Raw genomic sequence first — 72,089 nt, 5'->3', positions numbered from 1 at the left:
GGAATGGCTACAAACGGAAGATTTGCATGCCATTACAATTTAGCATCTAAATAAGCACCTTATTCTCAGTGATTTGATTAAAGATTGTTGATTAAAGATCAAACAGCTTGGTTCTCCTTTATGAGGCTTCGAATTTATCTGGAAATAAGAGTTTACTACCCCATGTAATTTGCATTTGCATTGTCCACTCTCCAATGTAGTTGGACTTCTTCATTTTGTCCCTGGCTTTAACTTGGAAGGAAGGCAATCTAAAACAAAATATATTAAGGGTTTCAATTGCCCTGGATTCTGGCTACTTGGTATGGTGTATGTGAGTCGCTACATTAAGTACAAAATATGACTGCTTTCAACATCTATGAGAGGTACGATAAAACTTATGTTTTGCTTTTTCTTGCTAACATATGATAGAGTTTTTCTGGTGGTCCTTATGCTCAGTAATTCACCTCTAAATATCGTATGATCCCAATTGTTTCTTGGAGACTTTGTGCCAAGAAGCTGCCCGTTGGCACAAAGTGACTTGACATATTTAGGGATACCAGCTGTTTGGTTGTTCAAGAGTGTCTTCTCTGGTTTGTAATTGCTTTTAAGTTTGGCAAGTCAGTTTCCTTTACTAGTTCTCTTTTGCTTTATCGTGACAAGTTCTAAGCTTTACGTATGGACCAGATAAATGAAGCCAAAGAGGCTTTGGTATAGTGGCTAAGGTTGAAACTCCAAGAATTAGAAGTTTGGATTCAAATCTTCCTACCCCTTCCCCACTTCTTAAATCCCACCCTTCACTTGCTTAAAAAAAAAATTAAAAGAAAAACTATACAAATGAAGTATGATGTTGAGATTTGAATGTCCATTAAATTTTGCATTGCTTATTTTATGTTTGTTTTACCTTGTTTTGTGTTAACTTGCAAAATTATGCTTCTTTACTTGATTGGTGATTTTACCACCTTATTTTTAATATCAAACAATGCCAACAATATCTTTGAAAATCTTACTCAACCAGGACAATTTGATGACTTGCATGAGGCCCCTAAAGCAGTATTGTATAATACATATACTATACCTCAAGTCTAAGTCCTTGATCATTTATTTTGTGCCTTCTCATACTGTGATACTTTTTTGCAGCTTGTCTTAGCAAATATGCAGCAAAGAAAAGTATTTGAAAAATAAAGAGATAAGATGTATTCAGTTCATCATAATCTTTCCATTTCACTGTCTTCCTCTACTTTATCTCTGCTTGGCGAGAACAACTTGGCTTATGTCAGGTGTGAAAGAAAAGTTGGGCAAAAGTAATTTTTTTATTTTTCTTTTTCTAATGTCGACTTAAAAGATATGGGTTTGTGGAGTAATCTGAGAATAGATATTGCAGGACCCAGAGTATTTCAGTTCAATAGAGAAACTGTAGTGGTAATGGGATTAAATGCATTGCAACTCCTTCAACTGAGAAAACTGGTATTGTCATTGTCTCCCTGTCTTTCTTTTTCTTTATTTCTTTCTTTTTTGTTCGGCTGAATAATTTTTGCAGCTGATAGTTTTAGATGTTTCTTGGATTGAACCTAATAACAAAGTTGGATTTTCTGGGATTGATGTATTTTGGGATGTGCATTCCAGGCCGTGTCTATAAGGATAGTAGTTCTTTTGGGGATGTAGTTAGTAATCAAGAATGTACACCAAATAGGATACAAATGGTCAAATTCTGGTCCTTAAACAGTGAGAACCTTTATAGTATCAATTGTGGGTTCGGTTATTTGGATTATAGTGGGTTTGAGATATGGAGATGTAATTGGAAATTTGGATGTCAATTGAATTTGTTGATTTGTTGGGACTTTTGTACCAAGTCAAACATGACTTCTTGAATGGTTCAATAAAAAAGTTAATATTCTCTCTCTCTTCCTTCCCCTATCCTCTCCTCCTTCTCTTTTGAGTAGGGAAATTTGGAACTCTTTGAATTTGTGGAGTTCTTAAGGTAACATAGCTTCTACCATGAGATGGAATTGGCGATCAGATTGCCTTTGGTCGGGTTTTCATGTATGAAACATGTCAGTAATTCATTAAGACGGAAGAAGTAACTAAAAGAAGGGAAAAGGTTCTGGCCCTTTTAGCCTCCTATTCTTCCTATCTTTTATGTTATGCATACAATGGGCAAACGGTTGTGGTATAGGTCTTTTGTTGAGATATGCCAACTTTTTCTACAGATTTTATTAGATTGTAACTGGTGTTAGAATAATTTAATTAGTAGAAGAATAAGGATATTTGTAAGGCAAAAATCATGTTGATTTCTTAACAAATATTTTAGTTAAGATTTGTTAAGTAGATAATCATGTTATCAAGTAGTTTTTTTGTTGAGATTTTTTAGATAATTGTTTGTTAGATAATTTGTTAATTTATTTCATGTAATTACTATAAATAGTGAGTTGATTACTAAATAACACCAGCTCACTTTCAACTTCAATACAAGTCTTTCATAAGCCATTTTTGCAATACTAAAGTGTTATTTCTAAATTTATGCTCCAAAAAACCAATAAAGTGGTATCAAAGCCTATGTCTTAAAGGCCTGTGTTGTTTTTTGAGAGTGAGTGCATTTGATGAAGATCCTTCATAATTCAAACCGTGATAGGAAAGAACTTTTTGTCAAATATTTTAACTTTTAGTGGTGAAACATACCAAATTTGGACCATTAAATTTTGGACTTATTTGGTAATCAAAGATCTACGGAATATGGTGGAGACAAATTTTGTATTGCCAATATTTGAAAAACCGATGAATACACAAATTAGAGATCACATACTTGAAGTTAGACGGAGATTCAAAACCAGCATTCACATATCATTTTTTATGCTGTTTTCACAAGGATAATGGCTAATGATTTGATTGAGAATAAACTATTTGTTGACCTTGGTTGATCAGTCCTTGGTTTTGATGATTAACAAACCAAAATGTAGATTTGGACTAATATTTTTATGTGAGAAATTTGTTAGAACAGGTCTTTGATCCAAAAGAGAATCGAAAAGATTTGAATCAAAGAGAAGTTAAGAAATATGAAGGTTCGGACGTAGAGGATCGGACGCTCGATAGAGGATCGGTCGTCCGACTGACGACGATACTCTTCGGACGCTTGGATCGGACGCTCATTCATTGCTTCGGCCGTCCGACACAAAAAGAATGAACGTTGAACATTCTGACTTCTATCGGACGCAGGGTTCGGACGCAGAACAAATGGTTCGGACGTCCGATAGGTGGTTCGGACGCAGAGCAAATGGTTCGGACGTCCGACAGGCCAACGGCTAGTTTCGACAGCATTTAATATTTGACCGTTGGAAAGCCTTTTGGAGCCATTTCTCACCTTCTATAAATACCCCAAAGCACAAGAAGACACGGACTTTTGGCCAACACTAAATACAATCTTACAAGTGAGATCTTTGAGTAGAAATATTATTTGTTGGTTGTATAAGGGGTTGGGAAAGTTGGGTTGTGAGGTTGCTCAAGTGAAGGTTACTCTCTAGGAGGAGTAAAACCTTGGTGAAGGTGAACCTATCACTTGGAGTGGTAAAACCTTGATAAAGGTTGCCTCACTTGTATAAAGTAGTTCTTAATTGAATGGGTAAGCTTTCAATTGCAGCTAGTTGAGGGTTTACTTGGAGAGTAGTAAAATTCCTTTGCTCAACTAAAGTATGTTTGGGGTGAGGAAGGAGTGAGCCTTCACTTGTACAAGTTGGTTAGCACTACCATCAATTGAAGAAACTATTTGGTGGATTCAACTTCAAGTTTGGAAGAAGCTTGGGAGTTTGATTGGTTTGAATTTCTTTTACTTTATTGTTACTCTATTTTTGTGCTTTAAAATTGCTTATATTCTTTGTCATTGTATTTACTTGACTACTTGTCTGGTTGAGTATTTTGGTTGTATTTGGTTGCATCGGGGCTTACAATTGGTATCAGAGCTTGGTCTCCTAGAGATTAAGCTTAACCGCTTAGAGTAAAGATCATGTCAACTATAAAAGTTTCCTTTTTAGAAGGGCAATCTATTGATAGACCACCTATGTTTAATGGTTCTCATTTTAGCATGTGAAAACAAAGAATGATGATTTTCTTACAATCCGTTTATATTGAATTATGGTATGTGGTAGAAGATGGTCCTTATGAAGCTAGAATAGTTGACTCTACCACTAATTTGAGTAGATTAAAGACTAGACAAGAATTGAATGAAAAAGACAAGAGATACCTTTCTTTGAATGCCAAGACCATGTATATATTGTACAATGCATTAGATGTAAATGAATCTAGTAGGATTAAAGGTTGTAAATCAGCTAAAGATATTTGGGATAAATTGTGTGAATTTCATGAAGGTAACCAAGATATTAAAGAACAAAAGAAATCTTTGCTTGTTTCTCAATATGAATTTTTCAAAATGCATCCTCTTGAAAATGTTGATAAGATGTGTAGTAGATTTTGTGACATTATTCAAGATCTTAAATTGCTTGGAAAAGAATATTCTTTGGGTGAGAAAAATAGAAAGATTTTGAATGCCTTGCCAAAAGAATGGGAAAACAAAATAAATGCTATAGAAGAGGCAAAGGATTTAAATTCTATATCCATTGAATCTCTTGTGAATTCCCTAACCTCTTATGAATTAAAGTGAAATTCAAAGTGCAAGACGAAGAAAATGCAAGAATGTATAAGAGAGGCATAGCTTTTAAACCATCTCAAGTGGGGGATAACCCATCCTTCATGGGTAATGAAAACATGGAAGTGGACACTGATATAACTCCTCACATCAAAAGTTTCAAGAAGATCTTCAACAAGAGAAGTTCAAGAGGAGATTGCAAAATTACATGGGATGAATGCAATTCAAAAAGAGAAAAAGAAGAGTTGGCCCAAATGGCACTAATGGCCTTTGGAGAAGATGAGGTAAATTCTTATCACTCTTCTAGTGATGAAGATAATGAAGATGATGATGTGCAAATTCTTATGATTAAAATGCATAAAAGTTTGAGAGAATCTTATGCTAAAAATAAAGATTTGAAAACAAAAATAAATGATTTGTTGGAAGAAAACTCCAAACTTTTTCAAGAAAACAAATGTTTGAGAATGGAAAATGATAATTTAAAAAATCAAAAAGGTGTTTTTGATTGCAAAAATAATTTGAAAAGGATGTTGGAAGAGAAAACAAAGTTTTATGAAAAAATGTTGGAGGAACAAAATTTGTTAAAGAAAAGAATTAATGACTTGAACGAGTTTCTCCAAAATGAAAAACAAAAGTTTTCTCAAACAAAAGAAAGCAAATCTTTTCAAGGCACAAATAAGTTTGCTATGATAAGAAGTAAGAAAATTAGTTGCATTAAATCCACTTATGTGCAAAATACTTCTATCATGTGTCACTTTTGTTGCCAATTTGGACATATGCAAAATGATTGCTATGTAAAGAAAAATATGAGAAAATGTATGAAATCCATGTGGATTGCTAGATCATGTTGTACTAACTCCCAAGGACCCTATAAAAAATTACAATTGGTTTTTTGAAAGTTTTGACATTCTATATGGTCTTGATTTGAAAAATAAAGGGAGAGTTTGCTTTTTGATTGATGCCAAAAAGGGGGAGTAGGATTTATTGAAATTTCTTTGTATGTTGGCATTTTCTAAGGGGGAGTTTTATTTGAACTTATTTGATCAAAGAAATCTTCATTTTGTTTGTCATCATAAAAAAGGGGGAGATTGTTGACCTTGGTTGATCAATCCTTGGTTTTGATGATTAACAAACCAAAATGTAGATTTGGACTAATATTTTTATGTGAGAAATTTGTTAGAACAGGTCTTTGATCCAAAAGAGAATCGAAAAGATTTGAATCAAAGAGAAGTTAAGAAATATGAAGGTTCGGACGTAGAGAATCGGACGCTCGATAGAGGATCGGTCGTCCGACTGACGACGATACTCTTCGGACGCTTGGATCGGACGCTCATTCATTGCTTCGGCCGTCCGACACAAAAAGAATGAACGTTGAACATTCTGACTTCTATCGGACGCAGGGTTCGGACGCAGAACAAATGGTTCGGACGTCCGATAGGTGGCTCGGACGCATGGTTCGGACGCAGAGCAAATGGTTCGGACGTCAGGCCAACGGCTAGTTTCGACAGCATTTAATATTTGACCGTTGGAGAGCCTTTTGGAGCCATTTCTCACCTTCTATAAATATCCCAAAGCACAAGAAGACACGAACTTTTGGCCAACACTAAATACAAGCTTACAAGTGAGATCTTTGAGTAGAAATATTCTTTGTTGGTTGTATAAGGGGTTGGGAAAGTTGGATTGTGAGGTTGCTCAAGTGAAGGTTACTCTCTAGGAGGAGTAAAACCTTGGTGAAGGTGAACCTATCACTTGGAGTGGTAAAACCTTGATAAAGGTTGCCTCACTTGTATAAAATAGTTCTTAATTGAATGGGTAAGTTTTCAATTGCAGCTAGTTGAGGGTTTACTTGGAGAGTAGTAAAATTCCTTTGCTCAATCAAAGTATGTTTGGGGTGAAGAAGGAGTGAGCCTTCACTTGTACAAGTTGGTTAGCACTACCATCAATTGAAGAAACTATTTTGTGGATTCAACTTCAAGTTTGGAAGAAGCTTGGGAGTTTGATTGGTTTGAATTTCTTTTACTTTATTGTTACTCTATTTTTGTGCTTTAAAATTGCTTATATTCTTTGTCATTGTATTTACTTGACTACTTGTCTGGTTGAGTATTTTGGTTGTATTTGGTTGCATCGGGGCTTACACTATTAAAATGAGAAACAAAAGTTTCACCATGATTTGGTCGGATTTTGACAATTTTGAAATGGAATATGATGAAATCATGAATTTAGATCCTCAAAGAATTCAAGAGGAGATCATTGATAAGTCAGGAGGTATCAAGTTGAATCCTGATATTTATCAAGATTATAATGTTGCTGTTTTTGAGTTAGGGTTTTGATGGTAATAACAAAAATTATGAAGAACCATGCAGAATTTCATATTTTCTGTACAGATTCAAATATCATAGAAGGGTGTTCCAATTTGAACCTATGAGAAGATCATTTGGATACATCAAAGAAACCATCTTTTATTTGGAGTTTAATACACAAAACAAAAAGAAGTAGTTTGTTGCAAGATTAATCTTCAACTTGCGCAAAAGTCCAAAAGAAGTTCATTGCAAGGCTAATCATCAGTTGTAGAGGTTCTTACAAAAGTCTTGTTTAAAATAAGATCCAAAGATTTGAGAAGATAATCCAAAATCTGCAGCAAAAGTGACACGGAGGATTATTGAGATATGCCAACTTTTCCTACAAATTTTTCTAGATTGTATTTGATATTAAACTAATTTAGTTAGTAGAAGAATAAATATATTTATTAACCAAAATTATGTTGGTTTGTTAACAAATATTTTAGTTAAAATTTGCTAGTAGAAGATAATGCTTTATTGAGATTTTTTTGGATAATCGTTGACAAGGGTTTATTTTACGTATTTTTAAGTGCATTTTATTAGTTGATTTTGGTTTAATTATTTAGTTTTATAACTAAAATAGCTAGGTTTTGTTAAAAATATACATTTTTGGTAAAAGTGGCTAATATTGCATTTTTATTGATTTTAGTGGTAAAAACTTCATTTTATGCAGGATTAAATGATTCAATCACCAAAGAATGTCAAGTGAGGTGAAAAATAGATAATTGGTGATGAATTCAAGTGGTTAAAAGAGAAATGAAGTGAAAAATGTTCAAGTGAGAAAATGCAAGTCAAGACAGTTTTGACACTCTTCGGTATTTCGACTATATCTGGAGCTACACTTATCGGATTGAGGTGATCTTTATACCATTTTAAAGCTAAGAAAGAGACCTACAATTGGTATGAAGACATCGAAATCCAATTCTGCTGTTTTCATAGACAAAAAGTCGAAATACAGAAGCTGCATTCTGTGGTCGGAAATCGAAACAGGGGTTTGACCAGGTGATGGTATTTCGACCATATCTCAGCCTACAAAAGTCCAAATGGGATGATTCTTGATGCTATGGAAAGATAATTTAAAGAGCTACGGCTTTCAAGACTAGCACAAGAGCAGATTCTGCAGTTTTCATGGAGAAATAATTCATGTAATCAGTCAAAAAGAAATTGCAGCAGCAAATCCTGACTTTGATACATGTGCAACTTTTCTTGAAGACTTTTTGTGTATTTTAGTTGAATTTGCAGCTGCAATTTTGGAGATTCTTGACAATAATCAAGCAATGAGGTCATGGATGATAATTTAAGTTTTGTCTTAAACTCATCCAAACACCTATAAATACCCCTCACAATTCAAGAACAAGAGGAGACCTTTGCCAACCTTTGTTAGTAGATAGAGAGCTTAGAATAGATTAGTTTTCAGATTCAATAAAGCTCTTTGAGCTAGTTTCGTTTTTAGCTCTGTTAGTTATTAGTTTTCATATTTCTAAACACCTTGTTCTAGTTTTTATCTTTATAAATACACTTCTTGCTGGTTTGATTATCAAAGCTTGAGTGCTTAAAGAGTTGGAGAGTTTGTTTATTCTGTAATTGAATTAAGCTTTTATCTATCACCACCTAGGGTTGGTTCTACCACCCTAATCGGATTGGTTTTAATTGCTTTTCTATGGTCGATTTTGCATATGAGCTTTCTCTACCATTTTTCCTTCATTTCTAACTCTTCTTCTACTTTATTAGAAGTTGGAGTTATTTTGATGATCATGTCTAGCTAGCTAGATCTATCCCTTGTTCTAGGGGTAGATGAAACTGGTTGGTGCAAGATTTGGATTTGTATGCTGCTAGTTTTCACTAACCTTGTTCTTGGTAATTCATTAATCTTGATTTTCACATTTGTTAAAGCTTGATCATCTTTTGCAAATTATATCATTTATTGTGATCGCACGACAGTGGTAAACAATAATGGAAAGAAGATTAATTGAATTCTAGCATGAAACACACGACAGTAGTGAATCACTAGAAGGGTTTTTCATAATATTTCACAAAGGCCTAAGATCATCATTGGTTGATTTTCACCACGACAGTAGGTGGAACCTAGTGATCGTGACAAAGCTTTTCTGCACGACAGTGAGATAAGTATACATTTGAAAATGTTCCCTACCAAGACAAGAGTGAATTGTGACTACAAAGTACATGGCAAATCTGATCTTTACTAGCTGGTGGATTTAATTCCCCTAGAACATCTTTTCTTTTGACATATCTGTTAGTTGGGATTCATGCACTTAATCTGTTTTTAATTCTTTGATCAACACATAATTTGAAAAGTTTAGATAATAAGATAAGGTTTAAAACTCTGGTATTTGTTAAGTTGCTTCCTGTGGGATTCGACCCTTGTACCTTTGCTATACTATATTTCGATCTATATACTTGCAGCAAAACGAGGTATTAGGTTATAACTTGTGAGTTGATTTAATTGGTAAATTATAACCTCGTCAAGTTTTTGGCGCCGTTGCCGGGGAGCAAGGCAATATTAGAGGAAAACTGAGTTTTATTAGTCTAAACATTTTTTTTATTGTGTATATCCAAAAATTAAAAAAAAACTAAAAAAAATTTTTTTTTTTTTGAGGAACAACAGCTTGGGTGAATGATGTTTGGCAATGGATCTTACTTGCCATATTTCAATCATGAAGGTAACCAAGGAAGTCCTTTTGGAGGTATGAATTTCAATGAGGAAATCTAGGATAATAATGCTTATAATTCTTATCATGTAACTTGTGACTTGTGTAGCGGTTATCATGTTACTTATGAATGCATGCAAGCACAAATTTGGGGGTACAATGATGAATATCAGCATTATAATTCTCATTTTAATCAAAGTAACTATGGTTGGGGTAACTCTCATGATTTAGGTTGGAATAATCAATGTGCTTATGCTAATTCTTCATACTTTTATGAATACCAACCCAATTGTGCTCAATATGAATCAAAACCATCTTGGGAGTTGGCAATAGAGAAGTTAGCTAATGTACCTCTACCTTGGGAGTTAGAAAATGAACCATTAGCTAATGATTCTAATGCATCTTGGGAGTTAGCTGTAGACAATTTTTCTAATCAATTTGATTTAGCAATAGAAAAACTAGCAGTTGCAACTTCCGACCATTTTGATAGGATTGAGAAAAGATTAGATGAATTAGCTTCTCACCTTGAGGGATTTCATGACCATTTGCACGTTTTGTGTGAAGTTATTACATGTAGTGATATGCAAATTGATCCTAAAATCAATGATAGGAATGTTGTGTGTAAGAATGGAGTACATTTTGATGAAAATGATGAATCTTATTTGCATTTCAATGATGAAATATCCATTTCACGTGATGATGTCTTTGGAATGAATTTAGAACCTCAAGAGGAAGGCGTCAATGACGCAATTTTAACTCCTCTTGAGGAGTGTGTTGATAGTGCATATTCCAATGACATTTTCCCTCAACAAGTTCATAAGGATGATCCTTTGGTTAATTCTCAAGTCATGATATTTGAAGCAGATATCTTTGAAACACTTGAGATCAAGAAGCCACTTCCATCTCCCAAATCATTTGAGGATAAGGCTCATGAGGTGGAGTCACCATTTGTTGATCCATCCCGTCCAAAATTGGTGGATCGACTACTCTTTAAAAAAGCCACCTTAATGATGAGTGAAAATAGTCGAACTTAACGACTTTAAACAAAAGTGCTGATTGGGAGACAACCCAATGATTTTATGCTTTATTAGATTTTAAGTTTTAATAAAATAAAGTGAGTTTTCACATGCATATTTTCCTTTGCTAACAAGGTGCAAGAATTTGGCGCACCACCCTAAGGCTAGTTAGAAACTCGAAAGGGAAAATTGAAGGTGGTTCAAGTAGAATTATCTTCATTGCACAATCTGGATTTGGATTCTGACTTCAAGCCACCAATTCCATCTTCCCGACAGCACAATCAAGCGATAACCACTCTCAATGAGTGTGCGAATTTCTAATGTGTTGGGAATTTTTCTGAAAGTAGGCGGCCTCATCTCCATCATCAGAAACGCTTACTATATCAGGGAAGCTTAGTTACTCCTTCACCTTGAGAACAATGCATAATCTAAGTGGTGGAAGAGTTTAAAAAAAAAAAAGGGAAATTGTGAATAATATGCATGTATAACTTGCAGGATTTCCTGTTTTTTGTTGCTTTTGTTTTAGTTTCCTGAACTAATGGCTTCTTTTAGCTTGTTTTGTTTGATGGTTTTTGTCTTCAAAGGTTGGATATTAGAATGACTGCTAGAAATACTCTTGAACATAAGGGGAGTATTTGTCTTCTTTTTACATTTTCAGTGCTTGAATTTTGAATTAATTGAAACTGGTCACCTATATGCTTGAATTTACGCTTGAATGTGGTGAAATTGTGGTCTGCTGGCAGGGAGAATGGTCAAAATATAAGAGGAAACTCTACCAAAATTTCTTTAAAATATTGATAGATTTGATCTAATATGGTGTAACTTATCCCTTTTTAGTTTTAAAAGCTCGAAATGGAAATAGAAGGGATATAGTTACTGAGCAAATATCTAATCCTCTTTCCCATTGAGGACAATATGAAATTTAAGTGTGGGGGAGGAATTAATTTGGATAATTTGGGTTCATACAACGATGCAAAATCTTTCTCCCAAATTTTTCCCAAATATGGAAGGAAATGTTGAAAATGGTCTAATTTTTTCCACAAAAATTTTTCAACATTTGAAGATTCAAATACTTATTTAACTTGGTAGTAATTATTGTGCGATTAGAACTGTTGCTACAAAGAAAGTATATTTGTAAAGTGGATTGAATTATACCTTGAATTTTGTATGTTTGACAAATTTCCTATCTTGATTGAATTTTACAAATTGAGTGATGATTTTGGTCAATATTTGCATTATTTATTTTATGATCATTCTATAAGAGGGAAATTATCAAAAGAAAAAAAAAAGAAGAAGAACAAGAAAAAGAAAAGCAATAATAATAAAAATAAAAATTTCTACTCCAATGATTCTAGAACCTAGTAACCGGGAGTTGGCATTTACAAATCTCAACTTTTGTTTAGAACGGTTTTTGAATTAAGAGTATGCAAAGCAACTTTAGTAAGTGAAGTGTTGAGTAACCGGGGATCTTCATCTACAAATGTCGATCTTCGTATCAAAGACATAATCACTACTGAAGGAAGCCCTTACTATGAATAACTCCCTTGGAAAAAAAAATAAAAATAAATGATGATTATGAAATTTGTATGCTTTGACTTGACCTGGAAGAATTGCTTAAGAGTAAAATTGAGTTGAGAATAGAAAGTGAGTTGAACTAATCTTAAATTTCGGGTATAATTTATCTCCTTTGCTTTATATGATGAGTATTTGTGGCATTTAGAATGGTTGTATAATGATTATCTACTTTGTTAATAAAGGATTGCAATTTGAAAGATATTTGACCAGAAAAAAAAAATACTTGAATTGTTGTTTTGATTTGGAATTTCTTATTGCTTGAGGACAAGCAATGGTTCAAGTGTGGGGGTATTTGACAAGGGTTTATTTTACGTACTTTTAAGTGCATTTTATTAGTTGATTTTGGTTTAATTATTTAGTTTTATAACTAAAATAGCTAGGTGTTTGGATGAGTTTAAGACAAAACTTAAATTATCATCCATGACCTCATTGCTTGATTATTGTCAAGAATCTCCAAAATTGCAGCTGCAAATTCAACTAAAATACACAAAAAGTCTTCAAGAAAAGTTGCACATGTATCAAAGTCAGGATTTGCTGCTGCAATTTCTTTTTGACAGATTGCATGAATTATTTCTCCATGAAAACTGCAGAATCTGCTCTTGTGCTAGTCTTGAAAGCCGTAGCTCTTTGAATTATCTTTCCATAGCATCAAGAATCATCCCATTTGGACTTTTGTAGGCTGAGATATGGTCGAAATACCATCACCTGGTCAAACCCCTGTTTCGATTTCCGACCACAGAATGCAGCTTCTGTATTTTGACTTTTTGTCTATGAAAACAGCAGAATTGGATTTCGATGTCTTCATACCAATTGTAGGTCTCTTTCTTAGCTTTAAAATGGTATAAAGATCATCTCAATCCGATATGTGTAGCTCCATATATAGTCGAAATACCGAAGAGTGTCAAAACTGTCTTGACTTGCATTTTCTCACTTGAACATTTTTCACTTCATTTCTCTTTTAACCACTTGAATTCATCACCAATTATCTATTTTTCACCTCACTTGACATTCTTTGGTGATTGAATCATTTAATCCTGCATAAAATGAAGTTTTTACCACTAAAATCAATAGAAATGCAATATTAGCCACTTTTACCAAAAATGTATATTTTTACCAAAACCTAGCTATTTTAGTTATAAAACTAAATAATTAAACCAAAATCAACTAATAAAATGCACTTAAAAGTACGTAAAATAAACCCTTGTCAATCGTTAGCTAGATATTTTGTTAATTTATTTTATATAATCATTATAAATAGTGAATTGATGAATGAATAACACAATCTCATTTTCAATTTCAATACGAGTCTCCTATATGCTATTTTTGCAACCCTAAGGTGCCGTTTTTAAGTTCATGTCCCCAAAAACCAACATCTTTAAAGTTGATTTGCTTAATGAAAGCTGTTCCGTATTAGGCACATCCACGATATATCTTTATGTAAAAATTTCTGCCATTAACATTGATTTTAGTGCCTGTATTTCTGTTTCAAAACTAATTTTGACCATTGTAATTTCTTATCATCCCTGAGAGCACGGCACTGTCAACAGTAAAAGGTAATAGCAGTTATGGAGCTGAACAAGGAGAAAAAGTATGTAAGAATTTTTTTATCTACTTCCTGTAGCTTCCACATGCCATGGCTTTTGACCAGCTAGGAACTTTATGTTACCCTGTGACATGCTTCTGCTTTTCATTCCATTTCCCTGATCATGAAGCTATCGAAATGAAATCTCACATATTCTTTCATGCCACCATATAGTCTATCACACATCCAGCCAATGAAAGGAAATTTGGCATGTGATGAAAATTTTTCTCCACTAGCATTTAAAATTTGCTTAGAGAATCGAATGTGTGACATTTCCATGTTTATTTTTCATTGAAATTGCAATGGTGATTCTCAAACTAACACAATATTTTGCCAAAAGGAAAAGAACAATGGTAATATTGTTGACCTGTGCAGCAATTGAGAGCTGCAATTGCTTCAACTTTTTATGTAGACCTCAGCATTGAGGAAGATGACATATTTAAGGCCGATGGTTCAAAAAGCGATATATCTCGTCTTCAAGTTTTTGGTTTTGATCCATATCCTTCAATTTCATAAGTTTGGAAATTCTTATTATATTTATTTATGTATTTGAATAAAAGTGTTTAGCTACTACCTGTTTGTTGATGAGATGATGCTACAATAGTAATTAGTCATACATTTTTGTGCCTTTTCTGCAGGTCCTTTTTGGGTCTAAAGTCACCATTGCTATTCAAGACCCATCATACCCAGTAATGTTTCAAACAATGTATATATAAAAAGGATGAAAAAATTCTCAGAAGCATTAACTTGTTCTTTTATTTTCCTACAAATTATCATACTTTGGCATCTTGATTCTGGGGGTGATCTAAATTGTTCAATGCTGAGAGTGGGCTTATTTCCTTTTTTGTTGTTCTGTTAATATTGTTTGCTGTGTAGTTGACCATGCTCTTAGATGACCTTTTAAAGTATATAAAATTTGGTATTAAAAAATGGATGTCAAACTCAATTTGACAGGTTTATTTTAGCGGAGCTTTATGTTGTCTGTCATTTGAGGACCCTGTCAACACAGCCCCTTGGTTTTGGGCTTAAATGTTTACGAGGATGCTTCGATAGACACATGCAGCATTAAACTCAGGCAAGAACAACTCAACAGAATATGAAGAAATATAATAAATGAAATGATAGCTCCATGAGAATTGAGTGAATAGAACACTATTTGATAACTTTGCTATTTTTTCGGACAAAACTGCATCTCTCTCGGCTGCCTCGCTAGGGTAGCCGCCCATGGCTGTTCTTCAGCCCCCGGAAGAGGGGGCTTCACCAACAAAGAAGAAATCTTTCTCCCAACTATTCACACAACCAGATACATCTCCAATTCAGATTCGGCAAAACACCACATACAAGGGTGAAGCGGCTGTGGTTTTCTCCAGGGAAGAGGCGGACAGATTGGCAGCACCATACCGCCTGGCTTTGGTGGGTAAGTTCTCCCATGGCAGACCACCATTGGAAGACATCAGAAAATTCTTCATGTCACTAAATCTCAGAGACCAGGTTTCTGTGGGACTACTGGACTACCGTCACGTCCTCCTCAAGTGTGCAGCAGAAGCAGACTTCAACCGCATCTGGACACGAGGGCTATGGCAGCTTGGTAAGTACCCTATGAGGGTGTTTCGTTGGACCAGAGAATTTCATGTTCATCGTGAATCTTCGCTAGCTCCGGTGTGGGTCTCCTTACCGGCACTGCCGATACATTACCATGATAAGCATTCGTTGTTCTCCATTCTAAACCCAGTAGGAACACCTCTTTTTGTGGACTCAGCCACGGCATCAGGAACAAGGCCAAGTGTAGCTAGAGCTTGTGTAGAGGTTGATCTGCTGAAACCGATATGTTCACGGGTGTGGGTAGCTGTGGCAGGGGAACAAGGCTTCTGGCAGAAGGTTGCGGTGGATGATCTGCCAAAATATTGTTCCACCTGCTGGCGGCTGGGGCATGCGGTGGACGAATGCAAAAAACCTGCGGAGGACCTGGGTACGATGGCACAAAGGAATGCACGAGAGTATAAGCAGGTGGAGCAGGGAACGGCGTTGGAAGGAAAAACAAGGGCAGCAATTGCGGTGGAGCAGAATACGCAAGTGGAGAGACAGCAAGCAGCATTGGCAGTTGACGTACGGGACGCAGGAGCTGGTGCCATATCTGCCCGGGACAGTGCTGCGCGATGTCTGGGTGCGGAGGTGCGGCAGCAAGTGATGGTTGCTGATGCAAGAGACGGTGGGCAGGTGTTGGGGACCCAACGTGCAGCAGATATTTTTGCTGCAACAATGCAGACAACGATGGCAGATGATGATCCTAACTGTGGGCAGACGTTAGGAGTCCAAAAGGCAGCAGAGGCTGTTGCCGCACCTGGGGCATCAGGGAATGCAGTAACAGTCACCGCTCCAGCATCTGGGTTGACAGAATCTGCTGCCGCAACTGGAGTAAGTGAGGATCGAGCAACAATGGGGACGGTGGATGTTGCAGCTGCTAATTTGGCAGTGGTGGAGTTGGTTCCAAATGGGGGAAGAGAGCAAGCAGCGGAACTTGGAGAGAAGAGGGCGATGGACACCAGCGGCACTAGCAGCAACTCTGCTCCAAAGGACTTGAACGAAGCAGTTGCGGGTATCCCAAGTGAGCCGCAATGGCAGGAGCAAGATATAGGGGATGGGGCTATGGTGCCAGCTGAACAAGGGTCTTTAAGTGCAGCTGAGGAGGAGGACTTAATCGGCGCTGCACATCCGGTATCCGCCATAATGGTGGAGCTCAACATCGATCAAGCCGACGTACTGGACCAACGGGATAGGCGAACAAGGAAAAAAGGCGCTCGGGCTCAATTCCCATCAGATAGGCAACTGCGGTCATCGGTAACATTATCTCAAAACTCTTTCCAACCTTTATCCCATGATTAGTGGGCTATTTTGGAATATTAGAGGGGCCTCCAAACCCCCCAACCTGCGTCGTCTGATTAAGCTAGTTCGTTTGCATAACTTGAAATTTGTTGCTATTTGTGAACCGAAGCTAGCAATATCCCAAATAGATTCTATTAAAATGCGGTTACCATTTGATTCTGTAGTGGTTAACTTGTCTGCAGACATATGGGTGCTGTTTAGTGCTCCGATTGCATGTACTATAATAGGTAATTCTTCACAGCACATTACGTTACTGGTGCATCACCCGTGGCTACCAAGGTCGCTGTGCTTCTCGTTTGTGCATGCCCGGTGCACGATGGAGGAGCGGCGAATTTTATGGCAAGACCTGTTGACTGACAAACCCACATCACTTCCGTGGTGTGTCTGTGGTGATTTTAATGTGATCATAGACCCTCACGAGAAGCGAGGGGGGAGACCATTTGCTAGAGCAGAGGGTATGGAGCTACTGTCATTCATGGAGGAGGCGGAGGTCTTTGACGCGGGATTCTCTGGATCCAGCTACACGTGGTGTAATAATCGGAGAGGCCGCGAACGAATTTGGAAGCGTCTAGACAGGCTACTAATTAATGGAGCTTTCTCAGATGCCGTTTCATCTGTGTCAGTAGCCCATCTGGCTAGACATCCGTCAGATCATGCCCCGCTGAGGATTGGTTTGGCATCACGCATGGATAACAAGCCTAGGCCGTTCCGCTTTTTGAATCTCTGGACAGACAGAAAGGATCTGCTGGAGGTTATTCGAAATGCATGGCAGTTAGAGTGTACGGGTTCCCCCCTACGGAAGTTATGTTCCAAATTAGTAAAGGCCCGACGGGTGATACAGGAGTGGAATAAGGAGGCTTTTGGAAATATTTTTATTGTTGTTCATAGGGCAGAATCGGACTTGTTAGCAGCGGAAAATCGAGTGGAGGAGGATGAATCGGGGGATGCTCAAGTTGAGCTGCAAAAGGCTCAAGCAAAATTGCGGCTGGCGTTGTCCAACGAAGAGCGATTTTGGAGTCAAAAGGCTCGCGTCAAATGGCTCCGGCACGGGGATAGGAACTCTAAGTATTTTCATGCTACCGTACAGCAACGAAGGGTGCAAGGGGCGATTCATAGGATGCAGAATGAGAGTGGAGCATGGGTTGAGGACGATGAGGTGATTGCCTCCATGGCAGTCCGGTATTTCTCGGAGCTGTTCTCGGAGCCAGGAGGGGCATCAAGGGACTTATTGCACCTGATTCCGCGTATTGTCACGGGGGATGATAATGAGACACTTGAAACATGTCCGTCCCTTGAGGAGGTGAAAAGAGTGATCTTTGCTATGGATGGGGACAGTTCGGCAGGCCCAGACGGCTTTACAGGTAAGTTTTTCACTTTTGCATGGGAGGTTATTGCACATGATGTCTATCAAGCAGTGCTGAGTTTTTTCTGTGGGGCGGAGCTGCCTAGATTTATTACTTCTACATCTATTGTTCTAATCCCGAAGGTATCAAATCCTCAGGACTTTTCGAAATATCGGCCTATTAGCCTTTGCAATTTTATTAATAAAGTGTTATCTAGAATTTTGGCGGATAGGCTTGCGGGGATATTGCCAAAACTGGTGTCATCGCAACAGACGGGTTTTGTCAAGGGTAGGAATATAACTGAGAACTATCTACTGGCCCAGGAGTTGATGTCGGGTTTTAGACACCGGGCTAGAGGGGGAAATGTAATTTTCAAGTTAGACATGGCTAAAGCGTATGACAGAGTCTCGTGGGGTTTCACTGTCGGTGTCTTGCGCAAATTTGGGTTTGGGGAACGATTCATTGACATGGTCTGGAGGTTGGTCTCAAACGTGTGGTTTTCAGTGATTATTAATGGGGCATCACATGGGTTTTTTAAATCTAGTAGAGGTATCCGTCAGGGAGACCCTTTGTCTCCGGCTTTATTCGTTATTGGAGCGGAGGTATTGTCAAGGGGGCTGAACAGTCTCGCAGCTCAATCTGGCTTTTTGGGTTACACAGTACCCAGGGGATGTCCCCCTGTGACACACCTGGCGTTTGCCGACGATGTTCTGGTCTTTGCGAATGGCTCGGCTACATCCTTGAAGAAAGTCATGCAGATTTTAGAGCAGTACCAGCAAGCTTCTGGCCAGCTGGTGAATGTCCAGAAGTGTAGTTACTTAGTTCACCCATCTATGTCACCATCGCGCCGGAGGGTAATAGAGCGGATAACGGGATTCTCCCGCCAGCAGTTCCCCGTTCGATATCTAGGTTTCCCTCTATATCTGGGAAGGTGCAAATCGGCCTATTATGGGGAGATGTGTCATAAGATTGCCGCCCGAATTATATCATGGAAGTCGAAACTATTATCCCCAGGAGGGAGGCTGGTGTTGATCAAGCACGTCCTAACATCCATGCCCATTCATCTCTTATCTGCTGCAGTGGTCCCTGGTGTAGTATTTAAAAGCATTGAGAAGCTGTGTTCCAATTTCTTGTGGGGCTCATCGCACGAGCAAGTGAAGCACCACTGGATCCGGTGGTCCAATCTATGTTATCCGGTGGAAGAGGGGGGGTGGGGTTTCGGCAAGTGAGGGAGGTGTACAACGCATTCTCGTGTAAGTTATGGTGGTGTTTGCGCACAGGATCATCTTTGTGGTCTCAGTTCATGCGGGCAAAGTATTGTAACGGGATCCACCCCTGTCAAGCAACCATCGCTCCGTCTGCGTCGGCAACGTGGCGCCGTATGGTAAGTGTGAGCCGGCATGTAGAATTATCTATATTATGGTTGGTGAATGAGGGGGAGTGCAGTTTCTGGTACGATAACTGGTTGGGGAGTGGGGCACTTTTCCTTACAGTGGCAGATACGCCGCATGTGTCCTTTGCGGAATTGGTGTGCAATGGGAGCTGGAATATCTATCGGCTGACACAAATATTACCGCCGGAGTGTGTTGCTAATGTGGTACGGCTCCCGGTGCCTCGCAGGGGGTTCCCTGACGAAGCTGTTTGGATGCCTACGACGTCAGGGAAATTTTCTTTAGCATCGGCCTACCAAGAGGTCCGCCAGGTTCGGAATAACTCAATGGCTTTCTCCCGAATCTGGCAATCTAGCATTCCATTGAAAATCTCCTTTTTCATGCACCGAATGCTACTGAGAAGATTGCCCCTAGATGACATTCTGGGACGGATGGGGTTTCAGTTACCGTCCAAATGTTTCTGCTGTGTGCCTGCCACAGGAGAGGAACTTGAGCATGTCTTTTCCACGGGACAACTGGCCTCCCAGGTCTGGAGTTACTTCCACAACATGTGCGGTGTAGTCGTCCAGGGCTCCGAAGTACATGCACGTTTGATTACGTGGTGGCTTTCCCCGGCGTTGTCTCGGCAGCAGAGGTTTGTGTTGGATGTGCTCCCTAGTCTCATTTGCTGGAATATTTGGAAGGCCAGGAATAGAGCGGTCTTTGATGGTATCCAGCCGCAAGGCCAAGGTATTTGTAATATGGTCGCTCAGGATGTCAAAGCTGCGTTTGAGATTCGGTTTCAGAAGGAGTTGGGTATGCTGACTTTCCCCCAATTTTATGAGAAGATCTCTTACCCATCCTATGTTTACAATATCAGCGTTGTCCGATGGAAGGGGGGAGGCCAAGGGGTGCTGACACTCAATACCGATGGATGCTCTAAGGGGAATCCGGGTGTATGTGGAGGAGGGGGGGTGGTCAGGGATTCGAATGGGCATGCTGTGTTTGCGTTCTCGGCGTTCCTTGGAGAGGGCACGAGTCTACGAGCAGAGGCATTGGCTGCCTTGGTTGGCATCCGATTATGTCGTGCGAAGGGAGTTGAACGTCTGGCTATACAAGCTGATTCATTACTGTTGATTGGGATATTACAAGGGCGGCTACATTGCCCCTGGCACATTAAGAGAGAGGTGCAGCAAATATTGAGCCTGGCGGGGGACCGTCCTATTTTCATGCACTGTTATAGGGAATCGAACAAGGTTGCTGACATCTTGTCCAATGAGGGGGTTTCTCACCCGCTAGAAGAGGTTAGGATTTATGACAGTTGGTACACGATTCCGATGCTAGCCAGGGGGGAAATTAGGCTTAACAGATTAGGAGTGCCTTCCATTAGAAGAATAAAGGGAACTAGGGATTTGGTGTGAAACACATGGGCATTGCCCTGTAAGCGACGTAGAAGATAATATTCATTGCTGGCTCAAAAAAAAAAAAAAAAAAACATCTTGGGGTCATTAAAGCAGCTATACATTTTGATAGTAGGGAATTTTCTTTTGTTCGTATGGAAGTTGAAAGGGTGTAGCTTTTGTTATTTCTAGATTGCATTAGATCTTTGTAACGTGGCTTTTTATTAATAAAATGGGGGCTAGCATCCCCACCCCCGGGACGGGGTTTGCCAAAAAAAAAAAAAAAAAAAAAAAAAAAGAAATGATAGCTCAACCATTTCTTTTTTTTGTTATGGCTTATTTTAAAGTATGATTGAAATCCTTGACTGTAATTACATTTGGAAGCGGTTATATATTTATTGCGAGGAGAAAGCTGAAATCCATTTTGAACTTGGTAAGTTTTTCCTGGTATTTGGAAGGGAGAGAGACCAATTAGTCACCCTCCGGAAAAAGATAATTGTTTTTTTTTTGCAAGAGAAAGTTAGCGAGGATGAGGAGAGTTTAGGCTGCAAGAGATTGATATGTAGTTATGTTATTTGGAATTGACTACTATATAATTGATTTGTAATTGATAGAGATTAGTAGGACGATGTTATTTTAGTAGTTGAGATAATTACTCTACATCATCTTTAAATAGCCAAGTTGTACTGCTATAATTGTTATGGACAAATCTTTCCATCTCTTCTCCTTTAGTCTGTTAGCTCTCTCATTTCTCTTTTCTTTTTCCTCTTCCGTATCTTTCCCTCTCTTTTTTTGCTCCTTTCATAATTTTTCACAATCTCATTCCTCAAGTTGGGTGATTCGGGATAAGTTGGGTGATTCAGAGGGACGGAATGTTAGTGAGAAGTCCCGAGTTTGAACCATCCTACTTATACTATAAAAAAAACTGCTAAATACTTAATTAGGGATTGAGCTTGAAATTTGTATTAGAGTGGTCAATAAATCATGTTGAAATTTTCTTAATCTACCACAAACTTAAGCTCCATTCTCATTCTTGACGGAAAGATTGATTCAATTATTGCAAGCCACTTATCACTAAATGATATAAAGCATACAACAAAAGCAAATAGTATGTTACATTAAATTCATCCATAAAAATTTTGACAATAGTACTTTGAAGAGTTTAAATTATATCAGGATGATCCTGATTTGAAACTTTTCAGGCACCTAATGACTTATTGCCACTTAGATTCTTTAAGTGTTCCATCCTAATAACAATAATTCTCCATGTATACAATCTTTATATTTGCTATTCCTTCTTTTTTTATTATTTTTCTTTTTTCTGTTTAGAGTAAGTTACCCAACTTTTACCATTTAACTTTTTTCCCTTTCTTTAAATTTTTTCAAAAACAATTTTTGTTTATTGCACTTTTTTTTAATCTTTTTTTTGTTTAAATATAATTTAGTTAGCCAACTTTTTCCTTTGTTTTTTCTTTCAGCCCAAAAAACAGTATTATCATCTTCGGACCATAGACAACTTCAAACATAAGATGAAATAGCAGTTAAGTTAGACTAATCACTAATTACAGATAAAACTTAAAAAGTAATATAACATTCTAATTTTGTGTTTAACTAGGGGATATAAAAATGAAATTTATGCCTCGCCACTGCTATTTAGCCAAGGTTCAAATGAAACAAACAATACCACTGCCACAAATATTGGGCGCTAATGCGACATCTCTTTGTTTGCTAATGTTTTAGTATAAATGTGCTCTGAAAATTAGTGAATTGGTAGGGATTAAATGGCTAAAAATGGAGAATTAAAATATAGATGGTAGTAGTAATTGGTCGAGTGAAGAGTTGCAGTGGTGCTGCAATTTATGCAGGCTGCCTTAGAGTGTTAGAGTTTAGAAGAGAAGGAAGACGAGACTTTGGATGGCAGAAATAGCAAATGTAAAGATTGTGTGAATGTAGGTACATTGTTATTAGGATGGCACACTTAAGGAAGCCTAAGTGGCAATAAGTTAATGGGTGCCTGAAATGCCCCAAATCAGGATAACCCCGAGATACTTTAAACTCTATCTTAAATTATAATGCTCAAAACATGACCCAAAAAATAGAGAACTACAATCTTAAAAGGCGTATATACTTCTTTATTGTTTAGAACACTAATTAAGTAATTTTTGAGTGTTCAACTTGGTTAAATCTTGTCATTCATTCACCAGATTAACCAATAATTAAATCGTCAAAGATGCCAAGTGGTTTGATATTTATCATTTATTTGAAATTGAAAAATTTATGTGTTATGTATTCTCAAAAATGCAAAATGTCTAATTCAAATAACTTCTTTTCATGAATAAAAAATATGAAAGAAAATTTAGAAAATGGGAATATGAAGATTCAAAATTTATAAGAAGTTGTAAATTTTGAAAATTACGTGAATGAAGTAGTACATGAAATAAAATAGTTGATAAATCACCCTTGTAACAATGTATAGTCTATTGCATGATAATGTATATCTTGATGGATTGAGCCATGCACTTTAGTACGCATAGGTGCATACCTAAATACACTTGACATATGTATACATGCAAATTCATTAATGCGCGCGCATACACGCGCACATGTATGTTCATATATGATTTTAATGAATACAAACGTGCACTTTGAAGATATAAATGTGTGCATATATATATATATATATATATTGCACTTATGTATGCTTAAATTAGTATATATACAAGTATTCATATGTATACATAAGGGTAAATTCATGAACTTATTTATAATATATACATATTATTCAACACCATATTCACAATTTTTCATAATCTTATATACTTCTTATTAAGTTTAAATCTTTATATTACCATTTTTTAGATTTGTCAAAGAGGATTTATAAGGGAAATATTCGACATCTAAAAGTTGGATCGATTGTACATTTGTATATTATAAATATCTAATAATTTTTCAATTAAAAAAAAAAAAGAAAATTGACTACCTTTACTTCTTGTGTGATAATTAGATTAAAATAATTAGCTACTTGTAAGATGTAATTTGCATATGAGAAAAAAATTAAGGATTATTACCTTTTCTAGTTAATCTACTAGTAATAATATATCAACTACTTAATCATATTTTTTTTTTGCAATACTTTATCTTATCATTTCACAAATTGCATGATATTTACTCTTCAATAATTTCAATGTTGAATCAATATACGAATCGACCATATATGTAGTCAACCAATATTTGGTTTCATGGAGAGCTTTATGAAGCACAAGTGGCCAAATGCTGGATTGGTTAACCACGAATATATTACTAACATACCTGGTTATGGCTTTTATAGGGTCACCCTCTTTTGAATGATATGGAGAACAGCATATGTCACAATAACCACAGTTATAACTATGATGTTTCTATTTATCAATGATATTGTGGGACTAAGTTGAGCTCTTGCTTTCTATAGTCACTGAAAATATGTTTTGCCATCATGATGCTCTTATCCGAGTGTTGCGTGTGGATGCAAACTCTTAGTTTGTATTGCTTAGTAACCTTAACACTCTCGTCCCATTGTTAATGTTATATTTCCACTTTTTGCTTGTCTCAAAATTTGAGTCAATTTGAAAAGTCAAACCACTTTTAAAATTACTTTCCAGTTATGCCCTTCAATTGAAAAGTCAAGATTCTACTATCAAATTGCACTAAACAAATGTGGAGGGCCCCGCCATAACACATCATCAGAACTTTAGCTCCTTGCTTTTTTTATTTTCCGTTTCTTTCTTGCACTTCAAATCTTTGTTTTTTTTTCTTTTTTTCTTCTTTTCTTCTTTTTCCTTGCTTATCATTTTTTTTCTTTTCTTTACTCTTTTCAAGTTGCACAAGACTTTGCAGATGCAATGAAAGTTTTATTTCTTGTCTTTCTACCTTTTTTTAAACAAAAGAACAAATTTCTTACAATAATGCAAATCACGTTTTTTTTGGATAAACAAATAAAAAATACTAGATGCATTTCTTACCCTTTTGTTTATCACTATTTAATTTTTTTAATGTAAAGGTGAAAAAAGAAAAGGTAAAATTTGTCCTATAACTTGTGTTCTTACTCTTAAATTTGCTTCTAGTATCAAACAAACAAATAAGTATAGTGAAAAAAATGTCAAGGGAAAAAAACAAAATGATCAACTAGTGCGTATTACATTGAAGTCCTAAACTTCCAAGCAAGGCATTAATTTGAAAGCACCAAAACTAAAATAACGTTTACTACTCATTGCTTCCAAGAATTCATGGTTGTCTACACATATCAATAAAGTTCAAAATCTATGCCCCTAAAATAGATTTGAGCGACAACCAAATCTTATAAAAAACCCTCAAAAATAACTTAGTAGCAAAAGTCAAGTCCCCCGTTTTGTGCCCCTAAAATGGATTTGAGCGACAACCAAATCTTATAAACAACCCTCAAAAATAACTTAGTAGCAAAAGTCAAGTCCCCCGTTTTGTACAAAGGCATTAGTAGCAAAAGTCTAGCACAAGTCAAGTCCCCTGTTTTGTACAAAAGCATTAGTAGCAAAAGTCAAGTCCCCTATTCTACACAAAAAACATTAGCATAATCCAAATCCAGAAGCTTGATCCATGACTTGATATAGAGAAAAAGAAATGAATCATAAGTTAGATAGCATTATCACTACCTAAATAGTTTAGAAGTTAGCAAATTTTAAATAATATGGAAATTCTAACCAATACCAGTACATTCATGCTTGTAGATAATGGATGATTTTGTCAATAAGCTCCTTATCACATCCAATTTGCAAAGGAATATTTCCATCTTTTATCAACCGTTGCTTCCTAATATGTGGAACTTTGTAATTATTCCCTCCGAAATTCTTCATCACTTCAAGCATACATAGTTGTAAGGTTAAGAACACATTGTTGAGACTTTCAGATGATAATTCGTCGAAGGACTTTTCAACAGCAAAAATTAGTTCATCAATAGAGCTAGGTGCTTCTTGATGCTGAAGTGATTGAATGGCTCTAAAATACCCAAGATCAAGAACATTCATAGCAGGGCTAATAGGCGGTTGAAATGATAAACGAATATCAAAACCTTCTCTTGTGGCAGCTTCTATCAACTCAACATCCATTGGATCAATACGTGGTTTTGCATTATCTTGTTGGATGAAGATAGGGCTGATAACATCACTTTGTGGCCGTTTAGCACGAATTGTAGGCAAAACATTGTCAATTAAGCACCTTCTATACACTTCCTTGGTCATTGATAGGATAGGCTTTGTTTCCAGAGTACCAGCAACACGATTTTTGCTATTCCTTTTAGCTGGTTCTTTGAAGGCAAAAGGAAATCCAATTTTTCCATCAAAGTTTTTGTTTCTAGAACAATCAAAGCGAGGTCGAGCAACTGCAGCTAGAAACATAACCTTAACAATAAACTTTTTACTTCTACAAGTCCTCATAGGGTGTTCTTCTTCAGGATGCAGGTAGTATTTCTCAGACCTTTAGTCATATAAAACCATTTTTCATCGATATGAACCATATTGAACATGTTTTTGAAAACAGGTGCATCATTAAGACTCTCTTGTTGAAGCATTGACAAACAAAATTTGAGTCTTACCAATTTATTGTCATCAGTAAGATGAGGCTTTAGTGCATTTGAATGTGGTTTGATAACACCTTCTTTTATTCGTCGATGAAGAGTGGACTTGGAAACTTTCATTTTGGTTGATAGAGAACGAATATTTGTTTGACACCGTAGAGGTATTTCCATGATAGTGCTGAAGTCTGTCTCTACCCTCTTGCGTCCTGCCATCTTAGGAAACCTGTGAGAGATGTCAACCGAACCTTCATTAATGATTGAAGACTTTGCTCTTTCCCAAATTCTTTGTACTGTCCTTGTGCTAATTTTGAATTGAGTTGCAATAACTTTGGTTACTCCTCTTTCTAGTTGCCCACCATAACTATATTGCAATAATGCTTCAAATATGGCTTGCCTTTGCTGATTTGTCAACTTTTTCCTAGAGATTTCATAATTTTGAAAACTATGATTATCCATGTTCACTGTGGAATACTATCAAACAGAATATGGGCAATAGACAAATCTCTCTCTAATCTCATTATATATAGTATAAAGACGTCAGAATTATCAGCTTCCAAAATCTCTTTATAAGAGACGTGAGAACAAAAATGTTTAAAAAAATGCATCTACAAATTTTCAATGAACTACCAAATTTCAAGGAAAGAAAGGAACAATAATAAATGGCGCCAAATAAAAGATTAGCTAAATTATGCTAAGTCTCAAGATTATCTACTTCAAATTGATCAAAAGATCATAAAACAAAATGAAAATAAAAAAAGATAAGCACCAACAAAGTGATAGACGGATGCGTAGAAATCTTACCTTTTTTCCGTTGTCAATCTTCTGGAGCTATCTTGTTGATTTTATGAAACCCAAATAGATAGAGAAATAGCCAAAGTTGCAAACGGTTGTCTGTTTTACTTTAACTTGTCTTTGTCTTTTAGTCAAAGTGACTAAATGGCAATATAAGTAGTCCCCAGCAGCTGATTGTTTTAGTAAACATCAAAGGGTATGATTGCAAGAGTAAGATAAGTGTGTCCCCATAATGCTACGTACATGAAAAGTGTGTTTCCCAAAAAGTGTCCCAAATTTTGGGACAGAGGGAGTAGTAACAATGGTCGAATCTATTGAAGCTATTGTCAAGTCCTTGCAAACCTTCAAACTTTTAAAATCAATAGCCTGAGTGACCAAGTTGAAACTCATGACATAACCAAATTGAAGTTTTAATAGACTAGTCAATTGTGGTGTAAAAAAGAAATATGTCATATATTAGTAGATTGGTGAATTAATTTCTTGTGCTTTTATCCTTTCATAGAATTAGTCTGCTTGTATCTTAGTGTTGTAAGTACTACTACTATATAAATACATGGATTAATAAAATGTACGTTGATGATATGTTTATATATTAAAAAAACTAATATGCAGATCAACTAGTTTTGTAAAATCTAGAATCCTTTTTTTTAATCATTATTTGAAACTCAACCATGTAACCATTCTTAAAACAACCACCAATCCTATATTAGAGGATTTGATGCCATCTCTTGCACTACTTGAATTAGTTCTTGTTAATCTAAAAACTTTTGCTCTTGTCTTTAGTTCTTTCTATTGCAATTGAAAATTTATCAATAGTTTCTATCCTATAGAGCATATTAGGATTGCTTGACTGTTAGACAGGTATAAAACTCACTAGATCGTGAATAGCCGAATTTAGGATTTGCAAGTTGGCTTTGTTAGAGAAGAGTGAGATGAAAAGCTTGAGATGGAAAAGAGAGAAGAGAGAGATAAAATTTTGTATATGCTTTTGAAACAAAAATTGCGACGAATGCATAAATTAATAGAATTAACAGCTTTTAAAATATGACCATTTTTAATGATTTTTAAAAATATTTTGAAATCATGTTAACTTTGAAGCACCAAAATTTTATAAAAGAATGTCAGCAATATAAAAATTTTCAAAAAATTTAAAATATCTAGCCTAGAGATTCAAACTTAGCAAGCACAAACTCATAAGTCATGGGAAAATATATTTTTGCGTGAGTAATTGAAGAAACTTAGTTGTTTGAATACGTGACACCATACTGTAGAATCCAAATTTTAGGGTTCTAATAATAATCAATACGTGTGGGATTATAGAATTGAAGGAATAATAATCACTCAAAATATATATGTGAGAGAGAAGAAAATAAGAAATTCAACTCACAATATTTTTTAAATTTCAAACAATGAAGAAAGTCACACCATAATAGAATACCTTACAAACTCTTCTAAATTCTCTCAAGAAAACATCCTAAATAACGTCCTATTTATAATCTACTAGATTTGTTAGAAAAGAAACCACTTGCATAAGAAATTACCAAATAAAACACTAATTCCTAAATCACATAACTATTAAAAACCTAATTCCAATAAAACTAATAAATAAATACTTCTAGCCTTGGTTTGGTTTGCTAACATTGCCTCCCTTAAACCAAACTCTCCATTGAGACAAGTCCAACACCATGTTCAGCAATAATTTCTATGCAAATCTCTGTCACAGTATAATGGACATGCAACTCCATCTTGTTACCCGTAATTAATTTCATCTTTATACGTGGCAGTGGACATACTTTGTATTTTGCCAACAATTTTTCAGCAATTTCTTCTTGATCAAATTACCCACTCATACAAACTCATTTATCACCAAAATCACTATTTACCACCAATGTAAGTGCCCAAAAGTGCAAAATCATAAATTACTTTCTTACCAAAATTATCATTACCAAATAATTAAAAAATAACCATTACCATAATCATCCAAAATTTTCATATTGTCAATCAACTCTTTTTGAGCAAAATATTTTTGAACTCCAGTGAAATTCATATCTATCAAATCAAATATCTTTCCATCATCTTGAAAAGATTCTAAACCAATCAAATTTTCAACAATTGTTTTTTCTTCATATACCAAATCAGAATTTTCTTCTTCCTTTATCAAATTACCACATTGTTTTTATTTAAAAAATTCATGACTCCCAATTTCTCCAAATAAGGTATGCAATTCAGAACTATCAACTGATTCAAAATTTTCAATATCACCCACATCATCAATAAATCCATCTTTCTCAAAATTCACAAACCAATACTGTGAGAATTTGAAAATTCGCTTATATTTTCTTATAATCCTCTTTTATTTTGAATAATTAATTTATAATTTCTTTGATAATCATTTACTTCTCTTAATAGTTGTAATAAATAATAGAGTCAAAAATTTTACTTTTACTTTTATAGTTACTGTATGTTAGGGTTTTTGGTGCATTGGGGTAGTGTGATCAATTGATGAGGTGTGTGCACTAAATTTGGTGGATAAGAGCAGGTATTAACTAAAAAGAGGTATGTGATTAAAAGTGCTAAGAGTAAGTTAGTGAATCATAAGTTAAAAGTACAAGAGAGACAGGGAAATAGACATAAACCGACTCGCTCCGTTTGTTACCGGTCGAGGACACCACTTGACCAAGACTTTCTTTCCCTAATCTTCTTATTTTTCTTTTATTTTTATTTCCCTAATTTTTTCCTAGGGTTGCCCGAAATTATTGACTAAGAAAGAGAGGAAAAGAAAAAAAAAAGAGGAAAAAAAGGCCTTCTTAGACCAAAAGCTTTCATCCATCTTTATCTTTCCTACCATCAAAATTTCATTCATTTTGCTCCCTTCTTGGCCGACTCTTGAGAGGAAAAAAAAGAGAGAAGAAAGTTTCAAGTTTCATCTTGATCTTGCCTTGATTGAGTGAGGAATCAACAAGAACCACAAATCTAAACCGAACAAAGTTGCAACAAGGTGACAAGGAGGCTTGTAGTGGAGTGATTTGGAGAGGAAAGCCTTAGTTTTTCACTTTCTCCTAGAGGGTTGAAGGTATTAAGTTGGAAAACTCTCCTTCTTTTTCTTATCTTGCAATTTATTGGGTAGATGACTTGAAATTGGAAGTTTTATGGAAGATATCATGGATTTGTGAGGATTGGTGAAATTTCCAGCCTAGGGTTTAATTTTCCAACCTTGTTTTATATTTTTCAGCCATGATATGATGGTATCTGGCCTTGTTATGGACTTGTATGAAGATTTCTAGGTTTAACATGACTTTTTAGCTTCCGAATAAGGATTTTCTAGTTTTAGTTCCAATTTTTCAACTTTAGTTGAGAATTTCCAACTTAGGTATATGATTAATATATGCTAAGTATATGCTTGAATATAGCTAGTTTTGTGGCTAAAATAAGCACCTTATGTATCTTATAACTTGTAGGCTTGTTTGGGGCTGTTTTGTTATGGCTTGTTAGCTTGGCAATTTGAGGAAAAGTGAAGGCAAAATAGGGAAAGTGCTGTCCATTTTTCTTCTTGTGGGGTAAGTGAGTGAAAGTTGAAGTAGAGGTATGATTTATGATCGATTTGGACTTAGTTTACTTAGGGATGTTTAAGTTGACCTTAATGGTGATTCATAAGCTGAATTTTTGCCAAAAGTATACATTTCTCAAAGGTGAAGTAACGGTCACTTTAAACGAGATTTTCTAATTGCATATGACAAGCTATAAACTTAAAGGTTTCAATCGTTTCTTTACCAAAACCAAAAGAGCGGGCTTATATTTTCTAGGGTTTATCAAGCATTATGATTACTATTTAAATGATTTTTATTTACTTGGTTTATCCTTGATATTAATAAGCAAATGTCGTATATTTTGAAACCCTATTTGATTATATGTTGTTATACGACATTTTATCGTAGATTTTGACTCTGGCCAAGGGGTTGGGCCTAAGTTTGATTTTGATAAACAGTGAATCACTGGTGAGTGTCTCCAATTGCATGACCGAACTTGATACTTGAATGCAATGCTTTCTTAATGTGATTGGATAGTACTTGGCTTGTTTGGTTGGGTAAGGGTGTACTTTATCGCACTTGCCCTAATTTGACTAATTGTTGTACACTGGTTATGAATGGTTTAATGTATATACGCATGACTTGAATACTGTCTAGGATCCCAACCCTATTAGTTAGTTGGTCAAATCGAGCCAGCAAGGGATTGGTCGAGGAGACTAGCGAACCATAGGTACTGTTTATTATTTATTGTGTAATCCACTGGATGTGGTCCATTGGATTCGGTATATTCAAGTATAACCACCACTGTTAATGTTGAAGTTCGGGTCTGGTAGGGGTTTGATTGGTGGATGGTGTTGAAGTTAAGCGGTGTTCTATCGGACTTGCTACAGTACCTTGAGAGTTGACGGAGTGTCAACTACTTCTTGACAAGCTACTGCCAAAATGGCTCGCAAGTGTGAACTGTATCCTTATACCTGGAAGTGTCAAATACCTATTTAACATGTTACTTGAAGTGTTATTGCTTACTTCATGAACTTTTGTGCTCGCTCACTTTGAAATTTCAAGTTTTGTCTAATGGCCAACTTGATACTTGTGTTGCATGATGTTTTGGAACCTTACCAAGTTTTATCTCACCCAATTAGTCAGGGGGTCTGAGCATGGGCGTGAGGTTGGGACAGGCTGATTTTGTATAGACGTTTTGACTTTTGTATTGGTACTAGCGCTAGTGCTCGTTTAGAGTTAAAAGTTCGACTAGAACTTGAATCTTTTGTTACATTTGAATATTTGAGATAGCCATGTATATAAATGTACGTTTTAAAGTTGGAAACTGCTGTTTCTTTTACTTTTGAAGTATAATTTATCTTTGAAATTGAGTGAGTGAGACCTGGCGAGAGTTGGACAAGCGGTCCGTTAAACCCTGAGGTACACCCTAGGGAGAGGTGGAGTCGTCACAAATACCAACAACCAGACTTGGGTTTGAAAGCATAATTTTTCTCAATCGTTTGTAAAACATACTCCCTCCGTCCCGAAATAATTGTCGCACTTCGGGAGTTGTGTTTATTTTCAACAGTGTCTGGATTTCAAACGATTTTGGTGTAACTTCCAGCAATGCCCCTATCCGGTTTCTATGGAGCAGCGTAACTTATTGACTATTAGAATGATAATGGAGCGGTGACAGACCTGTGGGACCCATGTTTCAAACAATGTCTCAGCCGCTTTTTTGGAATGTTCTTTGCACGACCATTGTTTCCATTTGCTATGAAACTCACGCATATCAAGTGCAATCCTTGTAATTTTTTGGGGCCCATCAAAATCTTAAAAGAATCTGGTATATTTAAGGGCATGAGATGGAAATGGGGGAAAGTTTTTATTGCCAATTGTGGTAAGTGACATTAATTTTGGGACAGACCAAAAAGGAAAGTATGACACTATCAATGGGACGGAGGGAGTAGTAAATATCCTTTCAAAATCTCTAAAGTATTTTTGTACGACGAATAAAAGTTTTGTAAATACTTTTTGCCATTGTCTTACGCATCACTTGGAAAAACAATTGTGCCTTCTTCTTGAAAACATATTTTGGCAACTCATTTGCATCCACCCAATAAAGAATATCATCCAAATTACATTGTTTGAAATATTTTTTCACTGTTAAAATCCAACCAAAATGTGTATGTGTATTTGTGCTTATAGGAGTCCATATGGCAAAATTTTCACCAATCAGATTTCAATAATATTCTGGCATTATTTAACAATTCATATACCTGAACAAATTTTTTTCTCCCTTCTACCAGGTTTTCGTGGCCTCCATGGTTAATTGACCAATCAAATCCTTCAATCTGACAACCTGCAGCAATCAACAAACTTGACAAGATTCCTCTCTGATCTCTGTCTTCACACCTGCAACAATCTAACAATTTTCGGACCAAACTTATGGTCGTATTCTTTACCAACTATACACTTCAAGACCAACTTTGTAGTCTAACTCGATTAACTGAATACTTTTTGACAACTTTGTGCTCTAATTCTTTGACAGCGGAAATGCCCAGAACTAACTGACAACGCGGGGTATACATATACAATTAGTTCATCAACAATTAAGTTTTACATTTATATCATACTAAATACCCCACATGCTATTTTTCGCAAGTATACGAGTCGAAAGCGAGAATAGGGTATTAAGGGTCGATCCCACAGGGAATATTTCAATTACCGGTATTTTTCGAACTCCTTTATTATCTAGACTACCATAAATATAAAAGTAATGAAAATAACACTAGAAATTTCCTAGAGATATGGAATTCCTTACTACTCTTGCAAATGAAATTACCGGTTAAATGAATGCTATTGTCTGGACTAGTTATGACGTAATTTCCTAATGTATGTGAAACCTACTCTCATAGTGAATCGATTCTACTTGTAACTAAGTCATACCTACTCTCATGGTTATGAAATTAACTACAAGTTCATTTCTTTTATGAAATTACATGAAACAAGTCACTAAAGTTACAAAGGTGCTTCTCTACTCTCGTGAGTGAACTCTCTAGGCTTATCACTTCCTTGAACTAGTATTAAATTTCAATTCTCATTACAAACTTAACACCTTAACATTATCACAATTAATGGCCGGTTAATCATGATTAGAAAAGCAAAAGTGATAAATAATTTGCTCAAGATAATATCATCAAATAACCAAGTAAACATCACAAACAAGACATAGAAAGTTCATTTATAACTCTAGGCATAAACTTTAACTACATATATTGAAACACAAATCCAAAACTTGCATATTAACCATACTTAAGAATCCAATACAAAAGATAAAGAGTTGGAAAAGAGATAACCCTTGTCACATGAGCTTCAACCCCTCCTTCTTCATCTCCATCTTCATTCTAATCTAACCAATACACAAGAGTGGATAAGAACTATACTACTCTGTACTAAACTACTAAACTAAACTAATGGACTAAGAAAATGAGTTGTTTCTAGTTGTCACTCTTGAAACTCTCATGAGTAGTTTCTCCAACTTTCCACCCTTTTCTTGGTCAGATGCAGCCGGAATTGCTAGCTAGAATTGAGCTGAAAAAATTGTGTGAAAGCAAGGCAAGTTGATGAGCAAGTTACAGAAATCAGGTGAGAATACGCCACTTCAGGAATACGCGACTTCTTCTCGCATATTGAATAGTCGTGTATTCAATTCTGCGCACTTCAACTGCAATTTTCTTGATGATTAAGGCCAAACTAATTCTTGTACAAAACATGAAAGTTGTATTGCGTTAGCATTCCAATGTCTCAAGAATCATCTAATTTGGAGCTCTGTAGACTGAGATATGACCAAAATACCATCAACTGATCAGAGCTCTATTTCAGCTTTAGACAACAGAATTGTACTTTTGTATTTTGACTTTTTGACCATGAAAATGACTGAACTAGATTTCGATATCTTCTTACCAAATGTAGATCTATCTCTTAACTTCAAAATGGTTCAAGAATCACCCCAATCCGATCATTGTATCTCAAGATATAGCTAAAATACTACAAGGTGTCGGAGCTGTGAAACTTTTCTTCTTTTGTTCTTGATTGCACTTCCTCTCTTGCACTTCATAATCTCTTTTTATCACTTCAAACCATCCAATTATCTTCTCAAATCATGTCATTTTAATGATTGAATCCTTAAACCTACAAAAACATGAAGTTTTCGCCATTAAAATCCATAGAAATGCAATTTTTACCACTTAAACCATAAAATACATATTTTCACTAGAAACTTAGTTAATTAGCTAAAAACATGACTAAAACATACCAAAACTAACCAATAAAACATACTTAAAACACGTAAAATATATACTTATCACTAACCTCATAGATTGGCTCTTAATACCAATTGTAGAATCCAAATTTTAGGGTTCTAATAATAATCAATGTGTGCAGGGTTATAGAATTGAAGGAATAATAATCACTCAAAATATATATGTGGGAGAGAAGAAAATAATAAATTCAACTCACAATATTATTAAATCTCAAGTAATGAAAAAAGTCACACCACAATAGAGAAGTTTACAAAGTTTTCTAGACTCTCTCAAGAAAACATCCTAAATAATGTAAATAATGTTCTATTTATAGTTTACTAGACTTGTTAGAAAAGAAACCACTTGCATAAGAAATTACCAAATAAAATACAAATTTCTAAATCACATAACTACTAAAATTCTAACTCCAATAAAACTAATAAATTAATTAATTAATACTTTTAGCTTTGGTTTAGTTTGCCAACACATACGTTAGGAAAGCCATTCCTCTTGTCATCTTCCTATTCTACTCATTCACATATTTTGCAAGTTACAAATTATCTTCCTTGCTATCTCTTATCTAATTTCTCCTACACAACCCAAAATCAAGCTACTACTCCCTTGATTGTGTCTAAACAATGTCCTTTCTTTTACGGCCAATATAATCAAAAGTAAAGCAAGAAAAAGATACTGACAGAGTCAACTGAATCACAAATGTAGTAGTATTCAATATCAATTGGGGGTTCATAAAATTATATGAGTAGATTTATAAATCTAGGATAAAAAGTATCCAAATAGATTAATCCATTTGTCATTAAGGATAAATAGAAGCAAAGCCAGAACCAACTGGCTGAGACTCGGGTAGCTGTCCCCCCAAAATTTTCTAAAAAAATTCTATAGAGAAGATTAATTTTTAACTTAAAGCTATATTATTTTGCCACCAACATGTTTACGATTATTTATTTCTTATTAGTTATTCCCTCTAATTTCTCTTTATAGTGGCTAGTCTCTTATAACAAACAAATTCTAACTTTAAAATAGAAACTAAGGAAGCGCTACTAGATAAATAGGAAACAAAGACTAAGAAAGGAAATTAGAAATTCAACTACTGCTATAACTCTATTTATTTACATTGACTTGAATTACAAAAAAGTAAAGGTATTATTCAAACCAAACCCTAGATAAAGACTTTTAATATGCTAGTTCAATCATTGACTCTTTCCAAATTCCATTGAACATATTTGAAGGCTTTTCTCCAAACTCCATTAATCCAAGGAAAATTTTGTTTTCTACAGAGATTTTCTATTGCATTTTAAATTTACTTAAAATTCATTTTTTAGCTATTAATATGTTAAGTTTATAGTTAAAAATATAATAATGTTTATTAAATTTTTAGTTGTTTTTCTGATCCTAAGTTTGTATTTTGGAATTTTAACTTATATAATGCATTAGCTATTAGCTTATTTAGTAGTCATCACATGTGTGTTTATTTTCTCAAGTAATTTGTGACTATTTTCTTTGCATATAGGTGCTATTGCATCGGAATTTTTTGATAAATTAGTACTCCAGACAAAGGGCCATGGCCGTAGGTTATTTAGGAGAAGAATTTGGGAAAGGAAAAAAAAGGAAGATGGATTTGCAACTATTGGATCTTTGATTGTTCCCTGCTTTCTTCCCATCTTCAAACTAAAATTTTGGGTTCATCATTGATAAAAATGCTAAACCATTGGGGTTTAGTCCAATGGCCAGGGAGAGTCTCTTAAACCACTCCTAGACACTTAGTTAGAGATTCAAACTCCACTTAGTGCATTATAAGTAGAGGTGGCAATTTGTCCCAAGTCCCAATGGGTTACCCATGCCCATGGGGACTTTGGACGGGATGGGTATTGGATTTTGATATTGGGTTTAAAATGGGACAAATCCCAATTGTACCCATTAATTGATGGGAATACTTGGGAAATACTTGGGTACCCATTGGGCTCAAATAACAAGGGCTCTGTTTGGTTTAGCTATTTTTGGGGGGTATTTTTGAAATATTTTATTATAGCAGTGTATATGAAAAATTTTTGCTATAAAATTTTTTTGAAATATTTGATATACTAATATGGATGGGATGTTTTTTGAGTTATTGTATATTACTGTAACATTGTATTTGAAAAACTTATTTTTTGAAAAAATAGCCAATCCAAACGGAGTCTTAGATTAAAAAATTATCTTTAACAATTTTTATAGTCATACTAGAGAATATAATCTAGTAGTTTTCCTAGTCATTATCCACAAGAATTTTCAACATTTCAGTCAATTTAGACCTGTCATCTTTGGACAATGATGAGGATAAATATTCAACACCTTGAGTACCTTGGTCATCTTGATATATGTTGGAATATGACTGTATATCTATTTTTTCCTTTATTTGTTAATCCAATTTTTTATGGGAATCCTGAGTATAAAGCACTTGCATGTTTATTTAATAAAACTAAAAAAAATTTAATAAATCAAAAATATTAAAATTATATAAAAAATAAAAATGAATTAAAGGAAAAAAATATGTAGAAAATAGATTTGGGTATTGGGCGGGATCAATCTAAACCCATCCCAAAGTGATCCCGCCCAAGTTAGTCCCAAAATACATATGGGTAAGGTTGGGCCCAAACCCATATGACTCGGTTCCATTACAAACCCAAGCAAATCCCGCCCATCCCGCCCATTTTGCCACCTCTAAATTTATAAGGAAGCATTGTGCTTTCTTTGTTCAAAAATTTCACAAGGCTTGACTATGGTAATGGATATGGGGGGAAAAATGAACAACTAGTGCATTACAAGGAAGCATTGTACTTTCTTTGCATTACAAGAAATCTTGAAATTGGATTAACAAAGAGGGAACCAAGTAGATTAAAATGGAAGCAAAAATACGCATGAATATGCAAAATATCTCATGTTGCTCACTCACGTGGAATTTTTTCCTTTTGTGTAGGTCAATTGTTGGATGAAAAAGTTAGTTTAAAAAAAATTAAAAAGGTCAATTTTTGGTGTTTTAGTGTTTTGTTCCCGGTTAGGCCGATCAATGGTAAGAACTAAAAATAGTTAAATTTTGGAAGACATGTACATTTAAGATGAAATTGATGGATAGCGAATAATATGAGGATCTTATTGGTTGAAATCAGAGTATAAGGACCAAATGAATTCTGAGAAATAGAAAAAAGTTGGATTGCTCTTTGGCCTTTTTGGTTAATTTGAAAAAAATATATCATTAAGTAGGTGTAATAAACTCCGAATGGTTCAATACTAAAATTAATCTGATTGAGTTCTCTATGCAATAGAATAAGATAATATAGGTGTTACCATTTGTTCAGAAAAAGTTATTAATAAAATTAATTTTATATACAAGACGTACAATCATAGTTAGATGGACGATACATATATAAAATTTGAATTCCATAAAATTCACCCTAATTTTGTAACAGGCATGCAAATGAGGATCAGACTTACAAAATTTTGGTGGGCCGCTTTACAAATATCCCAAAATGGAAGGTTGCCTTTGTAGTTTTCCCACACTTAAAAAGAAGCAGCAGCAGGCGGAACTTGGGTGCCGCCCAATTGAACCTTCCCTCCTCCACCCTGCATTCTCTTGATTCTTCAGATATCACCCTAAAGGCTTCCCTTGTAAGGTAAACCTAAAACCCTTTTCTCTGCTTTTTCTTCTTCATTTTTTTTCTGATTTTCTGTTCTTTGTATTTCGGTGAAAGTTGGAGAAATTTTTTGTATTTTACCATTGTCTTCAGTATGGGATTTGCTTTTGCGGTATTGTGAATTATAGCTTACTGACTTCAATTGGAAATTTGGCTGTTGGATGAACAAGAATTTTTATGTTTTGAAGATCAAAAATCAGATTACTTTCAGGGAAAATCAGCTTCAAGAGTCAAATTAAACAAGCCCTAAATTTGATGTGATTAATTAATGAATATTTTGTGGGAATTTGATGAATTTATAGCTATTAGTAAAGCTAGAACTGAAGGTTAACAGTTGTATATTCTGTTGAGATATCAAAAAGTAAAATAGTAAATGGTGTAATAGAACTTTTCTCGTTAAAATGCTTATTTGAAATATGAACTGATTACATTCTGATTTTCAGCTTAACAAGTTGGCTTTTACTGATGTGCTATATTGAAATGATATATACCTACCTGAAATGAATTGAGCATGCCTAACACTTTTGCCTTTGACTTGGCTTATAAGGCTTTCCCCTTGTATGTTGATTTCTTCTCATTTTTTAATAGAAGTCACCTTTCTTAATGCTGTCTCTTGTGTGTGGAGGGAAGGGTTTAATTCCAGATTCTTGATGTCTTTCATGAATTTCGAATAGAGGAACTCAACTGCTTACCTACCTGATAATTTCCTGAGCTGTTGTGAATAATCTCTATTTATTCTATTTCAACTGCTTACTGCTGATGTGGTTATATAATGTGCTGAATCTCAACCATTGAAGTGCAAAATTTTTATATGATTGTTTAAGCCATATGGTTGGTGGCTGATAGTTTATGGAATGATGTATTGGTTATGACCTCAATGTAGGTTGCTGATACACAGAATCTTTTTGTATATGTTTTGAAACTTGCAATCTAGAAGGGTTAGGTTGATTATTGTGAACGATTCCCTCTTTTGATGTTCTCTCTTTTCCTTTCTTGCATCTGAACATTTGACTAATTCCTGTATGTGATGGGAGGTTTGCCTTGTGTGGATTGGGTAGAGCTTCTTGCTAGTGCACCAGAGACATCCATAGAGCCTCTTTTGAAATGATTGCAAGCATGATAAAATCACTTAGATGTTGCAGGAAAAATGAAACAGACTCTGTGAGAGTTAAAAGTTTGGTTTGGAATAACCTTCATCGAATGACTATTAACTTTTGTAAGCAGAATCTGTCTGTCCCTATCAAGTCTCCTAGATGGCCCAATATACCGTAAGCCTAAACAAATTATCTGCAGAGCAGGAGAGAAGAGGCTTGTTAGCTGGCACAGAACAACAGAACAAGCATTTCTCCTTTTCAGTGACCTTACTAAAACAGGAAAAAGCCTTAAAATAAGGATAGAATGCTTTGTCTGTTTTGATAAGCTGCTTTGCATTTTAAAATTGCTATGTCAAAGTGGTTGAGGTTTGCTTGCAATCCTGTATAAGAATAACTCAAAGGACCTTGGTTTCAAATATCATGTTGGGATGTACATGTGTATGAGGTGCATTTTGTTTCTTGTTCCTAGAACTTTGTCAATTTTTCTTAGCTACAATGCGATGGAATCAACCCAGAAGTGAACCCCACTCCCCAGTTAAGATGACAATTTCTTTTAATCTTCCTGTTCTCAATACAGCCATGAACTGTCAGACCCATAGTAGTCTCTCCCTCCCTTTGCATAACAGCTAAAGATGGATAGATAAAATGCCAACTTCCACCACCACCACCTTTTGCTATTCTACATTACTAATATTTTTCACGACTGTGTTCCAAATGCACTTATCTATAATCTCTAATGGTTTTTATTGAGTGCAAAAGCGTTTCCTAACCTACATGTGTTTGTCTGTTTTGCTGGCTGAAGAAGTTCAGTATTGCTGAATTCACTATTTAGAAAGAGGCATTTTAATCAAATTACAGTTTTGTACGTCTTCATATATATTTGCTATTCACTTACGTCCTTGGATTTTTCTTCTTCGATCCCCTATTTGTACATGGTTTAGTTATTTATCAGAAGGAGAAAAACTGATGCAGGCTAGCAATAGAACGTGAAATATCTTGATGATATATACTGTGATATATACCGTGCTCTAATTATTGACTGATGCAGGAATTTCAAAACTTTCAACATGGAAGATCAAAATACAGCATCTTCAAATCCACTAGTTAAAGCTACCTTTAAGCTAGGATCCGAAACACATTCTGTTGATGCTAAAAAGGGAGTTCTCTCCGAGCAATTAGTATCAATGAAGGAGCAGAGCATGATAGTACTGAAGGACTATATAACCAAACACAATGTTCCTAACGATGTTCCTGATGAACCAGAGGAAGTCTCTTCAGATGATGAGGGTCAAATTCCTCCTGTGAAATCGAAGAAGCGCAAGTGACTTGTCTCATTCTGTTCATGCCTAGGTACATTATAGGCGCATGCTTGAAAATGGTTTTCAATGAAATTTTAACCAAGCCTGTAGGTTGACTCTGCTAGACTATATTATTGTACAACCCCCAACCCTCCCTTTCTCTTCTTTCTTTTTTTTTTTTTCCCGCTTCCCTGAATGAGCTTCCACTCTTTTCTGGACAATGATAGGCTGCTTGGTATCTTGAATCGTGATGCTAGAAACAATCTCATTCTGTAACATCTGATATCTAATGTGCATCACCTTAAAAGACAATTGGTTGGTGTATATAGCAATTCCCTCTTATTTTGGCTTCCTTGAGATATTTCCCTTTGCCTTTTTGGGGATTGTTAAGTATAAACTAAGATCTATCTGGATTCAGGAACACATGATAAAAATATCTCAATTTGCGATATCGATCACATTGTCAAATTTAGAATTCATTTTAACCTTTCAATTGCAAAATTGGGAAATAATTTTCTTGTACAGTTTAAATGGGCATCACTGTTGAAAGTGAAATTATGAAAAATCATTGGTCTCAGAATGAGAACCAAAATCCTCGTCATTGTGCAAGTTACTACATTGAGGATTTTGAACAATGAAAATCTGTGGAATTACTTTAGCAATTTTACCCTAGAAGTATGTAACATTCCTTCTTGATCACCCATTTGAAAGTTGAAAACCTCTCAAGGCCTAATGAAACATAAAGTAACCACTGTATGAATGCATATCTTCAGATCGTTTTCTTGAACAAAATCTATTAACTCCAGCTGATTTTTTGAGATTTTCACTGCATTCAAAAGCACTCTTTGCAAACAAATCAAATCGAATTGAACTTTTATACTATTATGGTCTATTTAAACTTTTAGGTTCGAATTTGAACTGCATACGAATTTAGGTTTTAAGATCTTATTCGATTCAATCTAATATTTGATATGCTCAACTTTGATATGAAAGTGCAGAATTTTTAAGCTTTAATATTATTTTACCAATAGCACATAAACAAAATCAACATAATAATATAATAACAGTATAATTTTATATTGAATATCAATAAATTTCTTGAATTAAAATATACAAATTATTTGAGTAAAATACCTTAATCGAATCTTACTTCTTGTTTGAATTATAGTTCGACCTTATCAAAAGTCCAACTCAAATTAAGTTTGAACTGTTTGTTAAGGTCTAATTCATTTACAACCTTACTTTAATCTCATGTAAAATTCCTCCTCAATTCTAGACCACATTTAATCCATAGTAGATACCAAATCATTATCAATTCTATCGTTCTAATTTGCGCATCAGCAACTTTTCTACTCTGCATCCATTTCTTCTCAAATTTATTGGCAGTATACAACAATCCATAACAGATTTGGCCCATCTCAATCACAGCCCTATATTTATCTCCATTCACTACCCTTGTGAGGGCCAGCCTTATTTGCTGTTCTTCAAAAACCAGTTTTCGGAAAACTCTCTACATTATTTAACCATCATTTCATCTCGCATACACACTTATAAAAAAGTGCTACAGTAATGTTTTACGCAAAACTTCTCGGTTAAAAATCCAAATGGAGGCAATTTGTTAAAACCTTGAGGGGCTGTTCTTTACAGTTTCCCCCATTAGGCCAATTTTTTCATAGCATTTGGCAAATACATATAAGCACTAGAGAATAAGCCCAGAAGGTCCAAAACAGGACCTTATCAAGAATGTCCTTATGCAAACCACCTTTCAAAAATATTGGCAAGAAACTATGAAACAAGCAACCAACTCCTCCTACAATAGTTGGCAACCATGAGTGGTTTAAAACTCTACTTGGATGTACGTCAAGCGATCAAATCCTTTTGCCTATATTCTAAAAATTCAGACTTTTCTGAAAATGTTGTCAGCAGGTACGTAGGCATCCGTCTGGACTGGTGGTAATTCAGTTCCCTCCGAGTTCTCTTTGATCTCTTCAGTCTCCCCTCCCCCTAATGTATAGTAAATGTAAGTTTATCGTGTTCGAAAAAAAAAAGAAACTATGAAACAAGCAACATGTTGATGTATGGTAGTGAGTAGCTAGTGAACAAAGTAAAGGATTAATGTACTAGTCTTCTTTGCTGGCTAGGTTGTTTTTTTTTTTCAATTCTTTTATATTTCTCTGCAAAATTCAAAGGCTTCATTGCTCCTCCTAATAAAAAATAAGGAAAAAGAAAGGCTTCTTTACATGTTTTTGGAAGAATAATTGTCCAAAGGAATTGATTTTACATCTCTAGTCATCACACCTTAGGCATAATTTCACAAACGTTGTACTTATATGAGGTATTTTCGCAATTTTGGGACCTGTAATTTGATCTTAATTTTTTAAATCAGGTATGGAAAATCAATTAGATATTAAACAACTTTCACCAAAAAACTGGTTTTGTTAACTCATTTTTGGAAATTCTATCGTATATAAAATTAGTATTTCACACATACAACATTAGCAGTTGACAAATGAATATTACACACGTAGAAATTTCTAAAGCATGGACGGAACTAGGGAGTAGCGGAGAGGGGTGCTCTCCCATGTTTTGAAAAATTAAGGTTGTGTTTGGATTGCATTTTTCGTGATTTTTCATGGAAAAATTACTGTAGCGATTTGATATATGTGAGGGAAAAAGGTAATAGGGAAATGTGATCACGGAAAACGACATAATTTTTCGACAGAAACCGGCAATCCAAACAAGGCCTAAAATTTTCTCCCTTAAAAAGTTGAAATTCTTAAAATAATTTTATGTATATCTAAACCTTTGCCCTTGAAAAAATTACAATTATTTCAAGTTATATACTTAAATTTTAGTTGAATTAAAGTTCATCCCCTTAAAGAACATGTTCTGGTTCTACCTATGTTTTGACATATAGACTTTCATAAACAACAATCCTTACGATTTTAACTTCAAAGCAAAAAAATTCACTCGAAATAAAATATCACCTTCTACTATGTCCAAAAGAAAAAAAAAATTAAAGATCAAGCGATGGTGAAGCGGAAAATGAGATACTAACTACTAAGTGGATTAAGGTTTTTTTTTTTATATATAAATAATTTATCATTTTTAAAAAAAAAATCTAGTAGAAAAAAATGTATTTCTAAAAACAAAAAAGAAAAGGTAAGAAAAGAAAAGAAATTGTTTTCTTTTTTCTTCTGTCCGAAGCATTTGACCGTTTAAAAGAGAGCAAAGACCAGAATTACGCGGTTTTGTTCACTTCCTCGCTCTTCTCTCCTCTAGTTCAAATTCCAATCGTCAATAAAAATCAGCAGCTAAAAAAGAATCCGAAAAAAAAAGGAAAAAGGAAAAAATGGCGGACGGAGGTTTAACAATTTTGGACGGAAATCAACTGAAAGCCGTGGACTTGAGTCTGCCGTCACCTGACGGCGCCGTTACCGGAGCTCAGCTCTTGGAGTTGGCAGAATCGAGAGTCTCCGCCTTTCTCTTCGGCCTCGCATTGCCGGAGAACCTCAAGTCCGCCGTTCTCCGCCGTCTCGAAATTGGCGATGACTTCAGTAGCTTCAGCGCTAAGGAGCTAGATCGCGAGAATGCCTCCTCTTTTCTTCAGAACTACGTCTCGATTGCCGCTGATGAACTCAAAGGTGACTGTTGACTTTTAAAAGTAGTAAATATTTTCTTTTCCATTAATTTCTCTCTTTTTGAGTTGAGGAATTAGTGTGCTTGAATGTTTGCCCTCTAGTGCTAAATCCATTTTTCTGAATAGAGTGAATGACTGGAGCTGATGTGGTAGCTACTGATTCGAGTTATCCTTGCCAAACATATTATTTGGGGTGGGGGGAAATTGACATCGGGTTTGAAAGTTGTTGGAAGGGCACAATATTTCTGGTTTCAATCTTCGTGTGATCAAAGGGCTTGATCACTACTTCTGTGCTCTAAATTCAATCAACTTGTTTATGGTGTGTTCCGAAGGGAACATGGAGATCCCCTACTTCTAATAAATGCATATCAGTGGAAGCAGACCATCAGTCTATGGATTGGTCTAAATTTGAATCTGATTTATTTTAGTTCTTCTGCACCATTTTTTAGTAATATTTGAATCTCTATAACTTTTGCATGCAATTAATTTGTAAGAATCACCTGCTTAACTAGAAATGCGATGTTCTACCATTTCTAATTCTACCTGGAAAAGGCTTTTTTCTTTAGTTTGCTTCATCAAGTTGAGCGACTCATAACATCAAGGCATCATTTTGTCCACTTGCTATCAGCAACTAAATAAAATACTTTAGTTTTTTTTTAAAACAAATTTTGGTTTAAGCCTTTTGCAACTATGCTGTTAGGTTGATTTCCCCTGTCTCAGTCTTACATGCTCTACGTTTTTTTCTTTTTTATTTTTAATCTGGACAGAAAGAAAGACCTAGTGTCGGTGAAACTAAATCATAAAGTTCTTATGCTTTACATTTTCATATTCAGATGATCCGATGGTCTTGTCAATTTTGGATGGAAAGGCGCTTCGAATAATTTTGGAGGATGAAGATGATTTTGCGATGTTGGCTGAGAATCTTTTCACAGATTTAGACATAGAAGATAGAGGAAAGATTAGGAAGAGTGAGATACAGAATGCTCTTCTTCATATGGGCATTGAAATGGGAGTTCCTCCCTTTGCAGGTTCTCTCTCTCTCTCTCTTATGGGTGCATGTGTTTGTGTATCCATGTGTGAAGTATGTTATTTGAAATCTAGTATACCCATTGAGTGCTCTATGCCATGGCATGTATTGTTGGATTCAGCTAGATTCTTAGGCCTTCCATAACTTTTGCTGTATATGTCTAGTTGTTTGCATGTATGCTGAAGTAAGACAGATATTGATTGGCTACACATAGCCTTTTCTGCAACTACTTGGAGGTGGCAGCTTCATAGTGCATCTGTGCTCTTTTTCTTTGTTACCTTGAATTTGATAAAAGCAAGAGTTTTAGTTATGACATAGCTATTTGACATAGCTATTTGTGAACTTCTTGGGAAGATTTAGGATCTAGTTAAAATTTTATAGTATTCTGCCCAGTTTGAGTTTGAACTTTTTCAGAAAACAAAATCACTACAGTTTCCAGAGTTGATAAGGACTAAAAGAGTATAATGTATAAGATACCCTTTGCAAAAGCAATACATTACAATTGTTTCGGCTTCATATCCTGCCTGACTGAGTAGTAGACCAAACTATCCACATCTACATCGAATAAGTATGCATATATCAGTGAGCTATATTTTGAATGACAGAGGACTCGGAGTGGAGCTTGGAGAACTTAATAATATGCTTGTTCTTCCAACTTCATTTTGTCAATAACATGCACCAGTGAAGAGATGACTTATCTTCCCTCTGATTTTCTGTTTTTGCACTTTGTACCTTCCAGATGTAAACTGTCTTGGGGTTTAAGCACACTCTCCATGTATGTGGTTCTTTTACTTTTCTGTTTTTCTTAAGATCAAGTCTCGGTTTCGTTCTGTACATATCTCATGTATTACCAAGAGCCGGGGAGATTTTAGGACCAGTTTGAACCTCTGAAAACTCCAGTTATTTGTTTAATTTGGTCTTAAAAGATTAATAGAGTTGTAAATGAAGATTTCATCTAATCCGGTTCTCTCTCACTCATTTTGGCTCTTGGGTGCAATTCCCTCAAAAAACTGTACAAATTAAATCTCTCAAATTTTTTTGTATCTCCCTTGTAGCTCTCAAACAATTTTATTCAAGAACAAATCAGGCTTATTTGAATAATGAGTTCGATGTTGAACAAATGTTTGAGTTTTTTCCTTGCCACTTCCATGATTGTTAAAGCCATCATGTCGAATTCTGCACCATATTTTCTGTTCTGGATTGACCGTATGTTGTTTGAATATTTTTCTTATTGAGTACTTGAATAACAGGACATAAAGTCATTTACATTCTTTTGTTGTTTCTCTTGTTGTTATCGGATGTGCTTATACCTCTAATCCTTCTGGCCTGTTTTGGGGCTTTAGCCTGTAGAAAAGAATCTATGGCACATTTTGGTGGTGAAGGGTGCGGGAAAAGGCTGTGGTAATTTAAGATGATATCAACTATTTGACATGTCCATGTGCACTTTCCTCTCTAGTCTCAAATATTTTGTTCAGCCTGTAAATCTTGAATGTCTCGCATATAGCGTTACACAAGCACCAAATGAATCTTCAAGAAACTATGTTTTCAAACTTCCAAACAGTATAATATTCTTTAGTTTTTCAATATGTCAATTGACTCCATGAAATTCCATTTAGTTTTTATAGTTTGTCATGCAACAACAGTCTGCTGATTTTGATAAGAAGAGGTTAGGACAGGAAAGAAACAATTGAACAAATTGGTTGATGTATGGGCATCCATACCTATGGAGGGAACAGTTACTTAATTTATTAACCTAAGTTTTATTGTTTCTCTTATATTATTTCCATGTAGTGTAAGAGTCTCAGAAACAGTAATTCACACAATTGTAGTTGCTTGCCTGCTCACCTGGTGAAAAGATTTACTTCTATTTTGTTCATATACACAACATATATAATTAAATGACAACAGATTTGAGAGGGACGCCAAAAATTACTATTCTTGTTTTTTTTGATGTGTTGCCTCAAATAGAATCTCATCATGTTACAAGTGACAGATCTTTATGGTGTTCCTTGACCAAGGTACTTTAGTAAATAAGCTTTAGGAGTATCAGGGCAGTATCTCCATCCGTAAGACTCTGAATTAGACACACTAAACTTTTATGGCCTTTCTGGTCTTTTATTCTATTTTCTTGATGCCTGTTTAACTTGACTATTGGACAGTTTGTTTCAATATGTTCTCCTCCATATTGAAGCATTTGTATATTTGTACTTTGTTGGTATCTTTGATTACATCGAATTACTGTTTCAAGGGATGGCGGACAGGCATAGTGCTTTGGCTGTAATGTTTGTTGAACATCAAGAGCTCTTTGAATAGTGACTTTTAACCCCTTGGGCCACAGCTTGCACCTAGTTGTATAAAACCAGGGCTCAATTTTTCATCTGGTCATATTGTCATGCTTATGTTAATTGTTTTAAACAGATGCAAACCGGACGATTGGCTGCTTTTTCTTTCCTACTAAGAATCTCACTAATTTTCAGTTACTGCAGCATCATTTAGTTCGTAAACCTTTTAATGTTCCCTGAATTTTATGGCATTTGTGTGCATTAATATATCTTAAAACTATGCCGTAAACCTCTTCTTGTTATCTACATTTCATGGCTTCGATATGCGCTACTATATTTAAAAAAAAAAAAATACCATGATAAGTTAAATAGATAGACCAAATACTGATCAAAATACAACTTCCCACTATAAAAACTGAGAGGCTTTTCTCTTTATTGTGGTATGCCATAAATGTAAGATCCTGGGTTGTATCCAGAGATGGTTGTGTACTGAAAGTGGGGCTTTGAGTTAATTGAACTTCTGCTGATCAAATATAGTGTGCTTGATATACATGTACACAATCAGTATAATTATCTGTATATTGCTGGATTTTTAATACCTAATTATTAGTCTAAGATGAGATTGGCCAGTATATTGTGTTATAATTTAGGACCCAACTGTACAATTTAATTTCCTTTTCATTGAGATATTCTGCCATTGACATGGAAGTAAGAAAACAAAGGTTAAAATATAAGTGAAGAGACCATCTAGATTTATTGCTGCTAAAATTCCCATGATATTACCAATCGAGTTTAATTTCTGTTTCTTCATGGACTTAGTGCATAAGCTTAAATATGTTCCTTGGGTTCAGATATAGTAACTTCAGCTATCTGAACCATAACTTTATTGCTTATTTTACTTAGTAAACCACAGTTTTTTGAAAGGCCTCATTTTGTTCTCAGAGTTTCCTCGACTAAGTGACATTCTGAAGAAGCATGGAGCTGAAGGTGAAGAAGAATTGGGGCAAGCACAATTTGCACAGCTATTGCAGCCTGTGCTCCAAGAACTTGCAGATGCTCTTACTGAAAACCATGTTGTTGTCGTACAAAATGTGAAGATCATTAACGGATCTCAGCTGCGCAAGGTATATTAACGAAGTATGGAAAATGAGGCCTTGGACCAAAGTTTAGGAAAATTTTGTGGCCGACATATTCTCTTCATAGCTAAGCAGGCCTGGAAAGTTGAGTGCTAGTTACTTATATTGGACATATAAGTTGTACTGAGGGGTAGTTGATACACAAGAAACTTCGTGCTGAAAATATCTTAGAAGGCCAAGTTTTGTAAGAAGATGGGCTGCTGTTGCCCTAGGAAGTCAACAATAAAACTCATCCATGGTATTATAAATTCACAAAGTAAAACTTTGCAGCCTACCCTCCCATCAAAGAAACTGGTTATGCTCCCTAGCATAGTAGAACGATATTCTAAGCTAGCATAAGTTGAAATTTCTGCTAAATGACCATTTATGTTTTTCAACCATATTTTTCCTTCTCTTGCATTTACAGAACTTCTCCTGTTATTTTTGCTTCAGTTATGGTTGTAATACATACCTATGTGTTGAGGAATTATATTCATCATCTGCTGAAAACTAAGATATTCATTTTGCTTATTGATCGTGCAGCAGATTCATAATCCATCTAGGAAACTAGAGTAGTATTGAATATCTATGCAACAATGTAACTAATATGGAGGCGGTGAACGTAATGCAGGTTCTGGCTAATGAAAAGCTCTTGAATGATGTTGTGGACAAACTGATACAGGAAAAGAATGGCCAAGCAGATGCCAAAACAACCAAAGAGTTGATAAGGTCTTTTCTTCAGAAGAATGGAAAGGATTTGGGATTGCCACCTCTTAGAGCTGATGAGATGGTAGTTCTCCTTTATGATGCGGTTTTTGCTGATGTCGAGGAAACAAAAAATACTCCAGGATCAGAAGAAAACTTCATGGTTGTCTTGAAGGAGATTCTTGTGAGATTCGCAGAGCAGCTTGAAGCCAATCCAGTATTTCATGATCTGGGCATCTGAACTAGTGAAGATATCCATCTACTTTACCTTGTACTTCATGAACTTCTCTTTCATATTGTCCTTACTGCTTACCCCAAACTTTCGGCACAATATACACCATTGTTAATGTCGTATAAGGATAGAAACTTGTAATCCTAATTTCTGGGCTGGAACTCTATAGGATCTTAAAAGTAACCGGTGGTGTAGATTTTCATGAATATACATATGTTTCGAGTGATTGATACAATGATACAGAGTATGCAGTTGACTATCATATTAGTACTTTTTTTTTTTTTCTTGCGTGTTCTGTTTTTGTTAATTTGTTTAGCTCTTGCATTGAAGGGCATAACTTCCTTTTTAAAGCCATCCTGCACTTGACTATTAAGACTTTTACTGGCTTTTAGAAACTCCCTGAACATAAAGATGGAAAAGGTGCACTTTTGGTTCCTTTACTGTTAGCTGTCTCCTTTGGGTGAATTTAGTGAAACGAAAGTGGTAATTCAATTTTCAGAACGGATAAATTGTATTGCATAAGATGCATTAAAAATAGACACAAAAACATATTTAAGTTATACAACAAAGTTAGAGACATAGTGAAGAGGATGATAAGAAGTAGAGACATGGTAAAGAGAATGATAAGAAGTTTTGGCATTCTTGTTAAAGAGTAAAGAGATATAGGACTAGCAAACTTTGTACTTAATAGAACTAGCAATTACATTATTAGTGCACAAGCAAAAACCGCGATATCTCTTTTGCTCTGCTTGGATTGTCCAGTTTTTTTGTTTTTGAAATTTATAATAACGAACTCCAAAAACACTTCAAATACGCATGATCTCAAATTCTCCCTCTGTTTTGAAACTCGGATTGGACCGGCCGGTCGAATCGGGAACCGGCCAAGTGTCCGGTCTGAGTCATGGTAAAAAACCGGAAATTTAAAGCCCGGTCAAAGCCGGTCAAAAATCGGGTTTGACTGGAAAAAAATCGGTTTGTCCAGTTCAATGGGCATTTAAAAAAAAAAAAAACTCAATCTTTTCAATATTATGTTTTGGCCCCCTAAATTGTTAAAACTTATTAATATACCTCAAATATTTCATATTTTATAAATATTGTCCTAAAATTTGATGTTATTTTTCAATTAAATTCATAATTTTAATTCTAAACTTGTTAATATTTATTAAATAACATAAATTGCTACTTGATTGTTCTAATTTCTTTGTATTTTCTTGTTAAATATATTTGAAACATCAAATATATATGAATATACCTTTATTAATATTAACATATTATTAGATATTTTATATATAATATTTTAATTTTTAAATAATTTTTATTTATGACGTCATCCGGTTCGACCCCTATCGACCCCTGGTTGAACCCATTGACCCCTGACCCCTGACCTCGGCCGAGTCGATACCCGGTCCGGTTCTGAAAACATAGAATTCTCCTTGACCATTGGGACAAGGCCCAATGTTTCTATCCTGCACGTGACCATTAGACTTTTACTGGTTTTGAGAAACTCCCTGAACATAAAGTAGGAAAAGGTGTACTTTTGGTTCCTTTCCTGTTAGCTATCTCTTTTTGGTTCTCTAACCAAATAAAATTTGCTAATTCAGCCTCTTACCATTTAGAAGGAGAAAACTTAATTTCATTCTATAGCATTTCTCACCAATTTGCAATTGAAAGCATATCTTTTGTAATAGCAATATATTTGAGTGGCGTTTTTCTTCATAGGAATAGTAGAAAATTTGATGAAAAAACTAATAGGCGAGGCACGCAAATGCAACGAGGCCAATAAAATGCACTTGTTAGTTATTTGCCTTCGAATTTCTTGAAGATGCAAGTATTTTGATTACTTATATACCCTAGAATCAAAAACTTAAAATACAGTTTTTTACCTTTTTCTTTTCTTTTTTATACAACAGTAGATAATATAGGGCTGATGATAGGTTTGAAGTCTAAATTGAAATTTTGTGAAGATATTCTGTCCAACAAATCCATTTCTTCTCATTTACAAAAATTGTCAGGGTAATTTCAGAAAAGTCCACGAAGATAATTTCAGAAACCTCCCCTGAGGTTTCTGACACTTTCACTGAGATCCCCTGAGGTTCTCAAAATTTCATTGGCCTACCTTGCTTTTGAGTTTTTGGTAACAATGCAATCCAAATCATATTACAATATTATTTTCATGTGTGAGAAGGTATTTTTATTCCATGGCTACCCTTTTGCTCCTTGTATTAGTAGAATATTGAAAGAAGGTTAAATGATTAGAATGATTACTAAAGTTAAGGGGGTGCAAGTGCAATACAAAAAATTGTAAGCACAGATTAGCCAAGGAACAGTTATTTGGCAGCAATTGCAACAGCTAGCTGCAAATTGCAATGGCCAGATTTTTGTTTTAGTAGCAATAGCATATAAAGCAACTTAACTACCTCTACACCCTCAAGCTATTATCATTCTTTGCTGCAAGTTTTGGAGTGATAACAAAGTTAATTTGCTGTGCTGCAATTAGAGCTCAGAGTTAAAAGTTTTAGCTGCAACCATGGGCTCTTCAAGCCATAGGGGTGAATCATGGAATTCACCCACATCTTTCTCCATTAAAAATAGGTTTTGCTGCTGTAATCGCAAGGCAACCGTAATGATATCAGGGAGTGAAAAGAATCCAGACAAGTTGTATTTCTGTTGTGCAAAGTGCAGGTACTTTGAATGGTATGACAGAGGTGAAGAAGAAGAAGTAAATAGTAGAAAAAACAACCTCAATGCAGAGAGAGGACAAGTTAATAGCAGAAATTGAGATGGCATTCCAGTTAGGCAAGTTGAGGGGCCACTGCAATAGCTAAAGCAATTTCTGACATCAGGAGCCTTAGGGAATGCACTGATAATCATAAACCTCACACTATTAGTAGGAGTGGCAATTCCTGACACGACCCGAAAACACGACACGAACCTAACACGAAATTAATGGGTTTGGGTTGAGGTTTCGAGAGTTCGGGTCAGAATCGAGTCGAACCCGATGAACCCGAAAAGAAAACATGTCAATTTCGGGTCAACCCGTGGTGACCTGATATGACCCGATGTGACCCGTTTATGAATTAAAACTAATTTAATAAACATAAAAATTATTTTATCTAACTAAACTAAATCATTTTTTTTCCAAAGGCATTAATTACTTAATCCTAAATGAATTTATTTAACTTGTGTGAAGTTAAAATTATTATATTTGGACAAATAATATATTATGTTATTTTTTACTTTTATGCTGTTTTAATTTATTTTATATTTGGTTTGGGATAAAACACTTTTATGGTGTTTAATTTATTTTAGATTTGGTTTGAAATTATTTATTTAAATTTTTATTACTTGATGATGTAATTAATTTTGTGAAAAATTGATTTTATTAGAAATTATAGTGATAAATTAATAAATTAAAATTAAGTTTCGGGTCATTTCGGGTCGACCCGCCAACCCGCCAACCCGAAATTTTCGGGTTCGTGTCAGGTACCCTAACCCGTTTCAGGTTGGCGGGTCGGGTTCGGGTCAGCAGGTTCTTTGTTATACTTAAGCCTCAACCCGACCCGTCAATCCGAACCCGACCCGATTGCCACCCCTAACTATTAGCTATATTTATTTTCATTTATATTGTAAAATCAATTCGATGAACTCATGTTATTGTGTTGCAATATTGTACCAACTAAATGATGCATTTTCTGGTGATAGGAGATTCATACCAGAAGGCTAAGTTACTTGGAATTCTTTTAAGCACCAATGTAAAACTGTGTATGCAGCCTTTTAGACTTCAGAGTGAAGCAATGAATAGCTACATTATTTCTTAGTCATCCACTATGCCAAGTTTGCAAGCAGTTATGTATGAAAAGTAAACAAAAAGACAGATTAAAGATCAAACAAGGACATTAATTAGCTAAAATGCCTTAAGCATATTAGTAAGAAGAGCACGTGTGCATCATGTTAGGGTATCAGGCCAACTATTTGAAAAAGAAAAGACCAACAATTTAATAGAAAACAATATCTAGCATGAACGATGAGCAACGCACAAGAATTAACGTGATTCGGCTTAATCACCAAGCCTACGTCCACGGAGAGGAAAATTTGTTCTTACTATGAGAGAAAAAACACCACAAGATTACAACTTGATTCGCAAACCCCAACTCTTGTATAACTCTCTCACCCACTAAGAACTCTCTCACTCCTTTCTTGTGTCTTTGTAGTATGCCAATCTACCTATTTATAGAGAACATTACTTGGCCAAAAAATCAAATAACAATTGGAAACCAATACTAATTCCTAAACTCATATAGAGTAGGAAATAACATCTAATTCTAAACCAAATAGGACTTTACTTGACTACTACTTCAAGTAACTAAAATCTAAGTAGGAAACTAGTTACTTTCCACACCAAATAAGGATCTTGATTAAAAGAAATTAAACCAATTTTCTAACAAATCTCCACCTTGGCGAATATTTCTTTTAGCAAACACAGCAAACCATCCCAAAAACTCCATTTGCCATTTTTCACCAAATATCTTGGTGCCTAGCTACACACCCAAATCAAAACGGTCTTGTTTTCTACTGATTCAATCGGCAAATGAACGTGTGTAGCTAACCGAGTCCAACATCTAGTTGACTCATGAGAGGGGTCTCAATTCACCCTCTCCCACAGCAGTATTTTTCCTCTCACCACCATTTATAATTTGAGAGCATTCCTAGATCCCTTTCCGCTCCCAATCCATTGAGGTATTCAAATGGTACAAATTACCATACTTCTTCCCCATCAACAAGACCGTCTCGCCATGTGTGATTTTCAAGACTCCACCTGCAGCGGAAAAATGGTAGCTCTCGGAGTCTAACTGGCTCAAAGAAATTATATTTCTTCGTAACTTTGGGACATAAGCCACACCACCCAAATAACGAATCTCTCCATTCAACATTTTGATTTTTATCACTCCACCACCTTTGACTTGACAAGTAGATCCGTCACCTAAGGATATAAAACCTGCCTTCTTTCTTTGGAGAGTATCAAAATAGTCTAACCTGGAGCAAACATGTGAAACACATCCAGAATCTAAAATCCAACTATCACGAGAAGAAGTATTATTACCTTTGGAGATTGTGAGGATATCTTCACCCGATGCATATCCAACAACACCATCATAGTCATTCTCATCATTTTTCTTTTGATGAGGGTAATATCTTTTGATATGACCAAATTCATGACAACCAAAACACTGGATTCCATCCTTTCTCTTGGCCTTTGAATCACCTGCCTTAGATTCACCGCCAAATTGTTTTGCTATTTTATTCTCACCTCGAGCAATTAACGCAGCTTCTTGTATCACATCCTAGTTTGCCTTCCTTTATTTTTCATAATCCAACAAAGAAGACTACACATTCTCGAACTCTAAAGTGTCCTTCCCATACAACAAGATCGACACAACACTTTCGTAAGAATCAAAGACTGAGGTAAGAAGTACAAGGGTCTTATCTTCTTCCTCAATATCCACGCCAACCTTTTGGAATTGATCCAAAATTCCTTTAAACGTATTCATGTGATCCATGAGACTGCCACCCTCCTCCATCTTTAGTGCATAAAGTTGCCGCTTTAAATGCAACTTATTGGATAAGTTTTTAACCAGATAAAGTTTTTCCAATTTTTTCCAAAGGTCTGCTGCAGAATCTTCCTCATCTATCACATTGTTTATGATGTTGTCCGCCACATAGAGTCGAATCGTGCTCGCACACCTTGCGTCCAACTCCTCAAACTCATCATTCTTCATGCTCTCTGGTTTCTTGTTCTTTCCATTCAACGCTTTTGCCAAACCTTGTTGAACTAGAACATCCTTCACTCTTCTTTGCCAAAGAGTGAAACTTGTAGTTCCATTAAATGGTTGAATTGGAAACTGTATAGTTCCAAACCCCATGGTATACTACCATCCACTCAATTCAAATAATTAACTAAAACCCCAACGGAGCTCTGATACCACTTGTTAGGATATCAGGCCAACTATTTGAAAAAGAAAAGATCAACAATTTAATAGAAAATAATATCTAGCATGAACGATGAGCAACACACATGAATTAACTTGGTTCGGCTTAATCACCAAGCCTACGTCCACAGAGAGGAAAACTTATTCTTACTATAAGAGAAAAAATACCACAAGATTACAACTTGATTTTCAAACCCCAACTCTTGTATAACCCTCTCATTCACTAAGAACTCTCTCACTCCTTTCTTGTGTTTTTGTAGTATGTCAATCTACCTATTTATAGAGAACATTACTTGGCCAAAAAATCAAATAACAATTGGAAACCAATACTAATTCCTAAATTCATATAGAGTAGGAAATAACATCTAATTCTAAACCAAATAGGACTTTACTTGACTACTATTTCAAGTAACTAAAATCTAAGTAGGAAACTAGTTACTTTCCACACTAAATAAGGATCTTGACTAAAAGAAATTAAGCCAATTTTCTAACACATCACTGCAATCCAACAGTACAAAACACCATCTCCATCAAACACTATATGTAGATGGTGAGGATTGCAATTCCATGGTTCTTAATGACTATAAGAAGGCATTAACAAAAGCATTAACAAAAGAGATTCAAATAGACATAACTAACAATTGGAATTTAGCAGACTTGTCAAAACAGCATGCTGAAACTACAGGTACTACTGATGTTTTCAGTATGCTGATTTGTAGATGCGTTTATACTTACAGATGTAGCATTTTGAGATGTAGTGGAAGGTGGAACTGGAACAACTGGATTAGTTAGAGCAGAGTTGAATTTTTTTGTCCTACCACCAACTCTTGTTGCAGAAGTTGCAGGATTGTGTCCAAAAGGCCTTTCTCTCTGTTACATTTGAGACATAAACTACATCAGACAAAAAACAGTAGCTACCAATTATGTTATTGATAGAAATATGGGATAGTAGATTAGGATCATACCTTTCTATTAGCATGAGTAGTTGCAGTAGTTTGCACATTTACTTGAACATGTGCTGTTCCATTATGACTTGGAGGGCTTGGATTGCACCCTTGACTGGAGTGCACAACAAGTACATTTCCATGTGCATGATCTTAAAACATGAGATGTAAGCTGCAATGAGATTTGCTATAGATAATTCAGGTAGGGGAGGAATGATTATGATAAATGTAATTTACCCAGAGAATAGCTCCTGACAAGCCTGTATTAGCCATTCCTCTACCCAGTCTACCTCTTCTATTTGCCATCTGTGATACCAAATTCAGTATAGCTAAAAGTAATAGTTAGGGTACAGCTGTAATTATCATATTTTGGCCAATGTATACATGTTCAGTAGGAGTACTATTGTTATTCCTTTTCTGCACAGGTGCTCCTTTGCAAATCCTTTTATTGTGACCAAAACTCCACAATTTCCACACTTAAGAGTGCTTGACCTCTTTACCTGTGCTGTGCAAGCAGTTTCATTAGCTTCCCTTCTTCTATTTACTCTTGGTCTACCAGGAGTTCTTCTCAGAGATGGTGGCAAGACAGTTGTTGGTAGCACTTCAGGTATAGGAGGCCATCTCTTCACATCAGGAATAGGATGAATCATGTGCAAGTAAGTTTTTAAATACATGTTTTTGGTGAACCAAACTTCACAATAGTTCTCTAGTTTTTCTCTCCTATATATAACTCCTAATGCTACATGCTTGCATGGAATTCCAGAAATTTGAAAAGCACCACAATCATAGATTCTTTGGCTCAGGTTGACTATGTAGATCTTGTCCATATCACCAACCTCAAATGTATCCTCACTAGCCATATACATCTCACATTTTCTTGATACTTGGCCAATTTCTTTCAGTTTCTCAACAATTCTAGGAGTAATGTGAACAGTCAAGGTGCACCCTTTCTGGTACCTTTTGTGCATTTTTTTCATGAACTTTCTTCTTAAACTATCAACCAAAGTGAGTATGGGCTTTCCTCTTAGATCACCAATCCAAGCATTAAAAGACTTAGTAAAATTATTTGTGACATGATCACACTTCAACTCAGTTGAGAATACATGTCTACACTAGGTAGTTCTTGGAATTTTATCCAAATATTTCCAAGCATTTATGTTAATGTCTTTAATGCTTGCCATTGCATCATTATGTCCTATTGAATCATAGTTTTTCGATGCCTTCCAAAAAGAACTGCTAAGTAAGATACCTGAAAATTGACTCTTAAAGTTGCTGCATATATGCCTGCAGCAATGCCTTCCAACTGCCCCAGGAATTATCTCCTCATAAGCAAGATTCAATTCCTGTAACCAAAACAAAATGACTCAGCAACCATTTTCAGATTGAACATGAAAAGCTATGGACACAAATTATACCTTCTGCCTATCACTCATGAATGTTAAATGTATGCTGTGATCAAATGGTTCAAAAAACTTAGAAAAATAGTAGAAGAACCACCTCCAAGTATCCTTGCTCTTACATTCAGCTACAGCAAAGGCTAAAGGAAATATGCTGTTATTTGCATCCAAAGCAACTGCTGTGAGAAATATACCACCAAATGGACCCTTCAAGAAACAACCATCAAACCCCACAAAAGGCCTACACCCTTCCAGAAATCCTAACTTTTGTACTCTGAAACTGATAAAGATTCTTAGAAAGGCAGACTCAACTAAGATATTTGGCCTATCATAATGTATTTTGCATATGCTATTGGGATTATACTTCCTTAGCAGCTCAGCATATCTTGGCAATGTTCTATATGATTCAGCATGTGTGCCTTCTATCTCAGCTAGTGCTTTGTTTTTAGTTCTAAAAATTTGCATTTTACTAGGCTTCACACCATACTTAAGCAACTCTGCCTCTACCCCTTTGCTGGTCATATTATGATGATCCCTCATGATAGAAACCAACTTCTTGGCCATCCAGTCAGATGTGGGCTCAGCACATTGTTTGTCCATAACACAAGTGTGTTCTGGCTGATAGGTTTTAATCTGAAAAGTGATTGAATTAGCCACTGGTGATGCATGAATTCTCCATTGACATCCCTTAACACCATAGATAGCAGTAACTCAACTCTTCTCATTCTTTAATCTCAAAATGGGAAAGCCTTTTTGAATGACATAGTCTTTCAAGGCAGCTCTGAAGGCATGCACATTGGTGAATAACTGACCCTTTTGAAACTCTATCTCATCTTTGCTATTGTAAATGCACATTTTTTTGTCTCATTACTTGTCTCATAGGATCATTCTCTTCCTCAGATTCAGAATCAGGAACCACAACAAGAGCCTCATTGTCCTCAAAATCAGAAAAATTAGTATCACTGTCCTCACTATATGCATCTAAGGCCCTATCATCAACTACTTCCTCCTCAGTGTCACTGTGCAGGTTGTGTTTCCATGAAGAATCAGAGCTAGAGTCACCATAGTTATCATCCGACTATCCAATGTCTACAACTACTACCCTGCTAGGAATTTGTTCAATGCCTAAATTATCTTCTTTGTTCATTACTCTCACATTCATTAAGGTATTCTCTTCATCAACTAGAATAATTTCCATATCCAAGACATGCAAGTTAATTACTAATTTAGACTTATGTATTTTGAACATCTCAGTAACTGAATCATCATCATTAACATCCATCATGCAATTTTTTTCAGGAACTTCACATCTCATCTGCATAAGCATATTAACATTGTCAGGCCTTCTCAGTTACATCAAATAGCAAGTTGATGTACGTATAGCTAGTTGGATCCACATTTGGAATCCTGATTTTGTTCCCATTAGAGTGAACCATAATGTCATAGGCAGCAGCAAGATTTCCCATCCTACAATCTCAGCGTTCACATATGATGATGATCACAAACAAAGAATGTTTGAGAAAAATTCATATAGAAACTAGAAACATTGGTTATATAACTCAGCAGCATGCTACTCAACTTTCGTTAACATAAGAATAATTATGATCAACCAATCTTCACAGCATACATGTAGCACAAGATTTCACAGTAGTTTCACACATAATATGCAATGGCTTGAGTTAAGTGTAAAACCCACGTTTTTTTGGCACCTATTTTTTATTAGTTTTTTATTCCAATTAATTAAAAAGGTAAAAAAATTACTATGGTAAAACAAAAATAAAATAAAATAAAATAACATAGGATGGGATAAGAGTTCGTAATAAACTTAAATTCTTATCCAAGCCACCTACTAGTAGTTAGTGCCAGGGTTTAGGATTTTATCGAAAGCATAGGAAGAAAATAACACAAACCCTACCTTTCTTTCGTCTGCCTCCCCTAGAGCCAGAGCCGTCAGAGAGTAGAGAAGGAGAAGCAGGCGACAACGTCAACCGATCTGACGACTAGGCACCTAAACCTGTAAGTCCCAAATTCATGCAAAACTCCTCTTTTAAGTTCTAATAGCTGCATTAATTGTCCTAGAGATTTTACGGATATGTATTACTTGTATGTATATAGATATAAATGTTTCGATAAGAGATTAGGGAGGATTCATATTTGGACTAGTAGGAATAGGGTGGTGGATTTTGATCTTGGGATGAAAAGGTTGGCTAAATTTGTTGAAGGAAAAAGAAAAAAAAAAGGGAAGAGCCTCTCTTCTGTTAATGAAAAAAAAAAGAGAAAGGGGACAAGCGGGGGCCGCCGTTACTGGCGGCAGAGGAAAGAATGGCAAAGGTTGGCCTTTTGGCCAACCCAAGATCGAAAAAAAAATACAAATAGAGATGATGTCGCCAGCACTTGCTGGTGACAATAAGCAAGGACTTTCTAGCAACCATGGTCAGAGATCCAACCATGGGTCCCACCCGAGGTAGAGAAAAAAAAAAGAAAAGGGCAATTTAGATGTGGACCAAAATGTAATATAAAATTAATAAATGTCTAATAAATAAATTTTAGATATAACTAGCCCATTTTTATAGTTTATCGTCGGTATTAAAATGCAGGACCCAATTTAAAGTAATTGTTAGAATTGAAGGGTTAGTCATGTAAAATTATACTTAATTAATTACGTCTAAGATACTTAAACAAAAATCTAAAACATCGCAATCTAGCCTTAGTAAGTCAATTTAGACAATGTAAGATAAGTTCTAAATTGTAAAACGAAATGCTTAAAATCATAATAATAAAATTACTAATAATAATAACAATAAAGAATAATTAATTAATTTAACAATTATAGTAAGAATAATAACAATATGGACTTGGAAGAAATAAATTAAGGATATAAACGAAAAATAAAAATGTAAATACGAGTGGAACAAACTAAGACAATAACTATAATAAATCAATTTATATACATATAGGTACACGTAAACATAAATAATAATAACACCTACACACGCATGAGAGTAGAAATAAAGTGAAAGGTAATAGTGACTAATTAACAAATATATAAGGGGTAATAAAATAAAGTAGCAACGAAAAGGACGATAATGATAATAATGAATAATTATAAATTATAAATATGTATAGTAAGATGATACTCAAGATAATAAACATGACGATGAATAATTATTATCTTTTAAATTAGGAGACTTTACAAATTGAGAACCGTCCCAATTAAGAAACTTTCCAAAAGTGGAAACTTTCTAAAAATAGAAACTTTCTAAATTAGGAAACTTTCCAAAAATAGGAATCATCCAATTTAGGGAAAATGTTGTTAGGGTTCATATAATGGTCTAGACATGAATTTTCGACTTACTCCGAGTTTATATATTTATGCATTTATAGGAAATAACAACTAATTAGGAAACCTATACATTTGATAGGTACGGTACCAGTTTAAAAGACCTAAGGTAGTTCTACTCGAGCAGCCAAACAAAGGTAGGTGATACTTACCCTTCTGAGATTTCAAAGGTGCAAAAATGAAATTTTTATTTTCAATCTTATTTTGTTGTGTTGACTCGGAATGTATTTGATTAAATGCTTTACTTGGGTATTTATGAAAGTTATATTTTCCTATACAAAAGTGGACCATGTGACTTATTTGAAATATTTTGATACGTTATTGTATACCAAACAAGTTAAATCTTTTATGAAATCATAGATATATGTATGTGACATGTGGAATAAACTTTTGACAAGTAAAGCTCAAAACAATTATGGAATAGACGGTAAGGGCTATAGTCCTGTCTAATTGTCATGGTAGCCTGGTATAAAGTCTGGCCGATTGATAAGGTCATGGTAGTCTGGTATAGAGTCCGGCTAATTGATAAAGTCATGATAGCTTGGTATAAAGTCGGGCCGATTGACAAGGTCATGGTAGTCTGGTATAAAGTTCGGCCGATTGATCCATGTATGAAAAGAGGCCAATCGGTAGTCATGAAACCTATTGGTCGTCCACCTAGAAGGGGTTTAATCTCTAGGTTAAGTACTCAGTAGCCGGTCATCACATGTACTTGTTATGAGTTAATATGAAATGATTTATGAGTTATATAGAATGATTTATGAACTGATCTGAAATGAGACTTATGAATTGATTTATGAATGGATATGAAGAGACTTGTGAATTGAGACGAAATGATTTATGACTTTATGATTTTTCATGTACATTTATCAATAAGATGCTTTTAAATTGCTTGCCACTCGTTACTACTGATTATTTTATAAACGACATTACTTTCAAATTTATGGATGTGATCGATACGCAAATGATTTGATTTGTATCTATATATGTATCTATAAAGTTATGAGTATATGGTTCAACAGAGGGGTAGATATTACCTATTGAGCGATTTGTCGCTCAACCCACTTTTTACCATCTTTGCAGATTCTGAAGAATATGAGTTGATTTACGTAGAAGACCCTGAGGATGACTTTTACTAGTTTTTAAGTGAACTAGCCACTTCTAGTTATTAATTTTAGTTACTTTGTTTCCACTGTTTCAATCAGAGAATAAATGTACGAATTTATCGGATATTCGTAGACTACCTTTTATATGATATTTGTACCGCACTTTACTTAGTTATATCATTCAGTACTTTTAAAGTTTAGTCTAGTTAAATGTTGTCTTGTACTCTTGAGCGGGACTTGAGAATACGGTGGATGTCACGTGACGGGTGCGTGCGTGCGGATGTCACGTGAGTTGAGTGACAAATCGCTCAGTAGGTAATATCTACCCCTCTATTGGACCATGCACTCATAACTTTATAAATACATATATAGATAAAAATCAAATCATTTACACATCATTCACATCCATAATCATGAAAATAAGGTTATGGATAAGACAATCAATAGTAACGAGTGGTAAGCAATTTAAAAGCATCTTATTGATAACTATTTATGAAAAATCATAAAGTCATAAATCATTTCATATCAATTTGTAAGTCTCTTCGTATCAATTCATAAATCATTTCATATCAACTCATAAATCATTTCATATCAGCTCATAAATCGTTTCGTATCAGCTCATAACAAGTACATGTAATGACCAGCTATTGAGTACTCAGTCTAGAGATTAAACCCCTTTTAGGTGGGCAACTAATAGATTTCGCGACTATCGATTGGTCTCATTTCATACTTGGGTCAATCGGCCGGACTTTATACCAGACTACCATGACTTTGTCAATCAGCCGGACTCTATACCAGGCTACCATGAGCTTGTCAATCGGCCGAACTTTATACCAGACTACCATGACAATTAGACAGGACTACAGCCCCTACCATCTATTCCATGACCGTTTTGAACTTTATTTGTCAAAAATTCATTCCACATGTCACATACATAAATCTTTGATTTCATAAAAGATTCAACTCGTTTGGTATATAAAAACATATAAAAACATTTCAAATAAGTCACATGGTCCATTTTTGTATAGTAAAAATATAACTTGCTTAAACAGTCAAGTAAAGCATTTAATCAAATACATTTCGAGTCAACACAACAAAATACGATTGACAACAAAAATTTCATTTTGTACCTTTGAAATCTCAGAAGGGTAAGTATCACCTACCTTTGTCTAACTGCTCGAATGAGGCTACCTTAGATCTTTTAAACTTGTGTCGTACCTATCAAATGCATAGATTTCCTAATTAGTTGATATTTCCTATAGATTCATAAATATACAAACTCTGAGCGAGTCAACGATTCATGTCTAAACTATAATATGAACCCTAGCAGCATTTTCCTAAATTGGACGATTTCTATTTTTGGAAAGTTTCCTAAATTGGAACGTTTCTTAATTTGGAAAGTTTCCCTTTTGCAAAGTTTCTTAACTTTAAAAGAAAATAATTATTTCTAATCATATTTATCATCTTGACCATTATTTTACTTTGCATATATATATATATATATATATATATATATATATATATATATTTATTTATTATTTTATTATTATTCATCATTATTGCTATTGTCCTTGCCATCGCTATTTTATTTATTACCATTTATATATTTGATGATTAGTTACTATTATCTTTTATTTTACTTCTATTTTTGTGCATGTGTGGGTGTATTTACTATTTATGTATATATATATATTGGCTTATTATTATAATTATTGTCTTAGTTTATTCTACTTGTGTTTATATTTTTATTTTCGTTTATATAATTTATTTCCTCCATGTCCATATTGTTATTATTCTTAATATCATTGCTTTATTAATTATTATTTACTGTTATTGTTATTGTTATTATTATTATTATTATTATTATTTTGAGCGTTTCGTTTAACAATCTAGAACTTATCTTACATTGTCTAAATTAATCTAATAAGGTTAGATTAAAATGTTTTAAATTTCTATTTAAGTATCTTAGACTTAATCAATTAAGTATAATTTTTCATGACTAAATCTTCAATTCTAACAACTACTATAAGTTGGATCCTGAATTTTAATACCCATGATAAACTATAAAGATGGCTAGTTATTTCTAAATTTACTCACTGCATATTTACTAAACCCATATTATATTTTTAACCCACACATACTCGCCAATATATATATCTATATATGTTTACTTATTTATTATTGTCATTACTAATTTATCATCATTTTTTTTCTCTTTTTTTTTCGTTGGCTTACTCCACTGGCGCTGCCAAAGCTTTGGCAGCCGCCATTCTTGACTTCTACCTCTTTTGTTGCTGTTTTTTTTTTTCTCTTTGGTCTTTTCGGCCAACCTTTGCAAATTACTCTCTGCCGCCAGTGATGGCGGCCCCCCTCTTTTTTTCGTTGCGTTGCTGCTTAGCAACAACGATTGCCGTTGCTCTTCCCCTCTCTCTTCCCTTCTTTTTTTTTTTAAATAACTTTCTAACAATTTGGTAAACCCTATTCATCTCTTGATTAAAATTTAATACCCTATTCTTATCGATCCGAATATAAATCTTCCTAAATTTCTCCTACAGGCCTAGATATATCATAGTGCATATATACACAAAATTTTCAAAATAATTCATGGAATTAAATAGATGTAAGGGAAAAAGAATTTTAGTGAGCGTTCGAAACTTACAGGTCTAGGCGTTTAATTGTCTGCTTGTTGGATGGCGACGTCCTCTTCTTCTCCTCTACTCTTAGTTGATTCTTGCTCTAGGGAGACAGACGAAAAAGATGTAGGGATGGTGTTATTTTCTCTCTATGGTTTCGATAAAATTCTAAACCCTAGCACTACCCACTAGTAGATGGGTTAGATAAGAGTTTTAACTGTTATGAACTTTTACCCTATCTTATCTCATTTCTATCCCTCAATTAATCCGTTAACCTATCCTACAATTATTTTACTTTTACTCATGGTAAATATCCATTTAGTTAATTGGCAGAAATAAAAATTGATCCAAAAATCGTGGGTTTTACATTCTACCCCTCTTACAAAAAGTTTCGTCCTCGAAACTTGCATACCTTGATAAAAAGATAGGGATATCTATTCCGCATGTGTTCTTCTAACTCCCACGTTGCTTCTCGCGGTGTATGGTTTATCCATTGCATCTTCACATAGGGTATGGTCCTTCTCCTTAGAACTTGATCTTTCCAATCCACGACTCTCAAAGGAACCTCCTCTACTGACAAGTTTTCCGTCACCTCGATGGGTTGATCCTCCAAAATATGGTTCGGGTCAGATACATACTTACTCAGTTGGGAGACATGAAAAAATATTATGTATCCTTGCCAAAGCAGGCGGGAGAGCCAATCGATACGCTAGAGATCCAACTCTATCTAATATTTCGTAAAGCCCTACATACTTCAGATTTAACTTGCCACTTCTTCCAAATCTCATCACTCCCTTGGTAAGGGATATCTTCAAATATACCTTTTCTCCCGATTGAAACTCTAAAGGTCTCTTTTTGAATCCGCCCAACTCTTGTTTCTGTCCTGAGCTACTTTTAATCTTTCCCGAATAATCTTAATTTTCTCCAAAGTTCGTTCCACCAAATCGGGGCCAGTGATCAACTTCTCACCTATTTCATCCCAATATAAGGGGGATTTACACTTTCGTCCATACAACGATTCAAACGGTGCCATACATATACCGCTATGATAGCTATTATTGTACGAGAACTCCATTAGTTTCACCAACCTATCCCAATTATCCGAGAAGTCTAGAGCACAAGTTCTGAGCATGTCCTCCAGTGTCTGTAGGGTCCTTCCGACTATCTATCCTTTTGGGGGTGGAAGATGGTATTTAGTCATAGATCAGTCCTCATAACCTCTTGATAGGTCGACCAAAATCTATACGAGAATTTAGAGTCCCAATCTAACACTACATTCGCAATTCATTTTTAGACTAGATATCACATTCTCTCCCCCTATAAAGGTTTCGTCCTCGTAACCTAAAAGACATAAACATCAAAATAAGTTAACAAAATTCCCGATGTTCTTGCAATACATTTTGGAAATTATTCCTATAATGTCTAAATTGGATTTCCTTATTTAATTCCATCAATCTTCTGCTGCGCACTCTTATTTTCCGCAATATCTCCCATTTTCATATTTACATAGCGCAGACGAACATAATATCTCTCACAAATCCAACATTCTAAATATCGGCTTATAACGCTCTATAGAGATCAACTTCTAGAAGGGATGCCATAAACACTAACAGTAGCATTTCTTCTTTTGTCACATATTCTATCACAACTTACTTATCCACTATCGCAAAAAAAAAAGTAATGAATAAAGTTTACTTAGTTAGATTTTAGTCGACCTACCAAGAGATTATGGGGACTGATACCTAAGACTAAATACCGCCTTCCACCCCCAAATGGATAGACAGTCAGAATGAATCGTACAGACATTGCAAGACATGATAAGAGCTTGTGTTCTAGACTTCTCGGATAGTTGGGATATGTTGGTGAAACTAATGGAGTTTTTGTACAATAATAACTATATAGGGGGATAGGTATAGCACCATTTGAAACGGTGTATGGGCGAAAGTGTAGATCTCTCTTATATTGGGATGAAGTAGGTGAGAAACTAATCACTGACCCCGATTTGGTGGAACGAACTTTGGAAAAGATTAAGATTATTCGGGGAAGATTAAAAGTAGCTCAAGACCGAAACAAGAGTTGTATGGACTCAAAAAGGAGACCTTTAGAGTTTCAACCGGGAGAAAAGGTATATTTGAAAATATCTCCTACCAAGGGAGTGATGAGAATTGGAAGAAGTGGCAAGTTAAGTCTGAGGTATGTACGGCCTTACGAAATACTGGATAGAGTTGCACCTCTAGCGTATCCATAGTTATTAAACCCAACCCGGGAAGGAACTCGGCGAAAGAGGTGGGTCAACGGGTTACTGGTTCAACCGGTGGGTGAGTGGTTGAACCGGTGGGTCACTAAATATATTTAAATATTATATTTCATAATTTTTTATATAAGATATATGATATAAATTGTAATAAATAATGCCATAGCAAAAGCTCATTTAATTTAATTTGCTATAAAATAATTAATTCATATAAGAATCAATCAAATATAAAGTTATTTAGTAATACACCAAACTTCAAGTGTAAAGTTTTATCTATATTTAGTGTAATTATTTAGCTTATTTATGAATTTTAAGTGTAAAAAATTATTAAAAATAATATTTGTCTTTAAAATGAATTATGTAATATGTTATTTTTGAAATCCATTTTATAACTTATAGAGTTTGGAGGGTAATAAATTTTTATTAAAAGATTCCAATATATTTGTTTTAGAGAAAAAAAAAGATAGAATTGAAAAAACATTTATATATTATAATAAAGCTATTTTGTTAGCATATTTCAAAGTAGTCTGGTGGTAAGTATGTTGTAGTGTTGGACAGAGGTCTAAGATTCGAATTCCAACAAAAGTAATAAAATTTTTAGACAAGACCCGGTTCGTTGACAAAACCGGCCGGGTTTCCGGTTTAACCCCGGTCGGACCGCCGGATCGTTGACTAGTCAACGGTCTCCTTGCTCAACCGATCCAATTTAAAACCCGACCCAGTCGACCGCCGGGCGGGGCCGGGTTTAATAACTATGAGCATATCGATTGGCTATCCTGCCTGCTTTGGCAAGGGTACAAAATGTTTTTCATGTCTCCCAATTAAGGAAGTATGTACCTGACCCAAGCCATACTTTAGAGGATCAACCAATCGAGGTAAGGGAGAACTTGTCAGTGAAGGAAGGGGAAGGGTGGTGGGGGAGGAGTGGGGGAGACGCAAAGAGAAAAAAAAAAGACAGAGGGGAGGATGGCCGGGAGGAAGAGGGGGAGAGGGAAAAAGGAAAAAAAAAAAGATCGGCACCGGAAGATGTGATCGGTGCCAGAACCGGTGGCGGAGGTGGTGGTGGGGGAGGAAGAAGAAGAAAAGGAGAAGGGAATTTTTTTTTTTTTTTGGATATTTTAAGTGTGTAGGTTAAAAACTCTGATAAGTTTTTGGGGTTCCTGTAACAAAAGTTGTTAAAAAACTAGTATAATACAAACTTGCTAAAAAACTAGACTTCCAAATAGGCCCCATTATTGTTATATATACATTGATATATATATTTCTATAAGAGATATAGGAGGATTTTTATTTGGACTAGTGGGAATAGGGTGTCAGATTTTAATCTTAGGGGAATAGGTTGCCCAAATCTGTTGAAAAAAAAAAGAAGAAGGGGTTGCTGCTGCTCTCTTTTGCCGCAACACAATAGAAGGAAAAAGAGGGAAAGGTGGGGGCCGTCGCCACTGGTGGCAGAGAAAGGAATTCCAAAGGCTGGCCTTTCGGCCAACCCAAGACCAAAAAAAAAAAGATGATGTCGCCAGCACTTGTTGGCGACAATAGGCAAAGCAAATGGTTGGCCGCAAAGGAAGTAATGGGTCGCCAGCAAGGTCAAAATGGTTGGCCGAAACAACGAGAGAAAGAAAAAAATTTTCAGAATTAGAAAAATGTGTATAAGTATATAGTAAAGGTTTAATTAGTGCCTACAGTTGAAGGTTAGATAAAACTAACCCACCTTTTGGGACTAACATAGGAACTAGATTTCAAAACCCAACTTAAAGACAATTTTCGAAGTAAAGATTAGTTATTTAAGCTTAAACTTAATTAAGTACATCTAAGATATTTAAATGCAAATATAAAACATCTTAATCTAGCCTTATTAAGTTAAATTAGACAATGTAAAATAAGTTCGAGATTGTTAAACGAAACGCTCAAAATCATAATAATAATAATTCTAACAATAACACTAATAATAATAATAATAATAATAATGCCAATAATAGTAAATAATAATTAATGAAACAATGATAGTAAGAATAATAACAATATGAACATGGAGGAAATAAATTAAGGATATAAACGAAAATATAAATATAAATACGAGTGGAACAAACTAACACAATAAGTATAATAAGGCAATATATTTATATATGTACATGTATACATAAATAATAATAACACCTACACAAACATAAAAGTAGAAATAAAATGAAAGGTAACCGTTAGGTGGCGTTTAGTTCGTACATCGGAATCGGATTCGGATTCGGAATCGGATATCTTGGGTTTGGAATGAGGTTATTCATTCCAATACATCTGTTTGGTTCAAGTACCTGGAATGTGTATCATTACTATAGTTGATGTTTGGTTCGTCGGTTCTTTCGAAATGGAATATAATAAATATATTATAAATCACATCGTAAATGATAGTCATTGGCTCTTTATAAATGGGATATAAGAAATTTTCACTAATTCAATATATTAGTAAATTTAGTATAACTAATTAATAATTTCTATTAGTAAACATGTATAATTATTAGTATAATTGATAATATCAGTTATATTACATAAATTAATATACATTATATAATACATATAACTAATAATATTATTATTATAAGTTTGTAACTAATTAAATTAAATATTATATATATAATTAAATATAAATATACAAATGTTATGATATAAATATATAATTATAATTATATAATATATACAAATATTAATTATGCTAATGTTTTATATAAATATAATATATTACCAATTAAATATCGTTATTATTATATATTATTATATATAAAATAATAATTATAATTATAATTATATAACTTATTAATATTATATACATGTATATATTATAATTATATGCACATATAATATACATTTATAAATATACCTATATATTATAAATATAGTATTATATAATATTAATAAATTTATAATATATATTATATAGATATAATTATATTTAACTAAATAATTTTAATATATAATTACATAATATAATAATATCATTATTATAAGTTTGTAACTAATTAAATTAAATATTATATATATAATTAATTATAATTATACAAATGTTATAATATAAATATATAATTATAATTATATAATATATAAATATTAATTGTACTAATATTTTATATAAATATAATGTATATTAATATTAAATATAGTTGTTATTGTATATTATTATGTTTAAAATAATAAATATAATTATAATTATGTAATTTACTAATATTATATACATGTATATATTATAATTATATGTACATATAATATACATATATATTATAAATATATTATAAAATAATATTAATAAATTTATAATATATATTATATAATTATAATATATATTTATATAATATACTAAAATTATAATAAAATATATAATTATAATATATTATATATATGTATATATTATAATATAAATATATAAATATATATAATATATATGAATATTAATTATACTAAATATTATGTAATTATAAGATTTTGGAATCACACTTGGGTTTTGGGCAAAACCCACCAACTTACTAAGGAATGGTGGAATGCTAAGTTTTTAGATATCATTCCAAAATTTCAATTCCGATAGTAGGAAACCAAACATAAATTATTGGGTTTATTCCAATTCCCCATTCCGAAACCCTTTTACCAAACGCCACCTAACTGATTAATATATATATATATATATATAAGTGGTAATAAAATAAAGTAGTGACGCCCAGGACGATAATAATAATGAATAATTATAAATTATAAATATGTGTCGTAAGATAATAGTCAAGATAATAAACATGAATATGAATAATTACTTTCTTTTAAATTAGGGAACTTTACAAAAAGGGAAACTTTTCAAATTAAGAAGCTTTCCAAAAATGGGAAACTTTCTAAAAATAGACACTTTCCAAATTAGGAAACTTTCCAAAAATAGAAATCATCCAATTTCGAGAAAATGTTGTTAGGGTTCATGTAATAGTCTAAACATGAATCTTCGACTTACTCAGAGTTTGTATATTTATGCATCTATAGAAAATATCAACTAATTAGGAAACCTATGCATTTGATAGGTACAACACAAGTTTAAAAGACCTAAGATAGCCCTGCTCGAGCAGTCAGACAAAGGTTGGTGATACTTACCCTTCTGAGATTTCAATGGTGCAAAATGAAATTTTTGTTGTCAATCATATTTTGTTGTGTTGACTCGAAATGTATTTGACTCAATGCTTTACTTGGATATTTATGAAAGTTATATTTTTACTATACGAAAATTGACCATGTGGCTTATTTGAAATGTTTTGAAATGTTATTATATACCAAACGAGTTGAATCTTTTATGAAATCAAAGATCTATGTATGTGACATGTGGAATGAATTTTTGATAAGTAAAACTCA

General features: G+C 34.7%; 3 protein-coding genes across 3 annotated transcripts; 2 read left to right on the top strand and 1 right to left on the bottom strand.

Annotated features, from left to right (window-relative positions):
- Positions 1 to 25,516: 25,516 nt before the first annotated feature.
- Positions 25,517 to 26,233, bottom strand: LOC113729281 (uncharacterized). Its single transcript, XM_027253596.1, has one exon. The coding sequence runs from the start codon at positions 26,231 to 26,233 to the stop codon at positions 25,517 to 25,519; it is 717 nt and encodes a 238-aa protein (XP_027109397.1).
- A 12,288-nt stretch (positions 26,234 to 38,521) lies between these two features.
- Positions 38,522 to 41,411, top strand: LOC113732644 (uncharacterized). Its single transcript, XM_027258562.2, has 2 exons — positions 38,522 to 38,646; positions 40,810 to 41,411. Exon 2 carries the CDS (start codon positions 40,829 to 40,831, stop codon positions 41,084 to 41,086), a length of 258 nt encoding a protein of 85 aa, XP_027114363.1. The 5' UTR covers positions 38,522 to 38,646; positions 40,810 to 40,828; the 3' UTR covers positions 41,087 to 41,411.
- Positions 41,412 to 44,305: 2,894 nt separating this feature from the next.
- Positions 44,306 to 50,322, top strand: LOC113732643 (uncharacterized). The gene is made up of 4 exons (XM_027258560.2): positions 44,306 to 44,703; positions 45,533 to 45,727; positions 48,951 to 49,132; positions 49,755 to 50,322. Exons 1-4 carry the CDS (start codon positions 44,412 to 44,414, stop codon positions 50,067 to 50,069), a joined length of 984 nt encoding a protein of 327 aa, XP_027114361.1. The 5' UTR covers positions 44,306 to 44,411; the 3' UTR covers positions 50,070 to 50,322.
- The last annotated feature ends 21,767 nt before the right edge of the window (positions 50,323 to 72,089 follow it).

This window comes from Coffea arabica, chromosome 2e (genome assembly GCF_036785885.1).
Source record: "Coffea arabica cultivar ET-39 chromosome 2e, Coffea Arabica ET-39 HiFi, whole genome shotgun sequence".
Classification (NCBI taxonomy): Eukaryota; Viridiplantae; Streptophyta; class Magnoliopsida; order Gentianales; family Rubiaceae; genus Coffea; species Coffea arabica.
The sequence above is the reverse complement of the archived record's forward strand: the minus strand, read 5'-3'. Positions and strand labels throughout refer to the sequence as shown.

Coding starts and splice junctions, on each gene's coding strand:
- LOC113732643 (XM_027258560.2), top strand. CDS start 44,412: ATGGCGGACGGAGGTTTAACAATTTTGGACGGAAATCAACTGAAAGCC. Junction 45,728..48,950: donor GGGAGTTCCTCCCTTTGCAG/GTTCTCTCTCTC, acceptor TTTTGTTCTCAG/AGTTTCCTCGACTAAGTGAC. Junction 49,133..49,754: donor ACGGATCTCAGCTGCGCAAG/GTATATTAACGA, acceptor AACGTAATGCAG/GTTCTGGCTAATGAAAAGCT.
- LOC113729281 (XM_027253596.1), bottom strand. CDS start 26,233: ATGAGGACTTGTAGAAGTAAAAAGTTTATTGTTAAGGTTATGTTTCTA.
- LOC113732644 (XM_027258562.2), top strand. CDS start 40,829: ATGGAAGATCAAAATACAGCATCTTCAAATCCACTAGTTAAAGCTACC.